Source organism: Theropithecus gelada, chromosome 10, assembly GCF_003255815.1.
Source record: "Theropithecus gelada isolate Dixy chromosome 10, Tgel_1.0, whole genome shotgun sequence".
Classification (NCBI taxonomy): domain Eukaryota; kingdom Metazoa; phylum Chordata; class Mammalia; order Primates; family Cercopithecidae; genus Theropithecus; species Theropithecus gelada.
Window position 1 is genome coordinate 4621225 of NC_037678.1, and position 69123 is coordinate 4690347.

A 69123-nucleotide genomic window follows, 5' to 3' on the forward strand; every position below is an offset into this window, starting at 1 on the left:
GTTGTGCGTGTGCGTATGTGTGTTGTGTGTGGTGTATGTTGTGTTTGTGTGTGGTGTGTGTTTGTGTGTTGTGTGTGTGGTGTGGTGTATGTGTGTTGTGTGTGTGGTGTGGTGTATGTGTGCTGTGCGCACGTGGGCTGTGAGCGCCTCCCACCCCACATTTCCCCAACCTTGGAGTCATTCAAAGACCCTCGGAGACCAACCGGTGGTGGGAGCGACTCGCTGGGGTCGCGAGCCGCCGGGACCCCGCTCAGTCCCTCCCTTCTCCGCGCGCCGCCTCTCCCCGCGGCCGGCAGGGGGCAGCACCACGCCGCGGTCCCTCTGCGCTCCAAGGCGCGGCTCCGCCTCCCGCTCTCCCGGGGAAACCGAGGCACTGAGACGCAGCCGAGGCGGCAAACGAACCCGGGCATCCCGCCCGCCCACCGTCACCCCCTCCTCTCCCGGATGAACCCCGCCTGGCCGGTCCCAGAGCCGTCCCCACCTCGGGCCGGAAGCAGATCCGGTGGGGGTCGGCGCGGCAGGCTCGGGGGTCGAGCGCCCAGACCCGCAGCAGGGAGGCCGCCGGTGCAGTTCTTGTGGTTCCAGCTCCGCCACAGCCCGACAGCTCCTGGCGATCCGCCCCATTAACGGGCGCCGAGACCGAGGCTGGCGGCAGTGGGGACAGGAGTCCCGGGCTCCGGGAGGGGATGGGGTTCCTGCCTGCCTCGTGGCCGGGGGCCCGGCGTGGCTCCGCCGCCCGCCACCTCCAGCCCCTGCGCGCCTGAGTCCGAGAGCCCTCAGTGCCGCCGCCGGGTGGCAGCATCCGCCCGCGCCCGAGCTGCGCCCGCGCCCGTCACTGGCTGCGAGAGCCAGGCCAGACTCTCCTGCTCCCCGCGTCCAGCTTCCAGGCCGTGAAATGGGGGTGGCTGCCCTACAGTGGGGCTCTGGGGAGCAGGGGTCACCCAGCGGGTGGAGCTGCTATTGCCATTTCACTTATTCCTGTGCCTCGGTTCCCCTGTCTGTGCTGATCGCCAACGTACGCCCTTTATCTGGGAACCCTCCCCATCGGCGCACGGGGCTCGGCGGCACCGGGGGCCTCAGATCCGGGGGCCCAGGAATGACCTGCATCGGGGTCGTGGCAAAGGTTCAGGGATTTGGAGGGATTAAGAAGGGATCAGAGGCAGGGGGTCTGGCGGGACTGCGGGAGGGGCAGGGGAGGCAGGCTCTGAGCTCGAGGTCCCTACCCAGGCTTGGCCAGGTGGGAGAGGGCAGCCGGATGCACACACAGACTCTCCCCTTGGTGGCCTCAGTCCCTGCTGGTCCTCGGGGACTGAGCTCTTCCCTGTCCCGTCTGCCTGCAGCACCGGGAGCCATCCAGGGTTAAGAAATCACAGAACAGGCGGGGAGCCTGGCCTGGACAGCGATCTGGTCATGGGTCTGGGTCCTGCCCCCTGAGGGAAGACCAGGCTTGGCGCAGCAGGGTCTGCGGGACTCTGGCGCTCGTTCGCCCCGGGCTAAATCAGGCTAGATGGGCTCTGGGTGTGCGAGGCACAGAGTCAATCTGACTTCGGGCTCTCCTCAGGGAATCTGAACACAACTGGGCGCTGCAGAGGAGGCCACGAAAACCGTGGCGCAGGGGCAGGGATTCTGGGGGCCAGTAGCCTCCCAGTGCCCGGGAAGCCCCTCAGCCTCCTTCCACAGGCCTCCATCACGGTGCTTGGCCAATGGGTTCTGCAGGAGGTCACGCATGCCATCTCCCGGCATGTGGCCAGGCTAGCCTGTCTGTCATCGTTCAGGTCCCAAAGCTGGACTGGCGCAGGTGGCAGCAGTGCTGGGACCTGGGGTTGTGGGAATCTCCCATTGAGGTTTGCTGGAGTGGCAGCGTTGCCTGGACTAAGAGTATGGCCCCAGAGTATCCCATTGATGCGGATAATTTTTGGGAGTCTGGAAAGTGCACTCGGAGAGGCAATGGGAGTGGGTGGTCTCTCCCTCCCTCACCGGAAACTGGAAGCCAAGTGGCCACTGCGACCTGTACCGGTCGTTTCCCGCCCCCACCTGTACCCCCGCCCCTACCCCCACGTGCACGGAGGAGCGCAGGTGTCTCTTCCGAGCCGCACCCTCCCCACACCCCCACCACCCGTCACCCAAGCCCGCTTCCCCCGCCCAGTCCCCGGAGGGCAATCGGAAGGGAGCTGGCCTGGGGAGGGGGGGCCCAGGGGGTAGATGCGTTTGTGTGTCACGGGGGAGGGAGGAGAAAAGGGAGGGGAGAGCCAGGGAGCGAGGGAGAGAGAGCGCTGCGAGCGAGGAGGGCGGGCGGGAGGCGGATCCTCCTACCTGGGGCGCGCTCGCTCGCTCGCGGCTCGCTTGCCGGGGCCGCGAGTCACCTGGGGAGGCCGACAAGTGCGGACACATTGGCCGCCGCTGCGCTCGGCGAGGCGCGCACGGCCTCAGGCGGCTGCGCCCAGTGGAGGCTGCACCCGCCCGCCAGCCGCGCCCGGGCCCCCAGCCCGCGCTTGCAGAGGCCCACGGTCGCTCAACCGGGCTTCGAGGTCGCGGCCCCTAGCCTGGGTCATTTCCCCGGGTGCACGGGGCGGCGGCGGCATCCCGGGCTCACCATGGTGGCAGCGCGCGCCGAGTGCCCGCGCGTCGCCGGCCGCCCGAGCCGCAGCGCCGGCTGAGCGCGCTCTGCCCGCAGCCCCCTGGCCCCTGCCCGGCCCTGCCGGGCCCGCGCGTCCCCTCCGGCCGCCGCTGTCTATGGCGCAGCCCCCCTCCCTGGATCATGCACAGAAACTTTCGCAAGTGGATTTTCTACGTGTTTCTCTGCTTTGGCGTCCTGTACGTGAAGCTCGGGTGAGTATCCCGTGGGCGGGGGCGGCAGCCGGGGGCCAAGGCAGCACGAAGGGGCTGCCTCCAGGGCGTCCCTACGGGGACGTGGGGACGGGAGGGGGCCACGGCAGTTCTCTGGGCTCCGGGGCTGGCCCGTGTGTCAGACCCTCGCCCCACGCCAGCAGAGACGCAGCCCAGCCCCCTGAGCTCCCGAGGGGCGCTGAACCCAGCGCGGGAGGAGAGAGAGCGGGGTGCGCGGGCGGCCCGGCCGGGCTCGCGGGTAGCGGCGAGCGTGCCCGGCGCGTACTTTCACCTGTTTGGGCTCCAGGCCCCGGGGGTGGGACGCGCCTTCCCTCCCCCGGGCTGCGCTGGGCGCCGAGCCCGGACCGAGCGCTCGCCGCCTGGAGGGTGCGCCGGGGCGGGGTCGGGGGGCGTCCGGCGCCTGGGGAGGCCCGGGAGGGCGGGGGGGCGCGCACCCGGCCGCGAGCGCGCAGGCCGGGGCACCCGCCGCGGCCCTTCGTCTCTATCCATCACCCAGACGTGTTGAAATTACCTTGACAACTCGTCCGGCTGGCTCGGGATGGGCCGTGGGACCTGCCGGGCCGCCTCGGGCTCGGTCCGGGGCCCGCGCCCCGCCCGCCCGGGGCCCTGGGCCCTGGGCCCGGCCCCCTCTTGCAGCGCTCCCCCTGGCGCGGCCCGGCGGGCGGGCGCCCGGCGAGCCGCGCTAGCTGCTCTCTGCGGTAGCTGCTCCGAGTCGTATTTCCACATTCCTGAACCCAGCCGAGTCCTTACCTGTTGAGCCGCGATCTCCTTTAGACAGAATCTGTCTCGGCCTCGCTCGAAGTGGGGGTGGAGAAACGGCATGACGGAGAGGGGGTGCGGTGCACCTCGCCGGGGGCGCCCACCGCCCGTTGCCTGCCCCGCGCTTCTCGCACCTGCGGGGACCCGCGCCCCACCGCGCCCTGCACGCCTACTGTGCGCCGCCCGCTGCCCCGAGGCAAGCCCCGTCCAGGCCACGGGCAAGGCTGTGAACAGACCCGCGGGAAGGGCAGGTCCCGGTACCACTGCGGGGAGACGCGGGCTACCAGGCGGAGAGGTGGAAGAAGGCGCTGGAAATCGTCTCTCCATCACCCTCCATCCCATCTCTACTCCGCCATTTCACAGGTGGAGAAACTGAGGCCCAAGGCCTGCAGAGACTAAAGCCAGTGGCCTCAGAGGCAGGAATGGAAGCCCCCGTCCTAGCCTGAGCCCTGCAGGTCTGGGCGGGAGTGCCTGCGGCTGCCGGTAGCCGGTAGCCCCGGTTATCATAGGTCTGTGGGTAGGCTGTGTCCCAGGGTGTTTGTTTATGGAGGTGAGGGGTGCGGGACATTGAGCCTGCTGGGCTGGGGGTGGAGTGGGCAGGCTGCTCTTTTCCTGCATCTCCAGCAGTCCTGCAATGACTCCCGCTGGGCCCCTCAAAGTGATGGCAACCCTTAATGAGGCTTTGTCCCTGCAGCCTGATTCTCAGCGCTGAGGCCTTTCCCCTCCTGGCACCCCTAGGGTTAGGCGCTTTTACTGTCTCGGCTTCAAGGATTAGGAAACTGGGCACAGGACCTAAGTCACTGTCCTCAGGATTCAGTGACAGAGCTGGAACTGCAGTTGGTTGTGGCCCCCGCCCCTCCCCCCCTCCGCAGGCCGCTTTTCCTAGTGTCCATTCTTCTGAATCAGTCATCAGAAAGCAGCCCTTCCTCCCACGAGTGAGCCGGTGGGAAGAGCTCTAGGAACCCCCCTAGGCAGCAGCAGGAGCCGAGGGTCCGCCCCAGCCCCGCTCCCGGGGCTGCTTCCAGGGCTTGAGGTTTGTGTGCCCTTCCCAAGCCTCCTGGTCCCTTCTGTAAACAGGGATTGCAGCTCTGGCCATCCTGAACAGGATGGTGGCCAATGTCTGAGAGAGGTCTGAGTGAGCAAGACCCCACCGGGCCTCCCTGTAGCCCAGCCTGAGCCCCAGGCACCTGTGTCAGCCTCCCTCTGGGGGTGGGGGTAAGAGCCAGGCAGTGGCTGAGCTTCCTTCTGTGTGGCCCTGGCTCTGCCCTCAGGTCCCACCCAGGACCCCTGGAGGGGAAACTCCTCCCCCTGGTGTGCCAATCTAAAACACATGCTCCTGACCTCTAGGATTTCCACAATGTGACCTCCAACACCCTGTGGAATGGCAAGCAGGAAAGCCAGAGATCTACCCTGGGATCTGCTAAGGGAAGGAGAGCCAATCCCTCCCTCGAGGCTCAGCCCCTGCTCCCAGGATTGGAGAGAAGGGCCCTGCTTTCTTGGCGAGCCATCTTGGCTACACGCAGAGGTCGAAGGGGGAAGCTGGGCCCAGGTGTATCCTAAGGGGTTAAATGACCTGGAAGTCCATTACATTAAGGAGGAGGTTTGGGAGTCTAGGACCAATGGGCTGTCTATTCTGTCCTCTTGTCACTCCTAGCCTGTGGCCTTGAGTAAGCCCTTTAACCTCAGCCTCCCTTTCTTCATCCAAAATATGGGGTCACAACACCCCCTTCACTTCATGCTGCCCGTGTTAGTCCTGGGGGCCTTTGCCCTGCGGGTGGTGGAGATATGTGTCCCAATGAACACCTGTAGACACCAGGAGAATCTTTCTTATTGTTAATGACTATGATGTCACCGGGACTGACACCCTGGGGACTTCTCCAGATGGTGTATTCCAGGGCGTCTGCATCTCAGGAGTTGGGATTTTCAGGGTCATAAAGTTCTGACCAAAGATCAGAGGTTGTATATGCATGGGGGGGATATTCCAGGATCACTCCCCTGCATGCTGCCTGTGTTTCATTACACAGGGGGCCACCTGGGCACGTGCAGCCATCACACACATGTGCCCCTAAGCCTGGTGCAACTCACAGGTACAACTTCTGGAGGAATCCAGTACCAGCAGGAACCAGAACTCAGCCCTCACAATCCCCTTAGGGGTCACGGCCCTAAGAACAGATGCACCTGGGATTTGGAGCAATTTGAAAACCTGATGGCTTCAGGGAGTCACAGTTCCTCACCCAGGGCCCTTTTTGGACTGAGCGGCCTTCAGCTCCAGCCCTGGAGGAGGCCAAAGCAGAGCTCAGAGGAGCCCGTCTGAAGTCTGGACACCCTCTGCTCACTGGAACTGGAGTCACTGCAGTTCTAGGACAAGCCCCCTTGCAAGCCTATCCCTGCCTTTGGGGCCAGAAGCAGAGGGGCCTGAGAGCCCTGGACTGGGAGGGATGAAGGTGGAGGAAGTGGCTGCTTTCTCCTGGGTGATGAGCCTCCACACCAGGTCTAGAAGTTAGAAAATCCTCTTCCTCAGGACAACGGGCCAGACCACCCAGCCCTCCCTTGTCTTGCCATCTTCCTGCTTTGCACTGTGATTCAGATGTAGAGGGATGGTCAAGTGGAACCAGGATTGGCTAAAAACAGGAGGTGGGACACTAGACCTATGTTTCCGGGCTTAAAAATAAATAAATAAATAAAACGAACTCTAAGAGGGAGAACGTCCTTGTAGGTCTACTTCTCCCCAAACCCATCCCCGCCAACCGGGATGGGGAAGCCAGAGTGGGGACGCCTCTGTGTGAGCAGAGCAGCACCTGCTGGCGATGCCTTCCCACTGGCGGCCTCTCCAAAGAGGTGCCCAGGCAGGGTCCTGCAGTCTCAGCATCAGCTCAAGGCTGGGCTTGGTTAACCATGGCAGTGCCTGTGTGCGACCCACAGCCAGCCTCACTAGACCCAGGGCACACGGGGGCAGAGGCTCAGGACACTCAGTGCATCTGTGCACACACACCTGTCCTCACAGACCGCCCATGCTCCTGCAGGCACACACAGGCACATGCAGGTACATGCATGCACACACGCGCATACGTTGCTGAGCACAGCCCCCAAGCACACGCCTCCGCGCAGTTCCCCCACGGAGCCGCCCCCAAGTGCACCTTCCGGAGCCAGGCCAGAGCTGTGTGGCTTCCTAAAGATGGGGGTGCGGGTGTCCCGGCCAAGGCAACTTGGGCAAGCCCTGGAGGCGGCTCCCACCGCACGCTCCGGTCAGCCTCCCCTTTAAAAAAACCCGCCGGGGGAGGAGGCGGATGTAGGGACGGCCCGTCCAATGGCAGCTGCGCGCCTCTGGAGACTTGGAGACGTGAGCCAGTGCGAGCGACAGAGCCGGTTCGTACCGACAGACGGACGGAGGTCCAGACCGCAGCCAAGGCGTGCCCGCTGCCCCTGGCCGGGTCCCCGCCCCGCACTCCAGCCCCAGCTCCCGCCGCTGCCCCAGATCCAGCGCCATGCGCGGCCCTGGCGGCGGGGCACGGGCGACAACAGCGCCCGGGTCCACGAGACCCAGCCCCTAGCGCCTGGCGCTGCCGCCCTGCATCGGGGAGCTCCGCGGGGACCCCGGCCTCAGCTGGCCCAGGCGCCCTGCCCGTGGAGCCTGCCCAGCCCTGCCAGACGCGCCGGCCCACCATGCTCCTACTGTCGCCGCGCAGCGCGCTCGTCTCCGTCTATTGCCCGCAGATCTTTCTCCTCCTGTCCAGCGGCAGCTACCTGTGAGTGCCGCGGGCGGCGTGCGGGGTGGGCGGGTGGGCTCCCCTCGGGCCTCCAGCGCTGGAACAGGGTGGGCAGGGAACGCGACAGCGAGGCCCCTGGGCGGGGCACCGGGTGACCATCGCGCGCGGGAGCCGGGGGACTTTAGGTCGCCTCGCTAGCGTAAGCTGCCGAGGTGGAGCACTTGGCGGCCAGCGAAGTCAGTGAGAAGTCCTGGCTCTGGGGTCAAAGAAAGGATGGCCTGAGAGCGGCTCGACTGCCGGAGTAGAGCAGGCTGTGCACGCCCAGCGCGAGGGCTCGCGGGCATGCAGGCGGCGCCGAGAATCCCTGCGCGTCCCAGCAGAGTCCTGGACCAGTGGAGGACCCCTCCCCATATTAGCCCACGCGGCGCGCAAGACAGTGCCACACTTGGGATAGCCGCACGCACACACCCGCTCCCTCGTGCAAACACCGGCACGCACGTGCACGCTGCGCTCCACCGGACAGTGCCCGGACTGCACCCCGAAGTCGCTGCGGCTTCTTGCGCCTTCCTGCCGCACTGGGTGACCTGATCCCTGCCCCTGCCGAGTTCTCACCTAGGGGCGAGGTGGACGCGCGTTGCGCGCTGGCGGCCGCGTTCGCCCAGGTGTCTCGGCCGAGGGAGAGCACGGAGCGTGGGTCCTCCTGTGTGCGTCCAGCAGGGCAGAGCCCACGGGGCTCTGAGAAGCTCCGGGCAGGGCCGAGTCCAGCCCAGTGAGCCCAGGGGGGGCGCAGTGGTGGCTTCGCTCGATTCCTAATGGGACTCATATGCTCTGGCCTCTGACTCAAAAAGAAGTTTGATTTATGGAACCGCCGTTTGGGGGAATTTAAGCTGGATGCTACTGATTAAACCTCAGCGCCTGCTCTCCCTCCCCTTCTCTTCCCTTCCCCCTCCCCCTCCTTTACACGCGGGCCACGTCCGGGGTCGCCTGACGCGGCCAGAGGGGGCAGCCGCTGCCTTCCCGCTCCCTGCGCCACCCCCTCCCCCCATGCGGTCGCAGTCCTAATACAGCGCCGCGCCCCCACCCCCATTTAATAAAGACGCAGCCAATTTCTCCTCTTGCTCCTAGGAAATTACTATCCTACCAGTTTTCCTTCTATAAATAGTCGCGCATCTTGAAACAAAAGTTCGCAACCGCAGCCAGATGCTGCGAGGCCCGCGGTTTCCCGGGCTGTGGGACATAATTACAAGGTCCGGGCACAGAGAGCGCTCCAGGCCCGGCGGGCAGCCCCGGCTGCGGAGGCATCGCCTGAGGGGGGCGGGGTAGCAGGGCGCATGCGGGTGGGGACCGCCTGAGCAGTGGGGACCCAGGCTATCAAAGTGCCAGGGTCCCTTGTGTCCTGCTTCTGGTGTCCTTCCCAGGAACTGCATCAACAGGGGGCCTTGGAATTTCAGCCTCTGGCGGTTGGAGGCCAGGAAGCCTCCTCCTCCCCAGAATCCTGGCATTTCAGCCTTAAGCCTTGCTAGAGAATTGGCAGCTCTGGTGCTTGGGAAATCATTTTTGGAGCCGGCTGGCTGAGGTTCAGTGTTCATGGAGAGGTGTCCGGGGTGGGAAACCAGGAGTCCTGCGGAGGTGGGGGCGAGGGAAGGGGGGATTGGAGGGTTGGGGTAAGGGTCTGAGAGAGGGAGGTGCACAGGGGCCCCAGAAGCCTGGTGGGAGTTGATGCCAAGGCAGCAGTGAGGGGCCTCTGGGGCAAGGTGGTGCCCAGTGTACCTCTGCAGACCCCAGGTTTATCTCAGGGCTGTACTCCTCATCTGGGCCTGCAATGACTACAGCCGCCAGGCTTGTTCCTGGAGTGTGCACTGCCAGCTGTGTTGGCAGAAATTCTCCTAAGGAAACAGCTTTTCCAGACATCCCTGGGCCAGTGCTGGGGTCCGGCCTGGGTCGTGGGGGGACAGGAAGGCAGGCTGTATCCCTGACTTGCCCTCAGCAGCTCCTGCGCCACAGGGAGGAAAACGCTGATGCCAGCCTTCCCCAAGCAGAGAGGAACCCAGACACGTTCCAGGAGCGAGGGGGGCAGGTCTCAGGTTTCCCCTGCCCCGTTTGTTTGGTGGGCACAAGGCTGACCCTAGGTGGGAGTAGGGCCTGCGCAGTTCAATTTGAATGAAAGCATGCAAAGGGAGAAGACCTTGGTTTCGGTGTTTCCGACCCAATGGCTGCACTTGGGGGAGGCAGCCAGCATGCAAGTCCTTGGAGAGCTGTGAGAGGTGGGGGTCAGTGTCAGCCCATCCTCAGCACTGCAGGCACAGTTGATGGCGTTGGCCTTTGGATCTGAGGATGCCTGGGCTAGGAGGGTCGCTGGGTGGAGGCTTCATTCTGCTCCAGAGAACTTTCAGGAACTTTCCAGATCCCATTGCTGGGATCTCAGACACTGGCCGACAGCTGATCCTCCTCCTTTCATCTGGGCTGCTCCCCTAGCTCCCTGTCCTGGGCTGTGGTCTGTGCACACCAAATCCCAGACGCATGCCTGGGCCCCTGCCGCTGATCAGGTTGGACGGGTGTGTTGGCCTGGAAGCGCCCTGCGCCCCTGCTACAATGCTGACTTGCAGCGGTGCTAGGCGGCTCTGGCCAGCCCTCGCCTTCTCTGTGCAGAGCTCTGTTGTCAGTGCAGGAGCTCCCAGGGCCAGCGGGGATCAGTCAGGGCCCAAAGGAGGGCAGGTGGGGGACCGCAGGCCAAGAGGAAGGCTTGTGGTGCTGGGTCAGCTGGAACGGGGGCCTGGCTGAGGCCTTGACCAGGACTAGGCTCAGCTTCTGTCCCAGGCAGGTCTCTTCCGGTCTCAGCCTTCCTCTCCCAGATGTGGGGGTTGGCTCTGACGACCCCCCCAGGTCTTCCGGTAGGAGCCTCTCATGGTGACCGCCCGCTCTGGGGAGCCAAGTGAGTCATGGGTGACGGGGCGGTTACTCACCGACCACCTGGCTGTGGTAGGGTGGGGGGGGCGCTTACCGCTGCCCTGCCAGGCCAGGCCTCTTCCCGGCTTTGTCAGCGGTGCCAGCCACAGTCCCAGAAGTGCTGTGGCCATGACCCTCGGTGGGGAGGAGATGAACCAGGCCCACTCCCATGGTACCATGGCCTGTGTGGGGACAGGATGCGCCCCTTGGCTCAGGCGTGTTAAGGTTGCCCTTGGGGGAAGGGCAACTCCCAGCCTGGAGGGTCTGCGTCTATCCAAGTCTGGGAGGGGCTCTGCTGTGTGCCCTGAGCAGGTCCATGGACCTCTCTGGGCCTCAGTCTCCTCATGGGTCACTTGGGATGGTGATCCCTCCCCCAAGGCTCAGACCAGGCCATGTGTAGTTGGAACTTGAAAGTGTAGAACGTTCCAGAGAGGGAGTACATGTGGAATTCGAGCTGGGAAATCTGGTGAGATCTCAACTGGGGACCCTCCACTGGAGTGGACAAGTGGAGACCCCCTAATCACAAGAAACTCCCCAGAACTCATCATCATGTGGACGAGACCCACCAACCATTGGCTAAAGGGGAGAATGTGCATCGTGGACTGTCTGTCTGCGGAGGGAGGACAGGAGGTGCTGGGATGGCACTGGGTGCCACAGTTGTGTGCAGAGGCCTGTAGGATAATGTGCCATTTTCTAATACGGTTTCCCTTGAGTCTTCGTGGAGCCAAGGGGCATGATAGTGACTCAGATCTGGGTCCTCATCCTGACTCCACAGGGCCCTCACTGCCTGGCTGTGTCCCCAGGCCCAGCTCTTCCCTCTCCAGTGCAGATGATGGGAGCACAAACCTCACTGGGTGGCTGTGGGAAGCTCTAGCTTGATGTCTGGTGTGGTCAGTGCACGGGAGACTGGCCATTCTCAGCTATCAGGAATAGGGAGGTTGGCCACAGGCAGCACAGAGGGAGGCCCATTGGCTGTGTTCATTCAGGAAGGAGTGATGGACCCCCTAGGGCATCTCAGAGGGCTTCCCAGAGGAGATGACTCTCAGACAGGGTTTTGAAGGATGGATAGGAGTTGGCCAGATGAAACAGGCACATGAAAGAGACCCCTAGACGAGGGAACAATACTGTCAAACACATTCACCAGGGGTTCCACTCCAGGGAGCCTCAGAGCATCTTGCTGAGGTGGATCAATGGGATGCCAGGATCCAGAGAAGACGCTGTTTCCCAAGGTCACCTAGTTCCAGCTCCTCACATGGTGCCAGCACTGCTTCTGAAGGGAAGTTCCGCCTATGCAGTCCCACAGGGAGAGGAATCGGGGTCTCCCAGGGCCTCAGGCTCCAGCCAGTGGTTGGAGGTGCTGATGGGAGGCGAGGTGATGATCGTGAAGTTGGTGATTTTTGAGGCGCCAACAGCACATTATTGTTCCCTCATTCACACACTTCCGTGAGCTCCTCTGGGGACAATGGCCAAGCAAGTCACACTCCTGCCCCTTCCCCTCCCACCCACCTGGAGCCTTGAGTCACCCTGACAGGGCAGGTGGATGCCTGTGGGGAACCCAGGGACCCTGCTTGGGTGTGGACCAAGGCTCTGTTCTTGGAGCACCCTGACAGACTCTGGGGTGTGGCGGTGTTGGATGAGGTAGAGGGCTCAGTTGTGGGCATCCAGGCCATCAGCCCAGGGCCAGGGTGCAGAGCCCCTGGAACTGAGAGCCACATGCAGCAGAAGCTCGAGCCCTCGCTGCTCACACCGCTCCCTGTCATCCCGGGCAGATGGAGCGGCTGTAGCAGGCTCCTAAGGCTGCCGCCCTACACGGCCCTGGGTCCAGCTCAGATGGGGCTCAGCTCCCCTCCCAAAGGGACAGGAGACCCGGCGCCCTCCCTTGTCAGATGAAACCCCGGCCCAGGGCTCCTTCAGCCTGATGAAAGGGTCATTGTGTGGTGCGGGCCGCCCGCTGGCCAAGGACAAAACCACCGTTTGTCCTCCGTCCCTGGCGCAGGGCTGGGGGCCTCACCTCAGGCTGGCCGGCAGAGTGGGGGTGGGTACAGGTGCGCTCCCTCCTCCCTTCCTTGTCTTCCCATTCAGCCCGCCTGGGGCCCCTCCCCCATCCCTGCCCCTCACCCAGGGCGTTCTCATCCTCTGAAGGTGGGTCCTGAGGCTTGGGTCAGTTCCGCTGTTGGCAGAGAGGCAGTGAGTTCTCCAGCCCCAGAGGCATACAAGCAGATGCAGTAGGAGTGAGGGCCGGGGATGCTGGGGAGGGTCCCTGCCTGGGCAGAGAAGCCGCGCTCACAGTTTCTCTGTGCAAGCAGCCAGTGGAGTGGTTGGCCTTTCCACTGAGGCCATCCCACAGTCTCAGTGGCAGGTGAGGCTTGGCACGGGGCCATCAACACTTCCTCCATCCCCAGGCTGGAGCAGGTGGCAGCTGAGGTGCTGGGGCTGCCACGAGGCTGGGTCTGAGGCTATGTGCAGACGACACTAATGTCCTACTCCCCCAGGCAGCCTTTGCAGATTTCGTATGTGAAGCCTGCAGGTGCCCGGAGCTGGGCCTGGGAGGAAGTCACCCACCCGCAGAGCAGCTCACTGGGTGTCAGCAGTAACGGAGAAGAGCCTGAGTGAGCATGCCCTGGAGTCCCACCCCATGACCCCTGCGGGCCTCCATCGCTTTCTGGAACCCTCCCGCACTGTGATCCCTGCTCCAAGCCTTCCGTACCCAGTTGGAGCTTTGAATGGACCAGGCCCCCTGGAGGGAGCGAGCCCGGCCACAAGGACTGGTGGTGTCTCAGCCGGCCTCCGCGCAGTGGGTATTGCTGTGGCCAGGGTGAGGAGGTGTCCAGAGCTGAGACTTAGGCCTGTGCAGTCCCAAGCGGTGAGACAGATGGCAAAGCCCCTTCCAATGGGAAGTCCTCCAGAATGCACTGCCTGCCCTGCAGACCCCCGCTTAGGGAACACAGGATGAGGCATTCCCACTTCTGGAGGACTTGGGTTCCCCGAGAAGGCCCTCCCTGGCGGGACTGACGTGTGCACAGTGCCCAGGGTCTGCTTGTGGATCCGTGTCCCCCTCGGGCTCCCAGAGAAGGGGAGCTGGGAGAGGCCTGTCTGCCGTGCTAGGTGGTGGAGTGAGGAAGACAAGGTCAGGGTGCAGAGTCACTCACCCAGGTCAAGCAGCTGAGCCCAGATTTGAGCCTGGGGCCTCCTGGCTGTCGGGTCCATGCCACTTGTCACGGTGTCTTACCAAGGCGAGTTTTCAGCTTTGGGTGAGCTCTGTTGCCTGTCCCGTTTCCCACCTGTCCTCTCCAGACAGAAACCAATGCCTCTAGTTGCTTAGAACTGTGTATTGACCAGGAGTCCCCGGGGCCCTGAGCGAGGGTCTCAAAGTTGCAGGGGCTGCCTCCAAGGTTAGCTTTGGGACCAGAGGTGCAGCTGTCCTGTGGGTACGGGAAGCCCAGAGACCTTCTGTTCTGGGCCTTGTCCTGCTTCGGTCCCTGAGCCGGGAGCTCTGAGACCAGCCTGGCCAGCGTTGTTGGGTCAGCGTGAGTGTGGTCCCAGATGCCCAGGCCCTGTTGCTGCCTCAGCTATGGGCTTGCGGCAACCTTGAGGCATCCCTCCACTTCTCTGGGTCTCAGTTTCCCCATCTGGGTGGTAGGTCTGGATGCTTCCCCAGATCCTCCTCCTCCCTCCTCACCTTCCTGCTGGCCCTACCACCACCCTGAACTTTCCCTTCATGCCCACAGAGTGGGTGGGTGATCAGGGCTGGCCGGGTGTGCAGGTGTGGCTGGAAAGGAAAGCCCCTGCCTCCCTCCCTTCCAGCGTGGTTTACGCAAAGCCCCGTGGGACCCACAGCAGGAGCGCTAAGCTCCTGGTCGAGGGCGGTCCGGGGAAGACATCTCAAGGAAGGCAGCCTGTGACCTTGGCCCTGAAGGACCTGCTGGAGGGAAGGAAGGTGGGTTCCTGGGAAAGGGACAGACGTGGGCAAAGGCCTGGAGGTGTGAAGAGGATGTGGCGACTGGGCATCAGAAGTGGGGAGCAGCAGGTTAGAGTGGGCTGGGGCAGGGGAAGATGAGGTGGCGGTGGTGCCAGAGGCAGTGATCTCAGGTCTTGGGACCCCAGGGCAGGGAGGAGTGGCTTCAGCAGAGCTTTAGAAAGACCCTTCTGGGCAATGAGGTGGAAGATGGGGAAGCAGGGAGGAGGCTGGTCCTGCCCAGCAGCCGCAGATGCAGGACCCGGGCCACTCGGGGGCTGAGGAGAGGGGATGACTGAGTCTGCAGGACTGTCTGGTGGCAGGCGTGCCAGGGTAGTGTGCTTGGCCAGGTCTGGGGTTGCAGGGTTGCCTGCCTCCTCCCCAGCACTCAGGGCAGTACCAGGCACTCACTCAGTCGGTACCCAGCACATCCGTCAGAGGGTCTGATGGCTGCTTCTGGGTCTGGGGCCCCACGAACTCCCAGGTCAGGGCCCATCGCCCAGGGGTGGCAGAGCCTGTGGTGGCCCCAGGTGTGCTTGGCCCCCAGCGGCACAGGTGGGAAGGGGGAGTGGGTGACCGGGGGCTGGATGACTTCCCGGCTCCCCTGACTCAGGTCTTCCCAGGATGACTTCACCGCTGGCGGGGAAGTGCTGGGAATTTCCAGGTATGGCCGACACTGCCCCCCGCCCAAGGAAGGCAGATCCATCCCGGGACTCCTCCTGTGTGCCCCATGGCTCCCCTCAGCCTGGGGAGGGCTGGCCTTCAGAGGCCACACTCCCGTGGGCCGAAGCGCTTGCTCAGCCCCATCACTGCCCCAGCAGGGTTGTCACCCGCCTTGGTGGCACTGCCCTGGGGATGGAGTCGCACGTCGGGCACGCCTTCCTGAGCCTCAGGGTGTTCAAGGAGTGTTCCTGGGGGGTGACAGGCCCAGGATCCCTGGATGCCAGGCAGGCTGGTGTTGTGGACAGAGCACTGGATAGGGAGTCAGTGACTCTGGACTCCAGTCACTCCATGTCTGCAGTAGTCCAGAGTGCACAGGCCTGAAGACCTGCGGGACATAGCCCCTGAAGTGGCCAGCCTGGGATGCTGTGGACCTGCGCCCGGGGAGGGGCACTGGGCTGAGGGCTGCCGACTGCACATCCCCATCTGCTCTCTCTCAAAACCTGCCTTCCCAGCGTGTGGCCTGGGGGCTCCCCTCCAGGCTGCAGCTCCTGGAGGTATAGGGGATCACCTGGTACCCCATCGTGCTCTTGTATTTCCTTCTGGCATCTTTAGGAGTCAGGCAGTGTGTGCGGTGTGATGCTTCCCTCTCCTGCAGGAGACCTCCTGTGGTCTATCGCTGCTTTGGAGCAGCCTCGGAGAGGTGGCTGGGGCTGGTCCCCTACCTTCAGAGGCTGGGGAGAGCCCGGCTTTGCAGTCAGCTCTGACTGTGAGCCCAGAGCCCAGCCTGGCTTCCCCTTACCGCCTTCCTCGGTGGAGATTCCTGTGGCACGCAGGACGGGAGGGTGGGAAGAGGCAGAGCTCAAAGGTGGGGGAAAAGCCACGGGGTCTGGTCTTGCTCTTGTCTCTGATACCAGATCACTGCCACACTGCTGTGTGGCCTGGCCCGAGATGCTGCTCCTCTCTAAGCCGCCTCTGTAAAATGGGAATGACGAACTCCAACTGCGAGCTCACCGTGGGGGAGGCAGGGACGGTGCTCAGGACCTCGGGCCACTTCAGTCAAGGGCCCTGGAGTTCTGAAGGCTCCATAAACACTCACTCAGCCAGGCTGATGAGAGGCGGAGGAGGCCGCCCCTGGGGAAATGGGCACTCTGGGCCACGAGGCATCCAAGCTGCGCAGTTGGCTAGGAGGCCGTGGCAGCCTAGGAATTCTTGGAGGGAGCATTCCAGAAAAGTGGGCTGCTTAAAAGGTGAGGGGGATGTGGAATTATGCAGAGGGGGCTTGTGGCCCAGAATGGGTCCCCTGCTTTGGAGAATGCAGATGGCCTATGTGGGGCTGGCCTGGCTCGGGCTCACCCTCTGTCTGAGACGCTGTGTGGCCCAGGCATGGACTGGGTGTGGCTCCCATCTGTTCCTAGAAGGAGGACCCCTCAGGACTATGACCTGAGGCTCAGTCTCAGGGCCGGGAGCTCAGTCCTATCTTGCAGTCTGCAGAGAAGTGATGGCTCGGCCCCCAGACTTGCCATTCAGCCAAGTTCAGAGCGGCCAGGAAGGCCAAGGTGCTGGCCCAGCCACAAAGTGTCCAGACTCCTATCCTGGCCATGGGCCAATGGGGCCTGCCAGCTCCCTCCAACTTGTTCCACTTGTCTGTCCACCCACCCATCTGTCCTGAGGTTTCAGGTTGGCATCCTGGTCACCCAGGCCTGCAAGACGCCCCTGCGTCCAACAGATCTGTGGCATCAGGGCCAGGGCTGGGGCTGGGAGTCCCATCCTTGCTAGGATCTCAGCTAGCTGTGTGGTCTCAGGTGCTGTGGCATCTCTGGGTGTTTCTGTCCCCATCTGTACTGTGGGAAGCAGAGAGAAAGGCCAGGGTAAGACCTAGGGAAGGGTATAGCTGAATTTCAGTCCCAACGGCTTCCTCAGGAGCCCAGTACAGATGTGATCCTGTAGAGAGTGGAGAGGGGAGAATGGAGAGAGATGCTAGTGGACTTCTTGGAGGAGGAGGCACTAAGCTGGGTCTGGAATCTTGCCTGGCTGCTGGAGGGGGCAAGCTGCCTGCCCCTGGATGGGGAGAAGCTAGTCCAGTGTGGCCAGCACCTGGTGCATTGTGATGGGCCCCGGGTGCTGGTACAGATCTGGAAGGTTCTGCAGTCAGAGGTCAGTGTCCTGTGGTTTGGGGATCACAGCGAGTGGGTGAGGCTCTCATTTCACAGATTTAGCAGATATGGTGGCTGGGAGTGTCTGCCCTTGACCTCATTAGCTGTGGGCTCCTTGTGTTGGCCAGGGGTGCAATGGATCCCCTGGCTGTGGCTCATCCACCTGCAGCAGCCTCAGCCCTGCCTGGGGCCCCCAGCTCTTCGCCAGCTTTTTCCCAGGCGGTCTGGTTCTTCTCCAGGGTGGGGTCCCAGGCTGCCAGGCCAGGAATGCCAGCTATGTGGGGAGGGTGGGGGGGCAGCTGCCCGCCGGGGGCGTGAGGGAGCAAGTGGACGCTCTGATCCCTTCCCTGGGAACACTGTGAGCTGAGAGCTGAGCAGAGCAGTGGCGTGGAAAGAGTGGCAGGTGGGACCGCAGTGGAGGCAGCCTGCAGGATGCCCCACCCACCAGCAGGGCGTTTCTCCCCATTGGACAGACAGGCAAACTGAGGCTCAGGGAGGCCAGCGAGAGCCAGCAGCTGAGCAGAACTCGAACACAGGACCCCAAACCCAAGCAAACGAGCAAACCTCTTTAGTACACAGCTGCAGGTACCCAGATTGTCACCTCAGCCCCTCACTACACAGATGGGAAACTGAGGCCAGGAAGGGCAGGGAGGGGCAGAGGGATGGTCTCATTCCTGAGCTGGGCCCTGGGGGTGTCAGCCCTCTGTTCTCCCCAGCCCCTTCCTTGCTCACCCCCCACCCGCCCAGCTCCCTTTGCCTCCTCTAAGGATGCACTGTCCCAGCCCCCACCCACACTGCTTTCTTCTGGCTATTGTCTCTCAGTCTCAGTTTCCTCATCTGTAAGGTCAGGCTGGCAAGGACCAGCCAGGGGAACCAGAGTGGGGAGAGGGTGGGAAAGGGTGGGAAGCGGTTCCAGGGCCCCACACACCATGAACCCTGCTTGGAAAGGGAAGCGCTTTGGGCCTGTCCCTTCCCCACAGGTGTAAGGCCCCTTCCAGGCCTCACCTGCCACTTGCCAAAGGAGGGCTGATTGTCCCTTGCTCTCAGATGAGAAAACTGAGACTCAGAACAGCCTTGGGGTGGCTGGGAAAACCCCTGACCCAAGCCCCCCGACCCCCATCCCACGGAGCGGGGCCCTCCTCCAGGAAGGATGGGGCACCAGCTGTTGAGCCCAGACCTGTCCTATTCATTCTCTCTGGCTCCTTCCCACTGGCACGCCCAGCTCTGGGCTGCAATGCATCCCCTCCAGCTTCCTCTGAAGGCAGCGCTGGAGCTGCTGTGGGGTCCAGGCATTACGGGGCAGGTGCAGGTGGAGCTGTGTTCTGGGTGAGTGGGGGTGTCTGACCAGTCTGCAGCCTGTGGTTCATGGGGTCTGCTGAATGACCCCAGACCTGGCCCACATTCTTATCCCCATTTGACAGGCGGGAACACTGAGGCCATCACCAGCCCCTGCCCCATACTCAGCCCCAAGGAACCCTGCTGGGCTCCAAAGCCATAGACGAGCCCTTATATGGATGGAAAGTTCCGGGCCAACCCTCTGCCCACCTGAGGAAGAGGCTGGCGAGGACTCGGCCCTGGGTGGGCACGGGGGCCAGGCGCTGTCCTCCCGGGTATCTGCTGAGTTACTTCCTGGATGGGTGGATCCAGGCCCGCCTCCCTGGCTGATCACAGATAATTGGAGCATTCTTCAAATATTTTTGCCAGAAGATGCCTGAGAAGGAAGAATTACAAAGTGCTCCGGGCCAGGAGCGTGGGCTGCAGGAGCCCGGGGCAGCCCAGCAGCCAGGGCCAGGGGCCGGGAGGGAGGCCGGAGATCAGGCCCAGGCTCAGCCGGCCTGTCCCTGCCACCCAGAGAGCTGGGGAGGGGGCTGCCCATGCTCCCTCAGCTGGAGGGGTGGGGTGGCTCATGCCCATGTTGAGCTTAGGGCCTGGCCAGGTGCTGGGCAATGCTGGGGACCCCTGCCCTGGGGAGTCTGCTGCTGACACAGTGGCTTTAGGACAGCCTGAGAGGTCAAGCATAGAGTCTGGGCGCTCCCAGAGGGGGCTGGTGGGTGGGAATGACTCCCCAAGGAGGGGTCTCTGCAGTGGAGAGCTCAGCAGGTCAGGCGCCAGCATGCTAGGAAGCAGTGTGGGCAAGAGTGAGGACTGAGGGGGCAGGCCTGGGGCCACCTGGCCAAAGTGGCCAAGGAGGAGCAGCCTGGGCTGGGGCCAGGAGGTGGCTCAGGCAGGCCCCAAGGCCACGATCCTGCTGGTGTCAAGGTGGGGCGTGGACCCATGCCAGGTGTAGGATGGTGGGTGCCCTGGGGGCAGAGCAGGGCGTGCTGGGGAAAGGCTTTCTGACCTCCGTGAGCTGTTTGAAAGAGGTGCATGTTATCTGCGGGGGAGGGCAGGCGGCCCCCGGGGTTCCGCTTCTGGTTCCTGTGGCTCTGAGGGGCTGGGATGCTGAGTCCCGGGCAGGCTCCAGCTGGGTTCCAGGAAGAAGTCAGATCTCGTGTCTCCCCGACGGAGCGCTGCCCTGTCCTTCCCGGGGATGCTTTCAGCGGCGGGGTGGGGGCTGCTTCCACCCTGAAACTGGGTGGGATGGGCAGCACTAGGACTGCTTGGGTGCCGTGCTGGGAGCTGGTATCCAGTCCAGAGCGAGGTGGGAGAGCAGGGGTCCAGCCAGGCTGCTGTGGGGCCATTTGCGCCCCCCCACCTCCACTGGCAAAATGGAGCTGGGCTGTGGTTTGTGGGGTTGGTTTTTGGGAATTTGGAGGAGAAATGGGATACTGAGGTGGAGGTGCCTGGCTCCCAGGCCTCCTCAGGACATGAGCCCACATCTGTGTCATAGCATAGCCGATTTCTCTCAGGCCTCATCACCAGAAAGACACAGCTTGTCCTGTTGCTGGCGGGGAGCTGTGCCCTCTCGAGGGGTACTTTGGGTGGTTTCACCCCCATACTCCTCACCACCCCATCCCCCAGTTTTAAACGCTGGGCCCTGACATGGACTGTGGGCATTTTCTCAACCCTATGTGAAGTGGGGGTACAAGCTGGTTTCAACTGACCTGTAACACAGTCTGAGTGACAAGGGGATGCCCCACGGCAGCCTTGCTGCCCACCCAGCCTGCAGCCCTAGCCCCTGCCTGCACAGGCAGGGCCCGCTGTTGGGGAAGAGTGTCTCCTGCAAGTGTCTATCAGCCACTCGTCACCCACCATTCATTCACTCATTCTGCAGTGACAGCTGAGGCTCTGCCACGCTTGGCCTTGCACCAGGCCCAGCATATCGTGGGGAGTAAGACAGGGTTCTGCCATCCTGGACCCAGCTACGGGGGCTCAGACCTGTTTGGGGAGGGCCCATGACTCAGTCTGGAGCCTGAGAGAATACTTGCAGCTTGGTGCATGTCGGGGGGCTTCCTTCTCCCAGAGCTCCTCAGGGAAGGCCCAACCCCACACAGCCTGCCCCCAGATGCAGCCTCCTGCCCCTAGAGACTTTCATGGGAGGGTGGCTCTCCAGGAGGACAAGTGACCATACTCTGCCCATCCTGCCCCTGCTGTCTTTGAGGGTCAGGGATGGGGTATGGCCCAGGGGAAGGGTTGATGACAGGGCACTGGGATAGGAGGGGTGGGTTCCAGCCCTGCTCGCTCCCAGCCTTCCTCAGCTACCAGGAAGGCTGCTGAACCTTTCTGGACCTCCGATTCCTGTTCTGAGGGAAGAGTAATCATGATTATTGCCACCATTCTAGCCCTTGGCCCCCCGAACTTTGAAATAGCAGCCCTGAGGGGACTCTGAGGCCAGTCAGGCACGCAGTGGGTGTTCACTCTGCCTCAACCACTGAAAACCCTGACAGCATGCAGGATTTAGGTTAGACGCCTACCTGCTGGGGGAGGCGTGGAAGCAGGGGTTACTCCTGAACACAGCAGAGCTGTCAGGGAGAGGACAGGGTGGCTCTAATTCCGGGCACAGGTGAGATGCTGCCCACCCCCTGCCACCTGGGCTCAGGGTACCCAAGAGTGAGATGATAGGTTACCCCAAAGCTCCTGAGAATGTTGGAGGAGGGAGCCCCCAGGCTGGGCCTTGGCAGAGATGGCGCCGCCCAAATGAGGGTCTTAGCCAGAGGGGCCACGTCCCACAACCCTGTTCCTCCCCATCACTGCTGATGGCCCTGCTCCTTTGGGAGGAAGGATGGTCGCTATGTGGCAGCTCTGTCCACTGCCTGAGTGCCAGGCTGGGCATAGGCAGAGCAGGAGGGCATTCCACCAAGGGCTATGAGCCCCCACAACTCCCTGGGGTCTCCTGCACTTAACCTTCTCACTGCCTGGGAGCTGCTGCGGTGGGCTGTTGCCCACATTCAGGGTTCACAGAGGCTGAGGGCCTGGTGGGGACAGGCTGGCTGATGGGCACAGGCTGAGGCAGAGGAGCCTTGGCAGGGCATTCTGGCTCAGCCCAGCTCTGCCTTAGGTCGGTGGCTGGCCCAGCCCAGCGGCCCCATGGAGCATGTGTGCAGGAAACGCTAGCATCCGCAAGGCGGGCCAGGCACACACAAAGCACACGGGCATGATTTTTAATGTTGGCATTTGAATTTTGAAGTGTGTTTTCTGGGTCTTTTTTGTTTGTTTTTTTGAGATGGAGTCTTGCTCCCTCACGCAGGCTGGAGTGTAGTGGCGTGATCTCGGTTCACTGCAACTTCCGCCTCCTGGTTCAAGCAATTTCCTTCTTCAGCCTCCCAAGTAGCTGGGATCACAGGTGTGCGCCACCATGCCCGGCTAATCCTTGTATTTTTAGTAGAGATAGGGTTTCACCATGTTGGCCAGGCCAGTCTCAAACTCCTGACCTTAGGTGATCCACTCGCCTCGGCCTCCCAAAGTGCTGGGATTACAGGTGTGAACCACCGTGCCCGGCCTGTTTTCTGTATTTTAATTATTGTAAGAAGCCTGGAGTTTCCATTCCTGCTTTGTTATTGCCCTATTTCAATAAAGTCACATACTGTAATACTTTCCTTTTATGCTGAGATATAATTTACGTAAAATGCGGAAATCTCTAGTGCACACCTTGATGCATTTTTACATATGCGTGCACTCATGCAACCACCACCCAGCTGGGGACAAAGAACATTCTGGTATATCGGCAGGCTCCCTCTGCTCACTCCCAGTTGGTGCCACCCACCCAAGGGTAACTATTCTGACTTCTCTCTCCAAGATGAGGTGGGCTTGTTCTGGGTATTTTTTTTCTGTCACCAGGCTGGAGTGCAGTGGTGCGAACTTGGCTCACTGCAACCTCCAACTCCCTGGTTGAAGCGATTCTCCTGCCTCAGCTTCCTGAGTAGCTGGGATTACAGCCTCACGCCACCACACCCAGCTAATTTTTGTATTTTTAATAGAGATGGGATTTCACCACGTTGGCCAGGATGGTCTCGATCTCCTGCCTTCGTGATCCACCCACCTCAGCCTCCCAAAGTGCTGGGATTACAGGCGTGAGCCATGGCGCCCGGCCGGAGATTCTTAGAAGTGGTGGAATCCACACATCCTCTTTCCTGGCTTCTTTCACGCGCCGTGATGTCTGTGAGGCCCATCCGTGTTGACGCGGGTCGGCAGTTTCTTCGCCGTGTAGTCACGCTGCATGAATGGACCACACTTAATTTCTCCATCCTCCTGTTGACAGACGCCTGGGTCGTTCCCCATTTATGCGATAGACCCATGTGCATATCCTTGGGTGATCACAAGCACAGGTTTGTCCTGGGTACAGGAGAGAGACTGCTGGGCCACAGGGAAGGGCTGATCTGGGCATGGACCCACTGGTGGTAGGTGCAGTGGCTGATGTGGATACCCAGTGGCTTCACAGTTGCTGGTCTCGGGCTTGGGGCCCCATAGACGCTGGTCCCTGATCTCCAGGGGGAGGCTAGATCCTGGGGGTCAGACATTGTGTGTCCAGTGAATGAGTCAGTAATGAACTTTGCAGTCTCAAGCTTCAAGGGTTAATGATGAGGGCTCTCCCTGCAGACCAGCGGCCCGTGCTGTGGACGTCACAGGATGGGCCCTCCCAGCGGCCCTGAGATGGATATGGGCTGTTATCACTCCCATTTTACAGAGGAGAAAACTGAGGCACAGTTAAGAAACTTGCCTGAGTCTCACAGCTAGGAATTTGCAGACTCAGGCGCCCCAGGGTTGTGGGGCTGGCCTGGCACCTGGCTAACACTGCCGCCAAGGACTCGCCTTCTGTCCAGTTCTGCCCTCATCTGTCACCTGGCAGTGGTTGAAGGGGCTGGAGTGTCCTTACCTTCCCCTCACCCCCACTGCAGCCACCTCCTCCTGAAGGCAGCCCCACTCCCTTGGGGAGACTCTGCCAAAGAGCAAGGTCGTCCCGCTACCCGGCGGCAGCCCCTCCTTGTACACGGGGCTGGCTCAAAACCTGCACCGGGATGCATCTCAGGAAGCTCCTGAGCCTCTGCTGGCCCCTGGCCTGAGACTGCAGGGCCTTGTCCACAGTCCCTGGGGAATGAGGAGGAGGCTTCTCGTCTGCAGGGCTAAACTCTTCTCCCATAAGCGCCTTCCCTGCAGCAGGCTGGCCCAGGCTGGGGTAAGGAAACTTTCCCAACTTGCAACCTGCCCATCCCACCTGGCATCTCGCCTGTGTCCCGAGGCCCCATTCAGTGCAGGGGGATGAGCCGGGGGCAGAATTTTTCCATGGAAAAGGTCAGCGACTGAAACATGAACGCCCCCGCTCCCAGCATCTCTGCACTCACAGCCACTCAGAGCCTCCCTGGCCAACCTTCCCTGGGCACCCAGGAGAGCAGCCGAGGACGAGGGAGCCACCCCTGAGAGTTTTCACACTTGGAGCAAAGCTGGGTCTGCTCCACAGGGTTTGCTGAGGGTGCCCATGGCCAGCCCACGCTTCCCAGTGGCCCCATACCCCGCAGTGATCCTGTGCTTCCCAGTGGCCCCATGCTCCCCAGTGCCCCCACGCTCCCCAGTGCCCCCACGCTCCCCAGTGACCCCACGCTCCCCAGTGGCCCCAGGCTTCCCAGTGCCCCCATGCTCCTCAGTGATCCTGTGCTTCCCAGTGCCCCCACGCTCCCCAGTGCCCCCACGCTCCCCAGTGGCCCCAGGCTCCCCAGTGCCCCCATGCTCCTCAGTGCCCCCACGCTCCTCAGTGCCCCCACGCTCCCCAGTGGCCCTGGGGAGAGCACGCTACCCGCGTGGCTCTCTGGCCTCCTCTAAATCGCTGGCTATTTAGTTGGGAGATATTTTTCCCCCACTTCCCACGCCAACCATTCTCTAAGGAGGGCCAGTCCCAGTCACCCCTCTCCCCAACCCCTCCCCTCCAGGTGGAAGGAATGGCATGGGCCAGGTCTGGGGTGTGGCAGGGCCAGGCCAGCTCCGGGAGGACAGGGGTCAGACTGGACAGTGCCCGGGGCAGCAGTGGGAGGGCAGGGATGGCAGCTGCATGGGAGCCGCCTGTGCACCTGGAGTGAATTGCTGTACGGCCTGAAGGATTTTAAGCAAAGGAAGAACTCAAGCTGTTTTGAGAGTGAAAAGCCGACCCAGTGCCTGCTCCAGGCCACATTCCAGCATATGTCCCACACTTACTACATGGCACTCCTTCTTCTACCTGAGTTCTGGACTCAGAGACTGGGCTCCAAGCCTGGCTGTGCAGCCCCAGGCAGGTCCCCTAGCCTCTCTGAGCTCCAGTCTGCACACCTGCAAAATGAGGATGGCACCACTCACCTAGCAAGGTGAGGATTAAGTGATACACTGGTGAGGTCTGAGGTCCCAACGGCCCAGAGTCGACCTCAGAATGGGAGCACCTGGTATTGTTAGTGGAAACACAGACACCCCCACTTAGTAAGGGGGACAATTTTGAAATTATTTCTGAATTACCAACCACATCTAATTATTTATACTCCTGGCACAAAATACAGTGCAGGAGCCTGTATTCTATTCCCCGATGCCTTTACTTCCCCTTTCACCTGTGCACGGGCACACAGGGGGCTACTGGGGGCTCTAGTCCCCCTGCTCCATTAGCCCCACACACCCCGGGTAAGTGTGCAAGGCAGCAAGCAGGGCGTCGGCTGGGTGGGCCTCTCACTTCCCCTTCAATTGGGACCTAATCTTCACTGGGGTGCAGAAGTCCTGTGTAAAGATAGAGTTTTTAAAATCGTGGTTAAAATACGTAAAATAAAATTTACCACTTTAACCATTTTTAAATGAACAATTCAGTGGCATTTAGTCCATTTACAATGTGGTGCAATCACTACCCCCAGTTCCAGAACTTTCCATCACCCTAGATGGAAATTCCATACTCCTTAGGCAGCCACTCCCCATTCCCCGTTTCTCCACCCAGCCCTGGCAATCACCTTTCTACTTTCTGTCTCGATGGATTTGCCTATTCTGGACATTTCATATCCCTGGAACCACACAATATGTGGTTTTGGGGTCTAGCTTCCTTTATGTAGCATTGTATTGTTGAGGTTCCTCCACACTGTGGCATAATCCAGTGCTTCGCTTGTTTTTATGGCCACATAATGTTTCACTGTATAGATAGATCACATTTGATTTATCCACTCAGCTGTTGACAGGCATTTGAATTTGTTTCCACTGTTTGGCTATTGTGAGTAGTGCTACTGTGATAATTTGTGTACAAGCTTTAGTCTAAACACCTGTCTTCAGTTCATTTGAATATATACCAAGGGGTGGAATCACTGGGTAACTCCAGGTTGAACTTACTGAGGAACTGCCAAACTATTCTCTACAGTGGCGATACCATTGCATGCTCCTATCGCCAATGTATGAGGGTTTCATTTTCTCCACATCCTTGGCAACACTTGTTTCTTTCCTTCTTTCTTTCTTTCTTTCTTTCTTTCTAATCATAGTCATCCTAGTGGGTGTGAGGTGGCATCTCATTTTGGTTTTGGTTTGCACTTCCCCAGTGATTACCGAGGCTGAGCATCTTCTCCAGCTTGTTGGCCATGTGTATATCTTCTTTGGAGAAATGTCTACAAGCGCTTTGCTCACTGTCACACTGGGTTATTTGTCTTTTTGTTGTTGAGTTGTAGGAGTTCTTTCAGATGTGGTTCTTAAGTACTGACTTGTTCATGTATTCATTTATCTATACCACAAAGACTCGAGATGGCTACACCTGGCAGCCCTGAGACCTGACTGAGCAGACTTGACACTGTCCTGGAGGGGCCCACCGTCTGGTGGGGAAGCCGGGCATGGACACGGTGACTGTGAGACTGGAGAATGGGCTCTACACCTGCAAAACCAGCGCCCACTGTGCTCCCCTTCAGTGCCAGGGAATAAGGAGCTTGAGCACAGTGGGGCTTTCACTTGGGCCCTGAAAGGGAAATGGAATATGTCAGACAGGAAAAACAGAGAAGGAGCAGCACCCAGGGGAGGGACCAGCAGACACAGCTGGGAGGCGGGGTCACCCGAGGCCAGACCCCAAGAGGCCTCTAGTTCCAGGCACAGGGGCTTGGATAGTCCCCTGGGCAACGGGGACCTAGGGACGGGCTTTGAGCAGAGGATTGACATGTCCAGATCTGGGTGCTGGCAGGGCCAGTGGTGGACAGCTGCCTGGAGGTGGGAGGCCAGGGCTTTGGCCATCGCAATGATCCATTGCTGCCCCAGGGTCCACACTAAGTCCTATCAGGGTCCCCCCAGCAAGGGCATCTACTGCAGATAATGGGGGTTTCTCAGCCCTGAGGCTGCGGGGAGAATTTGGGACTGGAGAGTGTCCCTCAGGCCAGGACTGAGGCGGGCTCTGTCCCCCGGCAAGCAGGATGCCCGGCAGGGTTCCCATCCATCTCATTTCCCCAGCTCGGTTTTCCGAGGATCTACAATTACTTTGGGCTGAATTCCCCGGATTCCAGCCCGCTCCCCGCCCCACCCATCCAGATGCTCTTCCTCCATGCCAGTCTGGGGCTTTTCTGCCCATTGTGCCCGTGGGAGACCCAGGAAGGTCTTGGCCAGATTAGTGGGCGGGCCGGGCGGGCCTCGGGGATTGAGTGTCGCCCTGGCGGCCCGGCTGCAGCACGTGCTGTGGGCTCAGGCCACACGGGGACTTTCCAGCTGGCTGTGGGTGCTCGGCTGCCCTGGAAAATCACTGACTTGTTTCCCTCAAGAAAAGGGCGGGCGGGCAGTAGGTAGAAGGGTCCCCAGCACACTAGGAGCCCAGGGCCATGGGCATCAGCTTCGGGGGCCCCTGGCGGTCCCCCCAACTCCCACATCTTTCCCCCTCATTAAACAGGCCCGATCTGTTGTTTTGAAGCCAAGCACTGTGCTGAAACCCGCTGTTGCCTGCAGGTCTGCCTGAATCCAGCCGCCCCACTCCTTCCAGCTTACTGCCCCTTCCATGGGTGCTTAAAGCCAGATGACTGGGGCAGCCGCTGTGGAAGGCGGTCCGGCAAGTCCTCAGAAAGCGAAGGGACCACCTGACCCAGCAACTCCTAGGTCCGTGCCCCAGAGACTGAAAACAGTGGCTCAAACACAAACCTTACCCGCACGTTCATGGCGGCATTACTCACAGTAGTCCAAAGATGGAAACAGCCCAAATGTCCACCAGCCATGAATAGATACACAAAATGTGGTCTATCCACACAATGGAATGTCATCAGCCTTACAAAGGTATGAAGCACTGACCTGTGACCACGCAAATGACCCTTGAAAACATGACGCTAAGTGAAAGAAGTCAGACACCAAAGGTCATGTGATGAATGATTCCATCCATAGGAAACGTTCAGAATGGGCAGATCCATGGGAACAGAAAGCAGACTGGTGGTTGCCGGGGTCGGGGAGGGGAGGACGGGGAGTGACTGATGGGTGTGGTTTCCTTTTGGGGTGGTGGAAATATCTGGGAACCTGACGGTGCTGGAGGTTGCACAACATTGAATGTATTAGATGCCACAGAACTGTACACTTCAAAGTGGTTCATTTTATATTATGGGAATTTCACCTCATTAAAAAAACACACAAGGCCAGGTGCGGTGGCTCACACCTGTAATCCCAGCACTTTGGGAGCCCGAGGCAGGTGGATCACCTGAGGTCAGGAGTTCGAGCCCAGCCTGGCCAACACGGTGACATCCCGTCTCTACGAAAAATACAAAAATTAGCCTGGTGTGGTGGTGGGCACCTGTAGTACAGCTACTCGGGAGGCTAAGGCAAAAGGATGGCTTGAACGCGGAATGTGGAGGTTGCAGTGAGCTGAGATCATACCACTGCATTCCAGCCTGGGCAACAGAGTAAGATTCCGAAACTCTGTCTCAAAACAAACAAACAAACAACGACAATCCCTCTTATAACACTTGAAGTAGAGTGAGTGGGACCTGCAGGTTCCTGTCTAGGGCTTCAGGTCCTGAGAGTTGCTAGGAGATTAGTGACAAAGGACCCCTGGGGGACCACTGCGAAGCTGCAGTATTGCAATAAGGCCCCTGCTGCAGGCCTAATTTCTTCCTCTGCATGCACCCAGTCACCCCAACAGGAGAGAAAACAGCCACAGCCGCCATTCCCGGTACAGCCTTTCTCCCTGTGGTCGTCTGAGCCTGGGGATGGGTGGTTTATACCCCCATTTCATGGGTGTGGAAACTGAGGCTCAGACAGGGAGTGCCTTCTCAAAGGTACACACAGGTCAGAGCTGGAGTCAGTACTGGGTGGGCTTGGCTGCTGTTCTGCTCAGCAGCCCACCTGGCCCAGGTGCCACGGAGGGGCCATCAGGGAATTTATAAATGAGGGGGAAGCCCCGTTGGTCGGGGAGTTGGGGTCTGCCGCTTGGAGACAGCTGCAGACAGTCCTGAGTTGGCGGCTGCCACATCCCAAGCATGATCCTGTCTAATCTGAAGGGGCTGTGTATCTGATTCAGCGGCCTGGAGAGCTGTAGGACTTGCGGTTACGTGATTCTTGTATTCTGAGGCTCAGAGGCCTGGGTGTATGTGGCTGGGGTTGCGCGTGTGAGTTGGGGTGACACGTGTGGTCACCTGGGGTCATGCGTGTGAGTTGATGGGAAATGGCCCCTCTGATGGCAGGGATCTGCTTGTGCCCTGGTGGGCAGAGCTAGTGCAGGGCTTGCGACTGAGAGGCCGAGTGGGGGAAAGGTGGTGGGGGTGAGGAGGGGCGCTGGCCGCCGCTGTCTCACAGCCTCTGTCTCCTCCCCTCTGCAGAGCACTGTCATCAGTGGTGGCCCTGGGAGCCAACATCATCTGCAACAAGATTCCTGGCCTAGCCCCGCGGCAGCGTGCCATCTGCCAGAGCCGGCCCGATGCCATCATTGTGATCGGGGAGGGGGCGCAGATGGGCATCAACGAGTGCCAGTACCAGTTCCGCTTTGGACGCTGGAACTGCTCTGCCCTCGGCGAGAAGACTGTCTTTGGGCAAGAGCTCCGAGTAGGTAAGGGCGCCTCTGGGCTCAAGGGGCCCAGCCATCGCGGCCGGGGCAGTGGGCCAGGCCACCCACTGAAGGCCAGCCCAGGCCACTGTTCCGCACACGCCTCCCGGGGGGTCGATTTCTTTGCCTTCCTGTGAGCCCTTCCGCGTGCCTGGCCTGGCCCTAGGGGGCACTGCCACGTCTGAGGCCTCGATGGGAGCCAGGCTGTGTGCAGATGAGGGTCCTTGCTCAGGGCTGGAGGACATTGTCGTGACGTGGCCGTGGGCCCGTAGGCTGGCTGCGTGGCGGTGCTGGCGGTGCCGTGCAGTGGTTGGGACGCACTGTGATGCTGCCTAGCAGCTGTGCGGAGGAAGGCACATTGCCTCTTCTGGCAGCACCTCCATTCCTGTTATCTGGAGAGTAGCGAATAGTAATGCTTACTGCAGGGGGTAGCTGGGGCACAGGAAGTGCTGCGTGAATGCCGTGGATTCTGAGAGTGGAGGGGCTTCCAGGTAGAGGGAGCCGAGTGAACTGTGCAGCATGCTCCAGCATGACACAGGGAGCACGGAGAATCCGATGGCCGGAGGGCAGGGCGGGTGGGCGGATGTGCGGAGTGGGTGGGCCTCTGGTTTGATGGACACCAAGAGATCACCGAAACCTGCCAGGTGGGCTGGCAAGATCCCTGCCGACTGTGCACAGCCCCTGAGGCCACAACCCCTCCCTGTCCTCACAGCCTTGGGGATAAGGCTTCATCATACCCATTTTACAGATAAGGAGACTGAGGCCCAGAGAGAGGCTTTAAAAAGTGACTTTTGGACTGGACCTGGTGGCTCACGCCTGTAATCCCAGCACTTTGGGAGGCCGAAGTGGGTGGATCACCTGAGGTCAAGAGATTGAGACCATCCTGGCCAACGTGGTGAAACCCCATCTCTACTAAAAATACAAAAATTAGCCAGACATGGTGGCATATGCCTGTAATCCCAGCTACTTGGGAGGCTGAGGCAGGAGAATTGCTTGAACCCGGGAGGCGGAGGGAGGTGGCAGTGAGCCGAGATCGCACCATTGCACTCCAGTCTGGGTGAAAGAGCAAGACTCTGTCTCAGAAAAAAAAAGGAAAAGGGATCTTTGGAGCCTGACCTGGGTTTGAATCCAGCTGTGTGACCTTGAGCACGTCACTCGGGGCTGCTCAGGGCCTCAACTTCCCCACGGGTGACGTGAGCTCCAAGCCAGTAGGCCCTTGTGTGGGTCCCTGTGGCTCTCCCAGGTGCTCAATAAATTGCTGTTCTGTGCATGAGAGTGGGGCTAGTGATGTGCCCTGCCCTCCAGGCTGTGGCGAGAGGCAGAGGAGGGGGCATAACTCGGGCACAGTGCCAGGCTTGCAGGGATGCCTAGCCCATGGGCATAACATGTCCTTCTGATCCTGGAGCTGAGCAGAGCCGCAGCTGCCGGGACACAGGCCAGAGCTAGGTTCTGCAGGGCTTGGAACGCTGGTGTGGGGCTGGGGGTGGCGCAGGGGAAAAGCCCCTGGGGGCCCCTTTGTGGTGAGCAGCCTGTGGGTGGCGCCTGGCACAGTGAGGAGGGTGGCACCGCCCGCTCCCTGGGGCCCCACCACCCAAGTGCAGTTCCCTCCTTCCAGGTGCCAGCTGTGGCAGGCAGGGCTGCCCATCCACCCCGGTGGGGAGGGTGTCGGCACGAGTACTCACTCATGCTAGGGCCCATCTGCCTGCCTGGCCCCTCAGCGCTGAGCTGGCGGGCTCGGAGGCAGCTGTGGGTGCCCCTGCCTCCCGGCCGAGCCCCCGGGGAGTTGCGGCGGAGCTGAGCGTGGATCAGGTGTCCCTTGCCGCTCCTGCTAATCCTCACTGCCTCACCGCGCCAGGAGAGGGGCAGACGTGGAAATCGTCCTGCTGCTCGACAGAGGGCTGGGAGCTTGAACTTTATTTGGGACCATGAGACATGGGGTGAGGGACATGTGGGCCGCCCTGGGCATCTCTGTGGGATCCCTGAGCTTGCCTGGGAATCAGGCTGTGTGGCCATGCGGCTGTGTGTGCTGTCCTGTTCCTCGACCCTGGAAGTGCTGCATCCTGTCACAGTCTCTTCTGCTGGGGAACTCACCTAAGACACCCCCCTTGCTTTCCCAAGCGTTTCAGAAGCAAACTTTTTGGCAGAGCTGTCCACACCCACCATCCTCATTTCACACCCTTGATCGGGGGCCCCCACTGCTCTCGGTCTGGACCTCTCGTGGCCTTCCTGGTATCAACTGTTCCCCCTTCTTCCCTGGCTTCTGGGCCCTGGCTTGTAGCCTGGACTTCTCCGCCCAGTCCCAGCTGGGAAGTGCCGGCTCTTCCAGGTGCCCCTTGGCCCCCTTGCCCTGCTCTGCCCTGTCAACTGCAGGCTCACTCCTGCCCACGGCTTCCGTTCTCCGCGACCCATGCGAACATCTGGCCCGACACACTCAGCACCCTGTTACTTAAATCTCCTGTCCCCAGCTTCCCCCAGGCCATTTGTCTCAGCAGAAAGCTGGTATCATTTCCCCCCACACCTCAGGGCTCTGCCCCATGGCCACAGCACGGTCTGCTTTTCTGGCCCTCCTCTGGCAGCTGTCACTGCCTCCTGCCCACACCAGCCCTAGTTGTTGAGTTAAACAGAAGCCCTTCCTCCAAAACCTGTAGTAGCTCCCTATGGCCTCAGGATAAAGTGAACTTCTTAGCCTGGAATCTGAGTAGCTGCCTCCCATATTCACCCTGGTTTCCCACATCCCTTCTGAAAACCAGAGCTTCAGGCATATCTGGCTCCTCTCTCCTCCCCAAACACACCAGGCCCTGTTCCCCTTCCAGGGCTCAGCTGCGGGAAGTCATGAGCAGGAAGAGAGGCTGACCAGGGAGGCTAGCCATGTCCGAGGCCAGCTGGGTGCCCTGGCATGGGCTGGGAGCTGGGCCATCGGTTGGCAGGCTGCCGGGACACTTGTGGGAACAGCCACTCAAGCAGTGCCAATTAATGATTGGCCCTGAGAAGGGGCTTGGCCTGTGTGGGTGGGACAGCCCCTTTCAGGCCTTGACCTCAGGCTGTGCCTAAATCTTGAGGGCTGAAAGGGTACCCCTTAAAAGGGCAAATCAACCCCCTGTGCAAAGTTCCAATCCCTTTTCCATCACCCGGTGTGGGTGCTTGTATGCCTCTGGGGATGGAGCGCTCCCTTCTCCCCATTAGACAGGTGTTTCTTCTAATGACCCTGTGCCGGCATTGCCCTGGGCCCCTGGGTTCCAGTTGCTCTGCTCCCCTCAGAGGGTCAAGGCTCACACTAGGCCCCCCTCCACTGCTGTGGTTCCCCTCATGCCTGGAGGCCTCCTGAGCCCATCCCAGGCCTATTCCTCATGCGTCGAGAGAGGCTTGTCTCTTGTCTCTTCTGTTGACTAGAAATGAGCTTAGAGGTGACTGTCCCCAGCTGAGCAGTCTTCTGCCACGGTTGGGGGAGGAGAATAAAGGGGCGGCGTGAGCATCAGGAGAACCTCGTATCCCAGGAAAGTCTGTTGGAAACCTGGGACCCCCCAGCAAGGCAAGGAGTTTCAAACAGGCACTATCATCACATCAGGGTTGTCAGCAAGGGCTTCCCGGAGGAGGTGACCCAGGCCAGCCTGGAGGTGAGCACAGGGAAGGGGGCGCCAGGTGGATGGAACAGCATCTGCTGAGGCTCCAGGGCCAGAAAGCCGAAAGCACTTTTCCAGGAATGACAGGAGCTTCCAGGGCCAACAGCAGAGGCTGGAGGGTGAGGGCAGGGCTGGAGCACCAGTGAAGCTCTGGAGGGCCCAGAAGGCATAGGAGATTCTGAGCAGGGGAGGACCTTCCCTCTGCAGGCCGCTTCCTTCCAACCACCGCGCCGCCCCCACGCCCCTGGAGCCCGGAGTCCCCCAGGACCATAGGCCTGGGCCTGGGGCAGTGGCTGAGTGCTCTCGGGCCCCCTAGCCCCACCCTTGAGCTGCCAGGGAATGCGGAGTCCTGCCCATCATGTGCTGGCTTCAGACATGACCAGGCATAGGGACTGCCCCTAATCCATGCTCACGTGAGCGGCCGGGGACACCACCACAGCTGTCGCCTGCTCCTGTTTGCTTTGGGGGCGAGCTCTGCATGGGGAGTGTCTTCCTGGGCTGCACATAGCGGGGGCTCAGCAAGGGCTGTCAGCTGCTGGACAGACTGAGGGGCCAAGAGACCCATCTCGGGGTATCTGAGAGGCCAGGGGTCGTGGGGTGAAAGGGTGACTTCCAGGCCAGGTGCATCTACTGCCCTGCAGGGCTTTGCAGGCCAGGCCCAGTGACCCCCAGCAGGGACGAGGTCTCAAGGGCTGGACTCTTCACCTGTTCACTCTGATGGCCCCAGGCCACCTCTGGCAGGGAAGCGTTCATAATATGGTATGGGCCAACTGAAATGTGCTATAAGTGTAAGATACATATGGATTTTTGAAGACTCAAACCCCAAAAGCAAATATAGTATCTCTTGAATAACTCTTCTACTGATTACATATTGAGATGGTAAGATTTTGGATATAATCGCTAAATAAAATATACTATCAAAATTAAGTTCACCAGCCAGTCACGGTGGCTCACACCTGTAATTCCAGCACTTTGGGAGGCTGAGGTGGGTGGATCACTTGAGGTCAGGAGTTTGAGACCAGCCTGAGCGACATGGTGAAACCCCATCTCTAGTAAAAACACAAAATTAGCTGAGTGTGGTGGCACATGCCTGTAATCCCAGGTACTCGGGAGGCTGAGGCAGGAGAATCACTTGAACCTCGGAGGAGATTTCAGTGAGCCAAGATCATGCCACTGCACTCCAGCCTGGGCAACAAGAGTGAAACTCCATCTCAAAAAAAAAAAAAAAAAAAATAAGTTCACCAAAATTATTTTCACTTTTCTTAATGTGGCTACTAGAAAATTTCAGCTGACACCTGCAGCTTGCCTGAGACTTCCATTGAGTGGTGCTGCACCCATAGGGGACAGGAGGGAGTGGCCCCAAGTCATCTTGTCAGAGATAGACGGGACATTTGAACTGGATCTGACTGTCACTCCCGGGACATTGTCCTCCAGCGTGGGGTGGGGCAGTCTGAGGGCAGAGGGTCACTGAGCAGCCGTTTTTGGAGGAGAGTCAGCTTGAGGGCAGGAGGGCAGCCCCCTTTATCAGGCCTGGTTGTTCTTCAGCCTGCATTCATTGAGTGCCTGCTGTATGCCAGGCCAGGGCTTGCACCCGGGACACAATGCATGAGCACAGGTCAATGGGGCCAGGCCGGGAGGCAATGCTCGCTGGGCCCAGTCTCATGCTGGCCGCACCTTGGTGGTCTGCAGGCCTCAGGCTGACAACTCCGGTCACTCCCACCTCCACCCTCATCCGGGGGGCCCAGCCCAAGGCAGCTAAGTGGACGTTTCTGAGGCTCAGGGGCCGGGCAGCCAGGACTGTAGGGACAACTGGGGCCTTGACGGTCAGGGTCAGAAAGAGTTTCCCGGAGGCGAGGCTGCCCGAGCCCACTCCTGGCTCAGGGTGGGATGAGGCCGGGGCTGCCCCACCCCAGGAAGGCAGCTCACAGGCACCTGGGAGGATAGAGCCCGAGGGGCTGTGGCAGTGGTGGGGCTGTGGCCTTTCCTGGGGGTGGCATGGAGGCCCTGTGAGCTGGGTGGTGGCTGGTCCTCCGGTCCCAATCCTTCCACACGGCCCCTCCAAGGCCACCTGGAACTCATCCAAGTTGGGAATTTTCCATCCTCCCGGGCAGGGCCCTGACAGACAGGACAAGAGTGGAGTGGGGATGGGGTCTGGCTGTGGAGAGGCCACTGCCAAGGACACAGGCCCTACCTGCCCGGGTCCCGCTGTGTGACCCTGGGTGCAGCCCGGTGACCTGGGGGCCTTGGTGCCCCACCTGCCTCAGGAGGGGCCGAGGCGGGGGCTGGGACTCTGCCAGGATTTGGGGTCTCTCCTTAGAATAAGGACATGGAGGTCCCCACAGAGCTTCCCACATGAGTTCCATGGGCAAAGCCTCCAGAGTCCCGGGCCACTGAAGCAGGACGCAGACCCCAGGGTGGGTAGGGCCCCTCCCTCAGCTTCATAGGGGCACAGCAGCCTGGCCCTCAGCCATCACTCAGCCCAACTCCTGCCACCTTTTTAGGAGGGTCATTTCTTTCATGACTGTAGCCCCCGCCTGGGCTGGGCCCTGTCACATGACCACCTCAGGTCCTGTCGTCCACACGTCACAGATGGGGAGACTGAGGCTCACAAGGAGACCGTGTGACTCACCCAAGGCCACGTGGCCCCCAAGGGCCAGAGAAGCCCGCAGGCTCTCAGGGAACCACCCGCCAGGATCCAGGTGCTGAGAGGCCCTGGGGCAGCCCCGGGGAGGAAGGGGTCTCTGTGCCACCTCACACAGGCGGTTGCTGGCTTTGCCAGAGCACTCCCGAGGGCAGGTCACCTGGGCTGGATGCAGGAGGGGCCTCCTGGGCGTCCCCAGCACCTCAGGGCTGGGGAAAAGCTCCCGGAAGGCCAGGTCCTTCCCACTCGGAGCCTGCTGTCCCCACCTGGGGGGCTGCCGCTTGGCGTGTGAGGGCCTCCGCTGGGTCGGAACAAAGGCCTCAGGCGCATGGGCGCCAGCGTGTTTGGTCCTGGCATGACTTTTTCCAATGATCTGTTTATGACAACGGCAGGGAAGAGCTTAGTGTGGAGACGCTGACTCAGCCCGAGCCCGGGCGGGGGCCGGGCGGGGCTGGAGAGAGACAGAGGGACAGAGAGGGACAGAGAGGGACAGAGGGACCCAGAGAGAGAGGGAGAAACAGAGAGGGAAGGACAGAGACGTGTGGAGAGACATACAGTAGTACACCTGGCACACACACACGTACACACATAAACACATGCACACACATGCACACACGCGCACATTGCACACACGCACACACACATGCACACATACATGCACACACATGCAGCACCCACTCAGGCTGCACCCAGGCCAGGACCATCGGGCCTAGGGTCCAGGCCTGCTCGGAGATGGGTAATATTAATAAAAGCGGCCCACACGCATCCGGCACTTTTATGTTCCTACCCGTCCTGAGCCCTCCACTGCCTCACCTCTCCCATGTGGGACCCCACAAGGTGTGTGCTGCTATCACCTTCGTTTAAGGTGCAGAATTAGGAGCAGGGTGTGAGGCAGCCTGCCCAGCCCTCCCTGGCCAGAGCGCGCCTCGGCCCCGGGTGGTCCAGGCCAGGATTGCAGCACGGCCAGGCAGGCCAGGGCTGTGGGCTTCTGATCCTTCAACTGCACAAGCAGGGATTGAGGCCAAGCTGTGGCCTGGAGGCCTCTCTGCACATGCCTTGGTCCCTGCCTCCACCCCGATGTCCCCAGCCTGAGCTCTGTGTGTGTCAGGGATGCAGATCCCAGACTAGCTCAAGTGGTGACTTGTCCCCCTGTGACTGAGCCCCGGCTGGGGTCAAAGGGCAGGCTGGGGCGTGGACAGCCACAGGGGGCCATTGTGGGGCCCCACCTGGGGCCTGAGCTTCTCTTCCAGCTTCTGTGCCCAACAGCCACTTTGAGCCCTGTCTAGACCAAGACCCCCAGCCTGGACACGGGCACCACACCAGCTGGGCCGAGTAACACCAGGAGCTGTGGGTGTGGCCCAGGGGTGTCTCCTCACCTCCCTTAGTCTCAATCTCTACACCAGTAAACTGGGGAGGAGGGACAGTACTCCACCGTGCAGCTCAGGGCTATGAAGAGCCTGGGAATCAGGTGGGGTAGGGGGCAGACGGGGGCTCAGATGACCAAAGAGCTCGCCAGCCAGCTATGTCCCAGGGATCCCTCCCCAGCCCGGCCTCAGGGACCCCACCCCACCCTGCATCCCTAGTCTACCTCAGCCCCAGCAGCCCTCCCCTGACCTATTCTTCAGGAAAGTCTATCTCACAAAAGCTCCCCTGCTAAAGGGATTTTAAAGAACCCACAACACCAGGCCTCATCCCATGGTAACGGGGAAGCTGAGGCTCGAGGAGTGAGGGCCTTGGCCAGGGTCACGGAGCCCAAGCCCCAGTTCCATGGGGGGTTGGCCCCAGGAAGTAGGGGCTGGGCAATGCTGGGACATCTTCTTGGTGCCAGGCTTGAGTTCCCACCTGCTCCTTGCCTCCCTCCTGCCATCCCTGGACACCTTAAACCACCCGTGGCCGAGGCAACTCCTTCCGCCTCATCCTGTCCTGCTTCCTAGTAAGCAGCACCCACCAGCTGCCCTCACTTGCACTGGGGCCCCTTCGGCACCCTTTTTGTTTTTTGAGACAAAGGCTGGAGTGTCGCCCAGGCTGGAGTGCAGTGGCGCGATCTCAGCTCACTGCAAACTTCACCTCCCAGGTTCGAGTGATTCTCCTGGCTCAGCTTCCCAAGTGGCTGAGATTACAGGCCCCCGCCACCACACCAGACTAATTTTTGTATTTTTAGTACAGACAGGGTTTCGCCATGTTGGCCAGACTGGTCTCAAACCCCTGATCTCAGGTAATCCGCCTGCCTTGGCCTCCCAAGGTGCTGGGATTACAGGTGTGAGCCACCGTGCCTGACCCTTCTGCACTCCTTTCTCTCTAAACCGCCTCACCCGGTCCACTTGCTAATCCCGTTAGCTCTACCCCGAGACTCTGTCCCATTAGCTGGACCCTGAGACTCTGAGCCCTGGCCACTTTTCACCTCCTCTGCCTGGCGAGTCATCAGCATTTCTTACCCAAACCCTTGCACAGGCCTCCCAGTGGGTGGGGTGGACGGTCCCTTTCAATGTAAGTCAAAGTGACACCTTCCAGGGCCTTCCATCTTTTTAGAACAAAGTCCAAAGTCTTTGAGGGCCACATGGTACAGCCCCCAAGGGCCGTCCCCCACTTCATCCTCACTGATCTCTCCTGGGACAAACCGCTCGTGCTCAGCTCATTCTCACTTCGGGGTCTTAGCATTGCTGTTCCCTCTGCCTGGAACACTGTTCCCTGCACCTCTGTGTTCCTCACCTCTCCCATCCTTTGGGACCCACCTTCAGCATCCCTTCCTGAGAGGAGCCCTCACTGGCCACCCTGCACCCCAGTCCCTCCAGCCACTCTGCCCTGCCGGCTTCTCTGTGGCTCTGATCCCTGGTCTCTGGCTGCACTGTCTGTGAGCAGCTCCCGGCCTGTCTGCCCCCCAGGTTCGGTGTGTTGGTCCTGCCCTGCTGTGTGCTAGGCCTTGCACTTGACCTTGGGCAAGTACTTGATGGATGGGAGGCTGAGAGCCTCACCCCTGGGATTCTGGGAGGTCCAGCCAGGAGGGAGGCTGTCTTTGGTGCCGGGGACACACAGGTGGCAACAACGTGAGTGTTACAGGCAGTGTCGCACGTGTGTAGAGTGTCAGAGGCTGGCGCAGGTGAGCGTGGCGTCCAGGTCAGTGAGGTGCAAGGCAGACTTTGCAGGTTTCCCTGTCCTGGTGGGTGGGGAGTGGGCTGAGCACGAACTCTGGTGTCCCCATCAGATCCCAGCTCAGTGTCTCGCTTGCTGTGTCACCTTGGGCCAGTCACCTGCCTCTCCTGAGCCCAGTGTCCTAATTGTGAGGTGGGGGGATCTTAGTTCATACCCATGGGGCCTCAGGGAGGGTTTAAATTGAGTAGGACATGGGTCTGAAGCCCTCTGAAAGCCACCCAGTGTCCTCTGTGTCCATCACAGCTTCACTGAGATCTAATTCACATACTTTACAATTCACCCATTTAATGTGTACAAGCCCATGGTTTTTAGTATACCCTGAGTTGTGTAGCTGTCCCTGCAGTTGATTTTAGAACCTTTTCATCACCCCAGAAAGAAACCCTGTGGCTTAATCAGTCCCAGTCCTCTTGCCCCTGGCAGTACTGAGCCCAGTCCTCTTGCCCCTGGCAGTACTGAGGTGCTGTGTCTCTCTCCAACTCCACCTCCTCTGGGCATTTAATAGAAATGGAATCACACTATATGCGGCCTTTGGTGTCTGGCTTCTTTCACTTAGCATGATGTTTTGGGGTTTTTGAGGTGGGGGTTGAGATAGGATCTCACTTTGTTGCCCAGGCTGGAGTGCAGTGGTGTGAACATGGCTCACTGCAGCCTTGACCTCCTGGGCACAAGTGGCCCTCCTACCTCAGCCTCTTGAGGAGCTGGGACCACAGGCACGTGCACCACCACACCTGGCTATTTGTGTGTGTGTGTGTGTGTGTGTGTGTGTATTTTCTTTTTTCTTTTTGTAGAGACAGGGTTTTGCCATGTTGCCCGGGCTGTTCTCAAATTCCTGGGCTTAAGGGATCCGCCCGTCTCGGCTTCCCAAAGTGTTGGGACTACAGGCATGAGCCACCGTGCCCAGCTGATATGTTCCAGTTTTATCCACACTGGAGCATGTAGCAATACTTCATTCCTTTTTAAGGCTGAGTGATATTCTGTCGCATGGATAGAACACATTTTCCTTATCCTTTCGTCCACGAATGGACACCTGGGCTGTTTCTACCTTGGGCTGTTACAAATAAGGCTACTATGAGTACTTCTGCACAAGTTTGTAAGTGGGCGCCTGTTTCATTTCTATGAAGTGCATGCATAGGAGTGGCGATGCTGGGTCTCATGGTGACCCTACATTTAAGTTTTTGAGGAGCTGCCCAACTTTGCCACAGTGGCTACAGCATCTCACACTGCCACCCGCACACCGGGGTTTCCATTTCTCTGCATCCTCGCCAGCACTTGTTATTGTCAGTCTTTTTTACCTTTTATTCCTAGTGCGTGTGAAGTGGCATCTCATTGTGGGTTGGATCTGCATTTCCTTGAAGCTAATGATGCTGAGAAGCTTTTTGTCTGCTTATTGGATGTTTTTACACCTTCTTTGGACAAATGTCTGTTCAGGTCCTTGGCCTATTATTTTTTAGCTTTCATTTTTTGATTGGAAATTAATACATAATATTACACATATTTATGGGGTCCATGTGATATGTGGATCTATGTACACAATGTGTAACAATCAAGTCAGGGTATTTAAGATTTCCTTCCTTTAGAATATTTATCATTTCTGTGTGTTGGGAACATTTCCAGTTCTCTCTTGTAGCTGTTCTGAATACACAATATATTGTTATTTATTTATTTTTTTTTTTGAGACAGAGTCTTGCTCTGTTGCCCAGGCTGGAGTGCAGTGGCGCAATCTCAGCTCACTGCAAGCTCCGCCTCCCGGGTTCACACCATTCTCCTGCCTCAGCCTCCCGAGTAGCTGGGACTACAGGCGCCCGCCGCTGTGCCCGGCTAATTTTTTCTATTTTTAGTAGAGACGGGGTTTCACCATGGTCTCGATCTCCTGACCTTGTGATCCACCCGCCTCGGCCTCCCAAAGTGCTGGGATTACAGGCGTGAGCCACCGTGCCCGGCCAATATATTGTTATTAACTCTAGTCACCCCACGGTGCTGTCAGGCACTACACCTCACTCCTTCCACCTGTGTGTATTTGTACCTCTGTTTTTTGTGTTTTTTTCAAGATGGATTCTTGCTTTGTTGCCCAGGCTGGAGTACAGTGGTTTGACCTTGGCTCACTGCAACCTCCACCTCCCAGGTTCAAGCAATTCTCCTGCCTCAGCCTCCCGAGTAGCTGGTATTACAGGCTCCCACCACCATGCCTGGCTAATTTTTGTATTTTTAGTAGAGACGGGGTTTCACCATGTTGGTCAGGCTGGTCTTGAACTCCTGACCTCAGGTGATCCACCCGCCTCAGCCTCCCAACATGCGGGGATTACAGGTGTGAGCCACTGTGCCCGGCCATCTTTGTACCTCTTAACCCACCTCTCTTCATGCTCCGACACCCTCCCCAGCCGTTGGCATCTGTCATTCCATTCCCTACCTCAATAACATCAACTTTTTTAGCTCCTCCATGTGAGTGAGAACACGCAATATTTGTCTCTGTGTGCCTGGCTTCTTTCACTTAACACGATGACCCACGTGCCACTGCAGCAATGACAGGGTTTCATTCTTTTTTATGGCTGAGTAATATTCCATTGTGTATCTATACCACTTTTTCTTTACCCATTCATCCATTGGTCTTTGTCCTTTTTAATTGAGTTGTTAACCATTTTATTATTGAGTTGTAGAAAATGTCATTTTTTTTTTTAGACGGATTCTTGCTCTATTGCCCAGACTGGAGTGCAATGGTGTGGTCTTGGCTCACTGCAACCTCTACCTCCCAGGTTCAAGCAATTCTCCTGCCTCAACCTCTCAAGTGGCTGGGATTACAGGTGCCTGCCACCATGCCTGACTAATTTTGTATTTTTAGTAGAGATGGGGTTTCACCATGTTGGCCAGGCTGGACTCAAACTCCTGACCTCAGGTGATCCGCCTGCTTCAGCCTCCCAAAGTGCTGCTGGGATTACAGGCGTGAGCCACCATACCCGGCCCAAAACGTCATTTTTTTAAAAAGAGGAACAAGTACAGGTTGTCAGGGAGGAGGAGAATTGAACCGTGTGGGCCAGAAGCACAGATCCATGAGCACAGGTTCACACGGCCGCTCCCGGGCACTGCCTCCAAGGGTCAGCCCAGGTGTACACCCAGGGGCACGTGCAGAGGCGCACACCTGCTGCCCAGGGATGCCCAAATGTGTGTCTGCCCACGAAGATCCCAAATGTGTCGTATGTCACACCTGTAGGCATGAAGCTTAGGTCAGCCTGCCCCCAGGACTGTATGTGCCCTTCTGACCGGATTGGAGCAGTTCTCTCATTTTGCAGGTAGGGAGGCGGGGACACAGAAAGGCCCCTTCACCGGTCTGAGGTCACTCAGCTGGCAAATTTCAGAGTCTAGACTTGAAGGCAGGGTGTCAGACTCTGAGCCGCCCCCTTGCTTCCAGAAAGCTCCGGGACCATGTGTGGCCCCCAGACCTTTGCCTTCACCTCATTCACTTGAGAACCTCAGATCCCGGATCCCCCATTTCCTGAGCTGCTGTGTGACTTTGGGGAGCATGCTGCCCGTCTCTGGGCCTCAGGCTCCTTGCTGGGATGGAGCCGCACTGGATGGTCCCCGAGGGCCTTCTCAGCACTGAGGCTGCAGACTCCTGGCTCTCCTCCTAAGAGGGCACCAAGCACCTCTCCCACCTCTGCCTCCATGCAGTTAATCAGGTCACTAGGAGCTCAGCCACGGCTTGCTAGTAAAAGCGCCCTGGCCCCTGTGGACGCTAGGAAGTGGCAGGGAGCATGAGTGGATGGTGAGGAGTGGCAGCTGTGGCTGGGAGGGTGGACTCAGCCCTCAACTCTGCCCTGAGAGGGGAGTGGGAAGCCCCGTCCTGCCCAAGCCCCAGCTTTGTTCAGGAGACACGTCTGTTCTTTCTAGAAGCTACTCACAAAGATCTGCCAGGGTCCCCAGCGTCCTCCTCATGGTCAGAGTGAGATGACTGTGGATGAGGGCCCAGCTCTGCCCTAGCACACCCCCTTTCCCTGGACATCAGGGTCTGGCTGGCACCGCAGGGGCAGGGCAGGGGGCTGCGTCTCCTCCCTCTCAGGCTGTCCTGGGCCCAGCCAGGGGGTCTAGTGAGGGCTCGAGTTCAAATAACTTATGGAAAAGAGAGCAGAGCTGGATGGCCCTTGTGTAGCCAGACCATTCCTGCCCCAGCAGCCTCCGTTTACCCACATGCCTCTGAGGACTCTGCTGCTCTGATACTCTGGATTTGAGGGGACAGCTGGGCAGGGCTGAGGGGGCTGGCCCTGGGGAGGAGGCTGTTTCCAGCCCAGTCTGCATGGAGCACAGAGAGACACCTGGGCCTGTCCTGGAGTCCTTTGCTGCATCTGGTCCACCCTCAGCCGGCCCTGGACTGCCCACCATCTTGGTGATGTGGGTACCGTGCCCTCTTGTCCTGTTTACTCTGAGCTGGCAACTAGCGCTGTGCAGCAAGGTGAGGACTTTGAGTTCCATGTGGCAAATGGGAACACAGGCTCAGAGAGGGTTGGTGACTTGCCGAGGCACCAGAGATAGATTGCACTGGAAACAGTGAATCCTGCAGCGGGGCTGGAAGCTTCGGGACCATTACTCAGAAACCCGCCCAGTGCTCTTGAGGGCTGTGGGATGAGGGGTGGCCAGAATATAGCCTGCTCTGGCATTTTCTAGGGATACGGCTGGCTGCTGCTGCTGGCTCTAGAGTTTGAGGGTACAGACCTGTGCTTGGGTAAGCTGTGGGTCTTCAGAGAGGCCCCTAGGCCTCCTGAGACCCAAGTGTATCAGCAGGACAGCTGCCGGCCCCAAACAGAGCTCCATGCTGCCCTCATCCAGCTTCCCCATCACCACACACATCTAGGGCAGCTGCTGAGCTCAGATGACTGTGGTCACTGCCATGGGTCTATTGCAAATCACTTCCTGCTTTGAAGGCTCAGTTTTCCCATCTGTGAAATGGGTCTGATCAGAACGGGGCTGTCTTGGAGACAAGGTGGTGTCAGGGAGGTGACCAGCGCAGACCTGCTCATGCATGGGATTTGGGAAACAGCAGTGGGTGGGGGGTACACAAAAGAATCTGATGTGGATCCTGCCCACCACCCCTGCAGCCTGAGGAGCACCTAGTGAGAGCCCAGAGGAGGGCGTGCCCACCACAGTGGGAATTCAGGGAGCAGGGAGCAGCCCTGCCTGCGTCCAGAGCCTGAGTAGTGCATGGATATGTGGGAGAGCGGGTAGGTATTCCAGGAAGAGAAGAGGCTGCTGTCCCCAGGGCAGGCGGCAGGAAGCCAGCAGGTCCTTTATTCAGGAGTAGTTACTGTGCGCCGGAGGTGGCTGCCCAACCTGCAGGCGGGCCACACTGGGCTGCAGACAGTGGTGGGTGAGGACCGGTGGGATCAGGCCTCTGGGGCCTTGGGGGCCAGGCCAAGTCATTGGAAGTCATCTCAGAGGCCTTGGGGGCTACTAACAGCTGCTGAGCAAGGCGCATGGGTCCAGTCTGTCTGCGCCTGCTCAGAGGACCAGCTTCTAAGTCTAAGCACTAGCTCGCTGTCAGCCTGGAGGAAGCATGGTGTGTGCATGGACTGGCAAGGTGCCCCAGTCACGGCTCCAGGGGTGACTTGGGGAGAGACACGGGGGAAGCCTGCAGCCCTTCTGCCCTTCTCACTACACACCCAGGCACGCCATGACAAAGCCCTTGGAGTGGGCGTCTAGGTCAGTAACATCGGGTAACGGGCCCTCCCCCATGGGCTGCTGTGAGAATTTAACCGGACAACACAGGCAACGTGCCAGGCGCACGGGAGCGACTCTTGTTGGACCTAACGTCATTCTTATTGATTCTCCCAAAACTACGACTCTCTGCAGCTCACCTCCTGCTTGTCTCCATGGGAGACCAGAGAGTTTGGCTTATTAAAAGCAAATAAAAAAGGAATTAGCGGGAGCGGCAGGCGATGAGTAACTGGTGAGTAACTGAGTCTAAGCCTGGGGCGGGCATAGCCGGGTGAGAGCAGGCGCTTGCGGGAGGCTGGAAGGGAGGCTTGTAGGAAGCGTCCTCCAAGTGTGCAAACTCCACTGTGGACCTGCCAGCCTGCTCAGGCACTTCAGGACAGTGGCATCCTCTGACCCGCTCTGCAGCCTTGCCATGGGGGAGGAAGAGGAGGATCACAGGCTGTTGTTCCAGGACCTCTGAGGGGACATCCACATCTGTCCTCAGACTTTACCGGCTGGGCCCACACAATCGTTTGGGGTTCCTAGACCCCCTCCGTCAGGTGACACGTGCCCACTCCGAAGCCAGCTCAGGCTCCCTAGAGCTTCCCACCCAGAGCCTGCCTGCAGCTGCCCCTGCCCCCCAGGTCCACAGACTGTTCACAGGCAGCATCTTCCCTGGGGGCTGCACAGCCCACATTCGCCCTCTCCTGCTGCCCCAGGTCACCTTAGACTCAGACAGGCCAAGGTGGGGGCAGAAGAGCTTCCAGCGTCCCCGACCCTAGGCGCTTTGCTCCTCCGTCAGCCTTCCTGGTCTTTGAATTCATTCCCTGGGTTTGAATCTTGCTCCAGCCACTCTCTGTGCCTCTGCTTCCTCCTCTGTACACTGGGACTCATGGCTGGACGCACCTCATCCTAACGTCCAGGTGAAATGGGAGCGCGTGTGAGGGCTGGGTGTGCACCCTGTGCACGGGGAGAGCCCTGAGGATGGGCTACACTGGTGCTGGTGTCAACTGGCCTCTGAATGTTCCAGAATCCACACCTGTGTGGCCAGGCAAGCGCCCTGACATCCAGCCCTCCCTAGCAGCTGGCCCTGGCACCTGGACAGAAAGTGCCACCTGCTTGCAAGACATTCTCCCCCTCCTCTATGGCCACTCATGACCTCACCAAACCCTTCCACAGCTCAGCATCTTTGCCTCTGTGTGACCATGCTGGGAGTACATGCCTACCACAGCCACACATACACACCACACACACACACACACACACACACGTGAATCCATGCTCCTTGTTAAGACTGTACCTACTTAAAATGTCACCTCCTCCAGGAAGCCTTCCTTGACTCCACTCCACAGAGGCAGGTCAGTGAATCCTTTGAGGTGCCGTGACCCTTCTGTGGCCCTTCTCGACCCTTTACTGGGATCCCCCTCTTGGTTTATTGCCCCCTACCCCTACCCCCATGAGATTTCCAAGGCTTTCTTGCCAGCAGGCCCTGCTGTGCTTGGGTAATGCAGACAGGATGGGGCGTTTAATACCCCACTTCACACATCATGCAAGGGCTTCCCTTCGGGTCATCTCGACCTAATTTAGACTCGGGGAGGTGAATTCCTAAATCTTCCTGGCCCTGGCCCAGGCAGAGAGTGGGCAGTGTGGGTGGACAGCGGCCAGAGGAGGAGAGGCTGGCAGGATGAGGCCCTTTGAAGGCAGGGGCCGTGCTGCCTGCAGCTCAGAGGAGGCTGATCATTGCAGTCTCGAACCTTGCTGGGGAGGGAGGAATGCTGGACGCTACCCTCCCCTTAGTTCTTCTCAGGAAGGAAGTTCCTAGGAAGCCGTGGCTCCCTCCATGACAGCAGACAGACAGCCCACCAAGGTCTTCTCCTAACGCTGGTGGGTCCCACCCCAGTTCTCACCCTGATGGAAGATACCCTAGGGAAGAGGGACCCCACCTGGCTGAGCCCCCAGCTGGCTGCAGGCAACGAAGTGGCCCCAGAGCACACACGTAGCCCCTAGCACAAGGCTGGGCATGCCGTTGGTGCTCAGTGGTTGTTCATAGAACAGACCTGACTTGACTGTGTCTCAATCTGTGGGCTGTCACCTCAGCCCCAATAACAGGCACAGCAGTGGGCAACTGAGGGCTGTGCGGGTGCTCGCGGGTGCTGGGCAGGGGACTGTGCCATGCCAGCAGTGTGAGTCTCCAGCTGCCCTCTCCTGGGCTGAGCACCGGCCCTGTTCTGCCTGTTGCTGAGATGGGCAGGGAGGTTCCCGCTCGCTGGAGTTTGGGTCTTGGTCCTCCAGCTGGCGCGGTTGAGCCTGCTCAGTGTCCACATGGGCCAGGTGCTGGGGACATAGGAATGACACAGACCCAGGCAGGGGCAGGTTGAGAGGGACCCAAGAGTCCAGGGTCGGGATGGAAGGATGCACAGGGCCTGGCCTGGGGCTGGGGAAAACAAAGAGGAAATGAGAGCTGAACCTGCCCATCTCAGGGGCCTTCAGGCCCATATGGAAGTCCCCACCTGTAAGACCCACCAGGGAGAGGGTGTCCGGATCTGGGTCAGATTTGGAACTGAGGGGTCAGGCACCAAGTGCTCCCTTCTGTCCGGGGGTCTGGGAAGGCTGCCTGGACGGGGAGGCCTCAGACCTGGGCCTTGGAAGGTCCTTGGTATTTGGGTATGAAGCAGGAGGGAATTCCACCAAAAGACCACATAATTCCCAGGGGATGTGGGCAGCGCCTGGAAAGACTGAGTCATTGTTCTGGGCAGAGGATGGGGAGAGAGGGCTGGGGCAGCCAGCGGGCATTGACCTGGGACCCTCCCTTCCCAGCTCAGCCGTGGGCTTGGCTCTACCAGCAGAGGGAATCAGCGAAGGTGCCAGCGAGGGCCCTGGCCAGACAGCCCTTGGAGTGAACCAGCTGGTGGCTGGGGGGATGAGGGAGGTAGGGAGGACTGTTGCCCAGGTCCAGGCAGTTCTGGGGCCCCTGGGTCAGGCAGGGGTATTAGGAGGAGGTGAGGAAAAGGGGCCCAGGATCTGGAGATGGACTGAAGGTGGGTGGACCAAGAGGGGAGATGGCAACAAAGGGCTTCTGAGCTGTGTGACTTCTACCTGGGTTCCTGGCTTGGGGTGGGGGTGAGGCCCCCCATGCTCCCCGTGGCCCCAGCTTCCATTGGCCATGCATAGCTGGTCCCCACGGGGTCAGTGCAAATGCCCGTTCATGAGAAGGGGCTCCTGGGAGGCTGGCAGAGGGGAGGGGCAGAGGCAGGGATACCCATCCCCTCCACGGGTCCCCACCGCTCACTCTCAGGGCTGGGGAAACTGGGCCTCTCCCGCCCAGTCTTGGGAACAGGGAGAGAAGCTGTCGGCAGTGCTGCATGCTGGAGGGCAGGTCGCAGGGTGCACTGGGGCCTCCTGTATTCCAGGTACTGCCCTCACCATAGCCCTGAGAGGTGGCTCCCATCAGCCCTGCTTTGGTGAGTCAGAGGCTCAGAGGGGCAAGCAATGAGCCCAGGGTCACACAACTGGCCAACAGCAGGTGGATCGAGGCCCGGCACTTCATCCCCTGAGCCCACCTGGCCCAGGGCCTGGGGCCTCAACTTGTGCACCTGTCTGTCCCCGCAGGGAGCCGTGAGGCTGCCTTCACGTATGCCATCACCGCGGCTGGCGTAGCGCACGCTGTCACTGCTGCCTGCAGCCAAGGCAACCTGAGCAACTGCGGCTGTGACCGAGAGAAGCAGGGCTACTACAACCAGGCCGAGGGCTGGAAGTGGGGTGGCTGCTCGGCCGACGTGCGTTACGGCATCGACTTCTCCCGGCGCTTCGTGGACGCTCGGGAGATCAAGAAGAACGCGCGGCGCCTCATGAACCTGCACAACAATGAGGCCGGCAGGAAGGTAGGGTGCGGGTGCGGCTGGTGGGGGCATTAGCTGGGACTGGTATGTCACCCGCTGACCTCTCGGAGCCTCAGGCTCCTCTTCTAGCAGAAGCAGTTGAGTCTCCATAGGTGTGCAGCAGGTGGGGCCGTCTGGGTCCTCCACGTGCATGGCTCTGAGCCTCCTAATACCTGGAGGAGGCTATCCCCATCCAGAGACGTGAGAGCTGAGGCTCTGAGTGCTGACGCGATGCTCACAGCCCCCAGCTAAGGCGGGGACCCCATTTCCATGCAGGGTGTGAGCTGGGCTTGGCTGGGTACCTGGTGAGGGGAGGTCCCAGGCCACAGCCCCTGTCCCTGCCCTTGGCGTTCCTGGTCCCAGAGGTCACATCAGCACACCAGGAAAGAATTCCTGACAGAGGCAGCCTTTTTACTCAGCAAGGAAGGGATGCCCCCAGGAGGCAGGAGCAGCCTGAGGAAGGTGGACGCTGTGAGCCGGGGTCTGCTGGGGAGCAGGCTGCTCCTGCACAGGGTGGGACGGAGTGTGGTGGGTGGCAATGGAGGAAATTCAGGCAGGGACACACTGGGGAAGAAGTCAGAGCAAGCCGGGCTCCGCCCGCTGGAGATGAGGGCCCCAGATACTGGGCTGGGAGGAGCAGCCGCACGGCGGCAAGATGGCCTGAGATAGGGTGGCCAGCCAAGTGGAACACCCAGCTGGCTCTGGCTCCGAGGCCTGGGGGCTGCACCCAGGGCAGCAGAGCCTAGGGGGCTCCTCAGGTGTGGGGCAGACTTGCCATTCCAGGCAAAGAGGAGTTGAAGAATCCCTCGGGCCCAGGGACTATAGCTGAGACCACTGGTCGCTCACTGCCCTTTTCTGTGCCAGGTGCTAGGCTGGGCACAGGGCAGAGAGGAATCAGACAAGGCCTTGGCTATGGGAACCACGTCCACAAGAGGGGTGCAGGGGTCACACCCAGGATGGTGAGGGCCTGGTTGTGTAGGAGAGTGTCAGAGTGAAGGCTTGATGGCCACAGGACTTGGGAAGCAAGTAGGGCCTGGCACAAGAAGTAGGGCCTGTTCAAGAAGAGATCTTGAACACCAGGCCAACGATTTGACTTTCTTTTGTAGATGTGGAGGTTATTATGCAGGTGGTTATTAAGTTATTGTTAGATGGATGGATGGGTGGATGGATGAATGGCAGGGTGGATGGGTGAATGGATAGGTGGGTGGATGGATGAGCGGATTGATGGGTGAATGGATGGATGAATGGATGGATGGGTAGATGGGTGGATTGATAGATGGATGGGTGGATAGATGGGTGGATGGATGGGTGAGTAGATGGATGACTGGATGCATGGATGGATGAAAGGATGGATGGGTGGATGTATGAGTGGATGAATGGGTGGGTGGATGTATGAGTGTATGGATGGATGGAAGAATGGGTATATGGGTGGGTGGATGGATGGATGGAAGGATGGATGCATGGATGGGTGGATGGATGAGTGGATGCATGAGTGGATGGAAGTATGGATGAATGAGGGGATGGATGGATGGAAGGATGGGTGGGTGTGTGGAAGGATGGATGGAAGGATGAGTGGGTGGGTGGAAGGATGGATGGAAGTATTGGTGGGTGGGTGGATGGATAGATGAGTGGATGGGAGGATAGATGGATGGGTAGATAGATGGGTGGATGAGTGAGTAGATGGTTGAGTGGATGTGTGGATGGGATGCATGGGCGGATGGAAGGATGGATGGATAAGTAGATGGATGGATGAAAGGATGGATCGGTGGGTGGATGGTTGGGTGGATGGATGGGTGGATGGATGAATGGATGGATGAGTGGATGGATGAGTGGATAGATGGATGGATGGATGGATGGATGGGTAGATGAATGGATGGATGGATGGGGATGGATGGATAGATGGATGGATGGATAGATGGATGGATGGATGGATGGATGGATGGAAAGATGGGTGGAAGGAAGGGTGGATGGGTAGGTGGATGGATGGGTGGATGAATGGATGGATGGATGGGGATGGATGGATGGAGGGATGGATGGATGGTTGGATAGATGGATGGATGGATGGATGGAAAGATGGGTGGAAGGATGGGTGGATGGGTAGGTGGATGGATGGGTGGATGAATGGATGGATGGATGGGGATGGATGGATGGAAGGATGGGTGGGTGGATGGGTGGATGGATGGGAGGATGGATGGATGGGTGGATAGATGGATGGATGAAGGAATCAGTGACACAGCCTTTGCCTCCAAGGAACTCACAGACAGCATGTGAACACTAGTCTCCAGGTACAGGCAGATCACAGTCCATGCCATAAATGGAGGTTCACGAACCTTAAGAGGCCAGAGGAAAGTGTGGGTCACTTACCTGGACTCCCTGGGGGAGTCCCTGGAGGAGGAGGAGAAGTAGGAGGAGAAGGCGAGGCTGAGCCCTCATGGGAACCACCACCACCCTTGAGCCTCTGCAGCTGCTTAGGTTCTGAGCAGAGCCTTTCTCACACCCCTGGGGAAGAAGCTCTCACTGTCCCCATTTTAAAGATAAGAATGAGGCCCAGAGTGAGCAGCAGACCTGGCTGAGTGGCTCGGGTCCCTGCTCGTGGGGAAGTGTACACAGCAGAGAAGCGGGGAAGGACGCTCCAGGCAGAGGGAATAGCACAGGTAAAGGCATGGGGGACCCAGGTCGTGGTAGGCAGTGTGGCAAGACCAGGGCGGGGATGGCCGGGTAGGGTGTTGTTGGTCTCTGGGGTACAGGTGTCATTGCAGGGCCCTGGGGCAGTGACACTGACCAACTCAAGGGCCAGAGTTGTGTTTGATTTAGCTCTAGGGTGCCGTGTGAACCCCAGGGCTGACTTGGTATGGGACTTGGAGGTGTCTGGTGACTCACAAGTGATGGAAAGGCAGAAGGGAAATGGAGGCAGGTAGGACTGGCCCCTGGGGAGACAGGAGGTGGGAAAACAAGAAGACTGGTGACGGTCCCCACAGGTGGGCAGGGGACAAAGAGGACAGCCACAGGAAAGGGCTCTGACAATGCCACCAGTGGCCAACTCTCCTACCAGCCTTGTCTCGGATGGTCGGTGAGGCCCTGGTTGACCCATGCTTCTGCGGAGCCTTGGCCTTCTTATCTGCACAGCAGGTGCAATGCACTTTGTCCCCCCGACTCCTCACTGCCCCTCCAACAGCCCCCATCCTGTGCACCTGTGGGGCGCAAGTGTGGCCTGAGCCCTTGGAAAAGGCCAAGGGTGGTGGTGTCACGGTAACCCTCAGGACAGGGTCCTTTTAAAAGAGCACGGTGCTCATCACGGCGGTGGGGGGTGAGTGTAGGGTGGGGCTTCTGGAAATTTCCATAAGCACTGAGTCCAGCCCTTCCTGGGTTGATGCTGGGATCCTGGCCCCATCACAGAGTACCAGGCCCACCTCTGTCCCCCCACTTCCTCAGGACCCCACTGCGCAGTGAGGTGGGTGGAGAGCAGCTGACTTGCTGCCACAGACAAGTGGCGCAAGTGGGGCCTTACGGCAAAGGACATCTGTTCTCTCTCAGCGCTGGGGCCCCAAGTCCAAAATCGAGGTGCTGGTTGGCAGGGCTGCACTCCCTCTAGGCACCAGGGGAGGATGCTTCCTGGCTCTCCCAGCATTCCTCAGCTCCCAGTGTTCCTCCGCTGTGGCCACCTCCCTCCAGCCCCTGCCTCTGTCTTCACCAGGTCTCCTCTGAGCCTGAGTCTTCTTCTCTTCCATCTCTTTTTTGTTTGTTTGTTTGTTTGTTTGTTTTGAGACGGAGTCTTGCTTGGAGGCTGGAATGCAGTGGCCTGACCTCTGCTCACTGCAACCTCTGCCTTCCAGGTTCAAGCAATCCTCCTGCCTCAGCTTCCCGAGTAGCTGGGATTACAGGTGTGTGCCACTGTGCCCAGCTAATTTTTGTATTTTTAGTAGAGATGGGGCTTCACCTTGTTGGCCAGGCTGGTCTTGGACCTCCTGACCTCAGGTGATCCACCCCTCTTGGCCTCCCAAGGTGCTAGGATTACAGGCGTGAGCCACTGCGCCTGGCCCTCTCCATCTCTTGTATAGATCCTCTCATTGGATTTAGGGCCCACTTGGACAACCCAGGGTGACCTCCTCTCCATCCTTTCCTTAATCATATCTGTAAAGACCTCACTTCCAAATAAAGTCACTTGCCAAGGCTCTGAGCAAACATGACTTTGGGGGGTTACTGTGCCATTCCCCAAGCTGGCATGTGGCCCAGGCTGGTGTCCCTGGTGGGCAAGAGTGAGATGGGCAGAGTCTGAAGGCCCGCCCCCGCCCTGCCCCCACTTCTACCAGACCAAGGCCCTGGCTGCCCTTCCCCAAGCTCCCTGGTGGGCTGGAGTGGCCTTTAATGGGCTGCCACAGGGTGCCTGTGCAGAAAGCTCTGAGCAGCCCCTGAGGTTTTGGAGACCTGAGTGCCCAGTGCCCGGCGCTGGCTCTGCCCCTGGTGCATGGTCCCCACTGCTGTGTGGGGCAGGTCAGCAGGGCAGACAGAGGCCATGCCCCCAAAACCAACCCAGTGAAGGCAGGAGATTGTCCATCTGCAGAGGCCTGGGGGCTGGTGTCAGGACAGCTGAGGGCACCTCTCTTGGTGACATGAGGTTAGAAGCCATCGCTGTGGAGTGCCACTAGCTCCTGGAACTGGGGGCTGGGAACCCCATTAGCTGGCCATGTCCCACATCTTGGCACAGCTCTTCCCTGACTGAGGGTCCACAGCGTCCTGCTGGGTGGGCATATCATTCACACCATCCTAATGGGAGTGCCGGATCCTGGGAGGGGCACACCCTCCACGCTCTCTCCTCGGCCAGTGGCTCACGACATAACTTCACTTGAGGCCACACTCAATCCACTCTGTGGGCTGGTGGTCAGAGGGTGAAGCAGACATGGGCTGTGTCCCTGAGGGGCTCACAGGTCAGGGCCACACTTAGGGGCAGGGACCAGCAGGCATGGGAGGTGCTGTGGAAGAGGGTGTGAGGCACCTCGTTCCACAGCCCCAGGCCATCGCCAGGATCCGGGGTGAGATGCCTTTTGTCGGCCCCTGTGGCTGGAATATTGGACGCCAGGCTCCTGGGCTGGTCAGCCTCCCCCTAGAAGGACTTTAGTCCACCAACCCCATGACTCCCCTGCCTGGCTATACCTGAGCACTGCTTCCAGGCTACACCCTTATTCGGGAAAGAACATTGAATCGGCCCTGTCCTGGAGCCCCTTCAGTCCACCACCCCACCACCCAACCAGGCCCCCAGGGTCGAGGAGGAACCAAGGCCTGGAGGAGCGGCCCCTGCTGCAGCCTGCAGCTCCTCTGAGCAAGATGAGCTCACTCTGCGCCCTGCCAGGTGGTCTCCTGGGGCGGGGGCAGGTCTCAGCGCTGGCGCCACCGTTGCTGTGGCTCGAATAGCCAGGGCACTGGTGAAGGAAATGGCACATTCTTGAACCCTGTGATCACTTCCTGGGAGAGGCTCTGACCCAAGGGATCCAGCCAAGCGAGGATGTGGCCCCTCGCTCTGCAAACAGCGGCCCATTAGGCTTTATCTGTGGATGGTCACCGGCCTGGCCCTGCAGGGGCCGATTGTCCCCAGGCGGGCAGTAGCATACGACTGGGCTCCCTGGCCTCGATGAAGACTGGGAGACAGGGGTAGGCGAGGGAGGAGGGGGAGGGATGCCGAGCACAGTACCAGGGGCAGCCATCCTGGGCTACAGCGGGAGCACTAGAGGGCAGCTTGAGCCTGGACCACGTGGCCTGCACACCCTCTAGTCTGGACAGGCCTGCCAGGTCTCCGGCCATCCAGGCCCATCTGAGGAGGGTGAACAGCCAGGGGTGGGGTGAACTTCTCCCGGCTGGGAACTCCGAGAGGGGCCACCATCAGGGCAGCTCCTGGGGTGGCGCCTGGCCTGGGGAGCATCTGGGCAGGCCGTGTGGCCAGGGCCAGCAATGCTTCCAGGCTTGAGGGGCAGGTTAGTGGAGGGACGGGCTTTTCCGGGAGGGGACAGATCCCAGCAGAGATGAACAGGGAGCTGGGGTGATGGACAGGATGGGAGAGGGGCAGGAGGCAGGGAGGAGGTCCCAATATACTCTCTGGGGGTTGCCCAGACACCCAGTCCAGGCTCTGGCCCACGACCTTGGCCCAGATGCCCCTCAGCCCAGCCTCTGAGCCCTGCAATTCCCCAAAGCTGCCCCACCCTCTTCTCAGGACTCCTGGACTCCTCCCACCCTCAGCCATCCTGGGAGGGGCATCAGCCTCGCTCTGTCACCTCTCCCCAGTCTCCCCAGTCTCTCCAGTCTTTGCCCAAGGGCATCACTGATGCAGAGCAGAGGACACCCCAGCTCCAGGCTGCCAGCCTAGGGCCCACCCAGCACCCACCTGCTGAGCCTTTGGGCCCAGTCTTTTCCTTCATGCTTGGTGATCTCCAGACCTTTGCTCATGTTGAACCCCTCCTGGAATGCTGTCCCCTTTTCTAATGAGCTCCGACACATCCATCAATACCCACATCTCCTCCAGGAAGCCCCTACCTCAAGCAGCCTGACTCCAGCAGGATTGGACTCTCCTGGGTTCCTGCAGCACCTTCGCTGTGTCCCATGCTGACCTGCGAGCCCCAGAGGACCTCATGCAGCCAGGCCAGGGAAGCTGCTCGGGGCAGTAGCCATCTCTGTGGAGCTGTTTCTCTCCCTCTTTTTCTTGTACTCATTCATTCATTCATTTCCTGGGGGACTTCTCCACTGGGGAGAGCTGGGGGCCAACAGCAGGTGCCCCATGACTGTGAGTTCTGGCCCGAGGGACAGAGGGTGGCCAAGCCCCGGCAGGGCTGGGCTGCCGAGCGAGGCCAGCAGAGCTCTGACAGCTGACAAATGGCCCCTCTGCAGCCGCGGGGCGCCAGCTAATAATTCCCCATCTTCAATCAGGCCCGGCTGGCAGGGCCCTTTCGATCCGGGTAAATGAGTACCTGGGGTCAGGGCTGGCTCTGGGAATCAGCCTTCTGGGGCCATGGAGGGAGGCCCAAGGAAAACACTGCACCCGTGGAGGGCCCTTGTGGAGCTGAGGAGGAAGAACAACAGCGGGCGGGCCGGGGCTGTCGGCTTCTCAGCACGCCCGGGCCTCACTGACCCGTGTACTCGCCTCCCCTGCTCACCCCCCGGCCTTGGGCAAATGTGCACCGAGGGCCACCGGCACTTCAGGCTTCCATTAAACAGCCATTTGTTAAGCACCAACTGCATGCCAGACCCTATGCCAAGCCTGAGGGTGGGGAGCAGAAGAGATGGCAGGGTGGGGTAATGAGCATTTATTAAGTACCTACTGTTGCTGGGCGAACCCCACCTGTGACCTGCAGCACGTCCCACAGCCCCAAGCCTCAGTTTCCTCACCAGTGCATGACCAGGACATAGCATCTCCTTGAAGGGCTGTGAGAGTCTAACAAAATACCTTCGATAAATGTACAGCAGGCTTTGCCAAGTCCCAAATATTCTCACTGCACCCTTACACCCTCCTATGCAGTGGAGACCTATTGTTAGCAGCTCCATGTAATGGGTGAGGAGGCTGAGGCTCAGAGAGGGAGAGACACTTACCCGTGGTCACACAGCTGCAAGTGAAGGAGCCGGCTCCAGGGGTGGGCTGGAGGCAGGGGTAGGGGAACTTGGAGGGGCCCAGCTTGGGCCGTGCCGTGCCAAGCAGCTTCCCTGTCGCCCTCAGGTTCTGGAGGACCGAATGCAGCTGGAGTGCAAGTGTCACGGCGTGTCTGGCTCCTGCACCACTAAGACCTGCTGGACCACGCTGCCCAAGTTCCGAGAGGTGGGCCACCTGCTGAAGGAGAAGTACAACGCGGCCGTGCAGGTGGAGGTGGTGCGGGCCAGCCGCCTGCGGCAGCCCACCTTCCTGCGCATCAAACAGCTGCGCAGCTATCAGAAGCCCATGGAGACGGACCTGGTGTACATCGAGAAGTCACCCAACTACTGCGAGGAGGACGCGGCCACGGGCAGCGTGGGCACGCAGGGCCGCCTCTGCAACCGCACGTCGCCCGGTGCGGACGGCTGTGACACCATGTGCTGCGGCCGAGGCTACAACACCCACCAGTACACCAAGGTGTGGCAGTGCAACTGCAAATTCCACTGGTGCTGCTTCGTCAAGTGCAACACCTGCAGCGAGCGCACCGAGGTCTTCACCTGCAAGTGACGCCGGGCCCGGAGGCGGCCGCGGGCACCCCAGACACCCAGCGGCATTTTGCACATCCATCCTCGCCTTCCCTGCCTTGGTGCTGCCAGCGGCAGGCAGAGGCGGGTGCAGAAGCGAGGAGCTCCACGTGCAGGAGGACACCGGCCGGGGCCCACGCCCTCTACCCACCTCCCTGGGGCTCCTTCCTGCCACCTCCTCCCATCACCTCCTGCAGCAGAACAGCCCCCGTGACCCACCGAGAGAGCAAGGCCAGGGGCCTTGTGCTCCTCGATGGGGCCCAGCAAGTTCCCTTTCTTCTCTCTGGGAAAATGAACCTCCAGGACACACGTGTATCCCAGAGAGCAAAGTGACCACGAGACTGAGCGTCCCCTGCCCCACCTGGCAACATGGACACAGAAAAGCTACGCTGGCTGGCCCCTCAAGACCGATTCCCAGGCCGGGTCTGCCGCTGGGCCCTGGGGCGGTGGGGACAGATGTTGACACAAATTATTTATGTTTTCTTAGTATCAGAAGAGGATTCTCAGCACTAATGCGTAGCCAGTCGTAACTCCGTACTTTGTGTCAGCCCATCCCCTCAACACCCTTTCTGTTTCCTTTCCCAGCCCCACCTGGCTGGCCCTCTGCCCCTGCAGAGCGGAGGCAGCCTGGGGTTGATGGGGACCACGCAGTGCCTGCGGGTTCTAGAAGTAAGCTGGGCAGGGGCGCGTCGGACCACACAGCCCTGACCAGGCCTTGGAGGAGAGCCATGGACAGGCTCCTCCAGGCCATCTTTCCTTCTTTTGAAAATCCTATCAATGGCTGGGCGCAGTGGCTCATGCCTGTAATCCCAGCACTTTGGGAGACCGAGGCGGGTGGATCACCTGATGTCAGGAGTTTGAGACCAGCCTGGCCAACATGGTGAAACCCTGTCTCTACTAAAAATACAAAAATTTGCTGGGCATTGTGGCGCGCACCTGTAATCCCAGCTACTTGGGAGGCTGAGGCAGGAAAATTGTTTGAACCCAGGAGGTGGAGGTTGCAGTGAGCTGAGATTGCGCCACTGCACTCAAGCCTGGGTGACAGAGCGAGACTGTCTCAAAAACAAACAAACAAACAACAAAATGAAAAAAGAAAAGAATATCGAGCAAATCAAAATGTCACCCACATCAGGTTCCAGGAGTGTGTTGTTCCCTCCCTCATCCTGTCGCCCTCCCGGCCTGGCACCTCCAGTTTACAGAGCCCCCCTTCCCCCTGGAGCCAGCCTGACCCCTGGGACAGTGCCGCTGCGGGGTGGGCAGGCAGGTGGTGAGTGGTCAGGGATGTTTGTCCCATTTGACAGATGGGGACTCTGAGGCCCAGAGTGGCACAAGGACCTGCCAGAGACCCTGCAGCTGTGAGTGGAGGCTTACACCTTTCTCCTGCCCAGCCTGGGGCTCTGGACCCAGGAGAACACATCAGGATGCCCAGGGTGGCAAGAGGTGGCTCCCATGCCTTGAGGCACTCGGCTGCTCCCTCCCCGCCATGACAGCCTCACTGGGGCTTGCACTCCCCTCGGTGCCTTTGAGGGTTTGTCTGGCCCTGTCCTAGTCCTTTCACCTTGACTGCAATGTTGAGAAAATCTGTATCCAGAGCTGGACGTGTCCTTTCTGGACGCTCCAACCCCGTCTCTGAGGAGCGTGAGTGACAGAGGGAGGAACTCATCCGAGGCCAGAGGGGATGGTCTGCCGCTGGCTCCTGGTGCACCCTCCACTGCCCACGGCCTGGCCCCCATTTAGGGTGTGTTCTCTTGGAAGCCTGTGGGAATGTGTTCTTGAGCAGCCAAGAAGCCAAGGGCCTGGGCCCAGCCTGGGGCAAGTGAGTCCCTCCTGGGCTCTGACCCTGTGGTCCAGCCCCTGTGCCCCTAACCATGCCTGGATGCTGTGAGTCTCTGGGCCACCATGAATACCCCACCCTCAGCCTGGCACCATCCCCTCGCCTTCCCCAAGTCCCAGAACACCCCTGAGTCCATAGGCCCGGCAGCCTCTGCAAGGAACCTGGTTAACTTATGATGTTATATAGCGTCGAAATGTCTATAGTGTCTTTAAATTATTGTGACCTACACTGGGTACTGGAGTGGGGGATGGCTGCGGCCCCATCCCCCATCCCCCATCCTATCCCCCATCCCTATTTCCCATCCCTATTCCCCATCCCTATTCCCCATCCCCATCCCCATCCCCCATCCCATCCCCCATCTCCCGAACCAGGCTCCTCCTTCTGCTTGAACAGACCCTCGGGGCCCCTGATGCCACCGAGCCACTCGCACTGTCCCTTGGCTGCTGGGCACCCCACTGAGCCCCTGCCCACCCCGAAGTCTGTCAGCAACAGGCCCTTTGCCTGGGTGAGACGGGGTCAGGGTGGCCCAGATGGGGGTGATGGCGACCAAGGTGCTGCGTCCCGCCCTTCTGACGGCGGCCTCCCCTGGAGGGGAGCGCTCAGCCCAATAAAAGCTGGAATCAGAAAAGTGAGTGTGTGTGGAGTCCCCATGCGATGCGCCTGCAGCTGCGGCCCCACCAGTGGGGACACATGCTCTGCCCACCGAGGACGAGCCCCTGAGGCCCTCATGTGCCCCCAGCTATCTGGCTTCCCCGTGCCCCTCTGTGGGCCGTCCTTCCCATCCTCACGCCAGAGAACCTTGCCCAGAGCCCACCCTGGAGCTCGAGTCATGTCTACCTGCCTCCAGGCACCTTTGGGCTGGCCCCACCCAGCCAGGGGCACTGGGGCACTGGACACAGACCCTGAGGCCTTGCTGACAGCACCAGGCTCAGGCTGCAGGGACAGGAGGGCCGTGGGCCTGCACCTGGTTACCGGGGGCTGGGCTGGAGCTACTGTAAGAAGAAGGGACAGCAGGCCCCATAGGCCCCTGAGCCTCTGCTCCACTCTGACCAGGGTGGCGTCTGGCTTTCAGGGTCCCTGTAGGTCCATCCAGCTGGGTCTGGTGGATTTTGGCTCCACAGCCTTGGGGCCTGCCTTGATCTCACCAGGCCTGGGAAGGTGACATGAGGCCCCCAGAAACTCAACAGCCTGCGGCTGGCCACAGGCTCCACTGCTCCTCCCCAGAGCCCAGCTGTGGCAGGGCCTCCCAGCCTGCAGCCTGTGAGAGCTGTGCACACGGCAATGCACAGTGCTCCCCCGAGGGGCGGAGGCATGTGGCAGGGCCGGTCTGGCCACTGCCTGCTGTCCCAGCAGCCTGGCATTGGGCGAAACTGCTGATCAAACAGACCCCATCCTTGCTGTGCCCAGCCTGGGCACCCACGGAACTGGCCCCAGACCCAGATCCCAGTGGAGGGGCTTCTCAAGGGGAATGGATCCCTCCAGGGTGCGGAGAAGGGGCGACAGCCAGAAGAGCGTTGGACTCATAGCCCCAGCCCTGTTCCTTCCTGATGCATGGGCAGCCTCTGGGGCGACCCTCCTGGATGTACAGCCTCAGTCTCCCCATAGAAGAGCAGGGGGTAGCCTGGGGCCAGGACTTGGTGGTCAGTAGGGCCCATGGGGCTGGCGTGCATGGGGCCTGGGCTGGGCAGTTTGGCAGGAGGCCCTGGTTCCCCGTGAGACAGTAAGCGAATCGGCGGCGGCAGCGGCACGCTGGGGTCCGGCTACTCCCACAGGGCCAGGAATGAGGAAGCCTCTGAGATGCCCGGCCCTGGTGCCCAGACTGTACTGATTTCTTGGCTCTGGTTCAATCCCCGCCCAGTCCCCTCGGGCTGCCCTGCACATCCTCCCAGGGGGCCCGCTGGAGGCCTCGCCCTTGCCGCTGGCCTGGCCTCGGGGCCCACCTGACCCCAGCCCCAGGCTCCCCACCTAAGGCTTACATTTTGGGAGCATTTCCCCCTGGCCAGCCCCTCGCACCCCCACTCAGTGGCTCACTGCTACATGGGGTGGTGACCCCACGTGCTTAGCCCTGGCCAGCCCTGCCCTGCAGGTGTCGCCCACACCAGGCCTGCCACCCGGCTGCTCCCACACATAGGCCATTCCTGTGGGCTTTGCTGAGTAAGGTGTGGGGACCGATGGCTAGAAGGGCCAGAGTTCTGGCAGCCCACCTCTACCCAGGCTCGCTGGCCAGTTCCTTTGCAACTTCAGTGCTGCCCTGGGCTGGCCCCAACTTCTGACCCCTCACCCTTCTCCCCACTTCCCCTGCGGTGCCTGTGCCCACAGCTGCCAGTGAGGCTGGCAGCCCATCTCAGGGTATGCAACAGCTGACGACCGAGGCAGCAGCCTCTGGGAGCGAGGAAAGGACTTTCTCTGCACTCGCTCCTCCGGGCCTCTGAGCCTGGGCTTCCTGCTCTGTAGAATGGACGTAAGGGAACAGAGCCTCTGCCCTGCTGCCACCTGGTCCCCTCCGTCCCCTCCTCCTCTCTTGGAGGATCCACGTCCCTCCCTGGCTCACAGCTGAGCTGCCGCCCTGGCTCCCACCCTGCCCTGCCCCACAGGGCTGCCTGCACCCTTCACTCGGCACTGTCTGGTGGCTAGAGCATGCAGGGGCCTTTTGGCCCTGGAGGGCAGAGGATGTCTCACTGGTGTACCCTTAGAGTCCTTCCTGACCCACTGTGGTGCCCACAGCACATTCCCTCCCTGCCCCCCTGCAGAGTGAGCCCCAGTCCTGCCTTTGCTCCCACTGGCTCTTCCCAGGATGCACCTCACACCCTTCCTTCCCTGATGCTGGCTTGCACCAAGCTGGCTATAGTCTAGCTCTCTCCTCTGCTGCCTCAGCTCCCACCCTTAGGGGCAGGAGTCCTGTTTCTGTGATGGCCCCTGTCTCCCAAGCTGGCTGAGGACCAGCACACCCCTGTGCCAGACTTTGGGCCTATTCCACACATGTCCACAACCTTCACAACACCCCTTCCCCAAATAGGTCAGCGCTAGTTCCATTTTACAGATGGTGAAACTGAGGCACAGAGAGTAAGGGGACCTGTCCAAGCTCAACAGCCAGTGAAAGGCAGAATCAAGATTTGAACCCAGGCCCTCTGGTGTCTTCCTTCTACCCAACTCATATGCCTCCGCCCACGAGGGGACACAGAGGCCCAGGGACCTTGTCCAAGTTCACAGAGAGATGAAGGAGAAAAGAACGGCTACGGCTGGTCTCAGAGAGATGACAAGCAACACTGTATCTTCACCAACAGAACAAGAAAGACCCAGTTAAAAAAGCAGCAGGCAAGATCTGAGTTAGATATCTGGGTGAACTTCACAACTCCCAGAACTGGGAGGTAAAGGAGGGGGATCAGGAAGGAGGGGCCGTGGGCCACCTTCTCCCCAAGCTGGGCTAGTCCTGCTGGCCCCTTGGGAGGGGCCACAGTCTGGCGGGTAGAGGGGCAGAGCGGTGCACAGGGAGGGGTGCCTGGTTCACCGTGTGCCAGACACACAGGACAGCCTGAGCTCCCCCAGCAGAGCCGCCAGCTTGCTCCTGGGAGAGTCCGAAGCTGGCGTAGGTGCTGCAGACTCCTTCCGCCACGGGAACTGGGGAATCCAACTGGCGGTCCCCCGGGCTTCGTCCTCGCCTGTTTCCCTCTGAGTCTGAGCTTGCACTTGCCTTCCTTCCCTGGGGTTCTCCCTGTCTGTTCATCAGGTCTTTGCACTTGATGGACCTGGGGACTCAGAGCCGCTTGGCCTGGGTGCCCTAGGACCCTTGGGAATCAGAACCTGTGAGTTTTGGGGATCCAGGGAGTTGCGTGTTGATGCCCACAGCAATGCCCCATAGACAGACAGTGCCCAGTGGGCAGGCGGCCAGCAAAACGCAAAGGGGAGGGGATCCCAGGACCCAGAGCTCACCTACAGCCTGCCCTGGGCAGGTGCTCCTGCTGGGACCCTGGGGTGAGCAGTGCCTCCAGTCAGAACTGGAGACCCAGCTCTTTTTTGAGTCCTCTGCTGACCCCACCTTGGGACACATGGAGGTTGGGCAAGGGGAGGCAGCCTGGGCTTCCAGGCCACTGTCCTGTCCTCTTGTGGTCTGGGCCACGTACCTCTCACAGTTGGAGTCCTGTAGCCACAGAAGGAAAAACCCTCCCAGCCTCACTCGGAAGCAGCGGGGAGGAGATGCGGGCAGAGGCTCATGAGTCCTCTCACTCCACCTGCAGACAAAGTCCTGGGGCCATCAGGGCAAGGCCTGGAAACCTTCTGGGTCCAGACCCAGGTGTCCTACTAAGGCCACACTGGTCTCCCTGGGTGGCAGCCCACCCAGTCTGAGGCCTAAGGGTGGCCTCACAAGCACAGTGCCAGGACAAGCCCAGTGTAAGGTCTTGGACAGGACCCCTGGAGAGGCCCCTGTGGTGTCTGCAGCTCTAGAAGCCCCCGTCCGAGCTGCTGGGGCCAAGCCACAGCTGGGGCCACTTGCCAGCTGGGTCTGTCTGTGCACACCATTCCACTTTTCCAGATGGGTGGGGGGCCTGCCCATGGTTCCTCCCTGGCCCCTGGCTCCAGCCCTCCCTCTGGTTCCCACCAAGCACAGCCCATGGCATCCACCCAGTCACACACTCGTTTCTTCACTCATGTCTTCACGTGCCCATCACTGCTGGGCACTTGAGTGCCTGGAGTGTGGTTGGGTGTTGTGGGGTCTCAGAGCTGAGTCTCAAGTGGGGTCCTCTCCCAGTTAGCCCCAGGACGAGGGACAGAATAACAAATGAACAGTTCCCCTCAGCCTCCATGACCAAGTCTACCACGGAGGGAAGTAGGGGCCAGCAGCGCAGCCCAGCCTGGGCACTCAGGGACGGCTTCCTAGAGGAGCCGTGTGGAGGGTGAGACCAGAAGCAAAAGTAGGAAAGGAAACGGGGGAGACAGTGGGAGGCAGAGGGAAAGGAAGCAGTGAGCCTGGGGTAACTGAAGAGACAGTGGAGATGGAGTTAGTGGGAGCTGGGGCAGGGGCCAGTGGAGCTTGGAGACAAGGTTTGAGAAGATTCTGGAGGGACAGAGGGGACTCTTGCTCTCGAGCCCCATGGTTTCTAGCATTCAGCAGGAATTCTCACCCCCCATCCTGCCCACCTGTGACCCTGCAGCCTGGTGCCCTCTGGACAAGGCCTGGGTGCCAGCTGCTGCCTAGCCACCCCCAGCTGCCTGCCAAGCTCCCAGGTCCCAGGATGAAAGTGTTCCATGCTGTCATGGGGCTGTAGGGGAGTGGGGAGTGAGGGCTGGGCACTGGGGACCCTCTTGGTGCTATTCCTAGCCCCTTCCCACCTTCTTGGTGCTATTCCTAGGCCTGGTGGGCTAGGGCAGTTGGCCTCAGGTTGCCCTGGGGAGGAGGCTGTTTCCCCAGGTCAGTCTAGCCTGGCAAAAGCCCTCCAAGAGAGGCCTCCACATTCCTCCTCTGGACCTCAGTTGCCCTATTTGGACAGGCTGATCCCTGGGGTTCATATTGGACCCCAGGAAAGGCTGAGCTTGGGTGGGCACAGAGCAGGCTGCCCCCCCAGGCTTGTCATACCTGCCTGCATTGCACCAACAAGCCAATGCCAAGGGCTTTGAGCTCCTTGTCAAGTAGCCCTGCAAGGGGGGCACCTTGCCTGCTAAGGGGGGAGACAGGCTGGCCTGTCACAGACAGGGTGACTAACATCCACTTCCCCTCCAGGTTCCCAGGGAAGAGGGATTGATTAAATCTCAACCACAGACACTCTGGGAGGGGGAGAGCAGGCAGTGATAGATCTGAGTCACCAGGACTATCTCAGGGAGACAGGGAGTGTACTCTGCAGGGAGGGGCGCTCCTCTATCTCAAAGGGCTCCGCTCTGTGGCAAGGGTTACTGCTATGTGGATCCACCAGCACCTCTCATTCTAGAAACTGCAGGGGGCAACCCTAGGAGGCCTAGCAGGGACAGGCCTCTGGCTGCATTAGAAAGGCCTTTTTCAGTCTAGCCAAGCCACTAGGAAGAGGAAATTCCCCACCACTAGAGGAATTCAAGCATGGTTTGATCTCCATGATGGAGAGGGAGGTGTGCAGCCCCCGATGTTCTGATTCCACAATTCTGAGATGCTGAGAGGCTGTATGTTTAGTTGTAGGTACCAGGAGACTTTGTTCTGTGGTTGGAAGGGGTTGCAGTTCTGGGCCAAGGGTCTGGGGGAAGCCTCTCCTCCTGTGCCTGACACTGGGAGTTCCCTTCAGAGATGAGAAGCTCTGTCTCACCCTTGTTCATTGGTTCCACAGACGTTCTTGCTACTGCCATGTGTCTGGCAAAAGTCCTGCCCACAGGGAGGTGACAGTCTGGAGGGGGATGTGAGACCATAAACACCTACTGTGAAGGCAGCAGGAGTGATAAATCATCAAGCACTTAGCAGGGAAGGAGGTCATCATGGTTCAGGAAGAGCCAGAGGCAGAGCAGGCCACACAGAGACAGCAGCACAGGAGAGGAGGGAGTGGGGTGTGGAGGGTGTGGATGGAGTTCCAGGCCCAAGGCTGGGAGGCGTGAGAATGACTGATGGCCAAGAGCTGTAAGGAGGCTGGTGGCTGGGACAGAGCCGGGGCAGCGGGGGGTGGGGTGGGGGGAGAGAATGCAGAGGTGTGACTGGGTAGAGAGCAGGGTCCTTTTGACCCACCAAGAGGATGTGGCCTTTCCTTTCAGTGACTCAGTGGGCACTGCAGGGCTGGTGGCAGACAAGGACATGGTCTGCCTTCATTTCTAAGATGGTCCCCAAGCTGCAGTGCAGGGAAAAGCCCACAGGGGCAGGGGAGGAGGCAGGAAGATGGCAAGGAGGCCACTTTCAGGTCAGGGCAAGAGGGGCACGGGAGAAGCATGGGGTTCCGGAGGCATTTTGCAGGGAGACCAGGGGCGTCCCTGCACAGAGGTTAGGCAGGCCCTGGACAGGGACCCCAGGATGGGGAAGGCCAGAGGAGGCAAGGGTGTGCCCGGCCCAGGGTGAGCACCCCAGCTATCCTTCAGGTGTGGGGGGACTTGCTCCAGGGCCCCCTAGGGATAGGGAAAGGAACCAGGACACAAGCTCAGTGGGGAACTTGGGGTGGGAGGCACTTACCCCTCACTGACCTGGCGTGGCCTGTGGTGGAAGGACTGGCCAGCCCGGCCCAGGAGCAGGCTGAGAGCAGGGGTTCTGGGCTGGACAGCCACTCTCAGGTTCTGGTGGGGTCTACCTGTGTGACCTTGGCCTCGTGCTACCTCAGTTTCCCCTGTAAGCTGGGTTGAGAGTGCCTGGGTAGCAGCGGGGAGGCGCACTCTGCAGAAGCCCCTCCCTCCGCCCGCCTTGGGGGCCGAGAGACCAGCAGAGAGCAGCTGTATCCCTCAAGCTGGCAGCCAAGCCAGGAGCCCTGGGAGGTCTCTTAGCCACCCGCCCTGCTCAGGGCCCAGCAAAGGTCCCTCCCCTCCCCTGGGCAGACCCACGGGTGGAGGGGACATGGAGGTGTGGGTGCAGTAGGGGTAGGCAGGGTTGTGTCCCCGGGAGCTCTGCAGACCTGGGGGGCAGCACAGGGCTGGCTTCTGGGAAGTCGGGGCTCTGGACGGGGATTTTCATGGCAGCTGGATCGCTTCCTGGTGAAGATTCAAACAGCCCCTTGCCCTTGTGTCGACAGCACTGTACAGTTTATGAATTGCCCCGTGACCATTATCTGGCTCAGCCTTGAGGCCCAGAAGCCCCGTGCCCCAGCCTCTCTGCTGGTTTTCAAGGGCCCCTCAGCTGGTGTCTCTCACCTCTCTTCAGTTCCTCCCCAGGGCCCTCTCTCCCTTCACTGGCCCCTGGGTCCCCTCCTGTCCCCAGCCAGCCAGAGGGCTCGTCCCTGGACCCTCCATCCCCTCTGTACTTATCATGATCTCATAAGAGCTGCGCCTTCCCTGAACTGCCCCTCCCTTCTGGGGATCCCCTGGGGCCACGTGCCCTGGTCTCCCCCTGCACCCTACAGGCCCCTTTCCTAGGGGTGCCTATGTTCATGCCAAGTTGCACCCCCACGCTGTTCTGCCCGTCGCAGGCACTCAGGGCTGCAGTGTCCCCGTCCTTCCCAAACCCTGTGAAGTGGCTGACCATCATTTCCCCATGTCTACCCTGCACCCCACACCCCACATCCACCACAGGCCCTGCAGACTTCCCATCCTCCGGTGGTCCCTGGCTCCCTCACTAGCCCCCTCGGTCTTCACACCAGCCCAGCCGGGGCCAGTAAGTCCAGGACTGTCCCAGCCTGACCTTGGCAGTTCCCTCAGGCAGAGACACAGCCCCTTCACCCGGTCCCGGTGACCCTTCAGGCCTCAGTGGGCACGATGCCTCTTCCAGGACAGGGTCGATGCCACCCGCCTGGGAGTGGCCCGCCTAACCTTCATCTCATAATCATTTTTTGCCACCTTTCCTACACCCATCGCTGGCGGTGAAGTCAAAACTTGGCACAAGACCCGGAGCGCCAGACCCGGACTTGCACAATTCTGGGTGGGGCGGGAGGAATCCCTGCGGGGACAAGGAGATGCACCTATTTTTAGCCTTAAGAAGAAAACTCAACCCCAACACACACACTATGCAACAAAAATATTTGTTTTTACTCCTAAAAGGGCTCGAATGGAGGGTTTGGGGCCTGAAGCACACGCTTGGTTGAGTCACCCCACCGGCCCCACCCCGCACAGCCTCCCGCTCCAGAGAGCCTCCCAGGGTCCCCACCCTCCCTGAGCTCCCCAGCCCTTCCTGAACTCGCCTGGCAACTTCCCCCTCTCGCCCTTGTTCCGGCGCACCTCCTCTTGGTGTGCTGTGCAGTGATGCTCTGCATCGTAAGATTGGCTGGAGCCCTCCCTGCTTCCCAGGGGATGCCCTTCCCTGCCCAGGACTCCCTGCAGCCATTTGCGGGGCCTCCGTGAGCCATGTGGGGGCCGGCGTCCTCCTACTGGTGGTGCTGCTCTGATGGCCCCATTTTGGCCCCTGAGCTGTGCCCCAAGAAAGATGCCCCCCAGGAGCTCCCAGGCTTGGAGAGGCCTGGGAAGGCTGGCTGAGCCACCAGTGGGGACAGCAAAGAGGCCTCCATGCTGGGGAACTTGGGGTGGGAGGGCACGGTTTCCTGGGGCTGCTGGAATGAATGACACAAACGGGACTTGAAATGACATTTATTCTCTCACAGTTCTGTAGGCCAGGAGTCTGAAATTGGCATCCCTGGGTCCAAATCCAGGGGTGGGTGGGGCCCCACTACCTCCAGGCTCCAAGGGAGGGCCCAGCCTCTGATGGCTGCCGGCGCCCTCGGCTTGCCGCGGCATCACCCGGTCTTGCAGGGCAGCATCTTCAAATCTCCCTGCGCTCCTCTTCCCACGGCCTCGGGGCCGAAGCTCCCTCTGCCTCCCTCTTGAAAGGATGCCTGTGATCGCATTAGGGCCCACCCGGATCATCCGGGATAATCCCCCCATTTCAAAATCCTCAACTCAACCCCATCTGCCCTGCAGGGCAACCTCTCCAGAATCCAGGGACCAGGGGCTGGACATCTTTGCAGGCCATCATTCAGCCTCCCGCAGGCGGCCCAGGTAGAGAGGCTCAGAGAAGACCCCAGGGACAGCTCCTCTGGAGCAGGGGACAGAAGAGGGTCCATCGGGGCTGGCTGCAGCTGGGCTTCCAGAACTGGGGTTTGGGGAGAAAAGCAAGGGTCCTGGTTCATCACAGCCCACAGGCATGATGGCTGGTCGGGTGGGTGATGGTGTGCACCAGGCCTGGGTGAGGGGCGACTCTGACACTTGGAGCTCTGAGTGCAGCAAATCACCTGGCCCTGAGCCTGGCCCAGGTCATCCTGGCCCCTGCTCGAGGACCCTCGTGGGCATCAGGAATGAGGTGTTGTGCAGAGTGGATGTCCAGTGACCAGTGGCTGTTACCTTTCCCATGCCCTGCCCCAGGCCTTCCTGCCAGGGATCATCTGACCCTCCCAGCCCGGCTGTGCTCAGGTCGCTAGAGAACACGAGCTCAGGTGCACCTTCGTCCATTGAATGTATTTATTGAGCACCCCTGAATACCAAGACTGCCCTGGGAAGAATGTACTGAGTGTCAGACCCAGGAACACTCTGGGGCTAGGGGACCCCGATGCGGCCCTCAACGCATGCACCCATCCTTAGGGTCTGGAGATCTTTCTGGAGAAGAACGGAAGGCTGGACATCTTTCTGGAGTGCCCTGGAGCCTGCAAACAGCAGGGCTCAGTGAATACGTTTTGAACCAAATCACACAGGACAATTGGCCCCAACAGATTAAGAGGACATATCTGCCCTCACACTGGGTGGGGCTTTGGGGGAGCAGCCAGGCGGCAGAAGCTACAGGGGGGCAGTCAAGTGGCAGAAGCTGCAGGGGGGCGGCCAGGCGGCAGAAGCTGCAAAGCCTCTTCCATCTCATCCTGCATGTGTTGGAGGGAGAGGGGCTTGGGGCCTGGATCGCTGGCATGGTTGACTCAGAGGCCACCAAGTCACACGTCACTTCGGGGTGCAGAGTGTGGGAGGACTTTGGGGCATTGGGGGGACTTTGGGGCGTGTCTGATGTGGTCTAGGGCTCAGGGCGGGTGTCCAGGGCCGGCTCAGGCAGGGTCTGTGGCCCTCAGACCCCCCTCCACAGGGCACTTCACCTTGATGGTTTTACAAGTCAGGGTCCCACAAAAGAGTTGTTTTGACAAAGGGGCTCTGCTGCTAAAAACCTTTGAAAACCATGAAGTGAGTCCAGCC

At 60.0% G+C, this 69123-nt stretch overlaps 1 protein-coding gene across 2 annotated transcripts; it reads left to right on the top strand.

The window, feature by feature from the left end:
- Window positions 1-2390: 2390 nt before the first annotated feature.
- Window positions 2391-58999, top strand: WNT7B (Wnt family member 7B). 2 transcript variants are annotated; one of them, XM_025400147.1, is made up of 4 exons: window positions 2391-2829; window positions 29159-29385; window positions 48082-48353; window positions 56047-58999. In XM_025400147.1, the coding sequence occupies exons 1-4, from the start codon at window positions 2759-2761 to the stop codon at window positions 56524-56526; spliced, it is 1050 nt and encodes a 349-aa protein (XP_025255932.1). In that variant the 5' UTR covers window positions 2391-2758; the 3' UTR covers window positions 56527-58999. The 2 variants fall into 2 exon arrangements, with proteins under 2 accessions (XP_025255932.1, XP_025255931.1); XM_025400146.1 differs by lacking the exon at window positions 2391-2829 and adding an exon at window positions 7149-7352.
- The last annotated feature ends 10124 nt before the right edge of the window (window positions 59000-69123 follow it).

What these genes read in the sequence shown, in the direction of transcription:
- WNT7B (XM_025400146.1), top strand. Translation starts at nt 7,270, where the DNA reads ATGCTCCTACTGTCGCCGCGCAGCGCGCTCGTCTCCGTCTATTGCCCG. An exon ending in TGGGCAAGAGCTCCGAGTAG is followed by an intron (nt 29,386 to 48,081) that starts GTAAGGGCGCCT and finishes CTGTCCCCGCAG; the next exon opens with GGAGCCGTGAGGCTGCCTTC. An exon ending in ACAATGAGGCCGGCAGGAAG is followed by an intron (nt 48,354 to 56,046) that starts GTAGGGTGCGGG and finishes TGTCGCCCTCAG; the next exon opens with GTTCTGGAGGACCGAATGCA.